General features: G+C 48.7%; 2 protein-coding genes across 6 annotated transcripts in view; one reads left to right on the top strand and one right to left on the bottom strand.

Annotated features, from left to right (window-relative positions):
- The window catches only part of MYCL (MYCL proto-oncogene, bHLH transcription factor), a 6,736-nt gene extending 3,969 nt beyond the window's left edge, over positions 1-2,767 (bottom strand). The window contains exons 1-2 of one of the 2 annotated variants that reach the window (XM_059690056.1): positions 2,519-2,767; positions 1,657-2,131 (exon numbers count right to left, since the gene is read on the bottom strand). In XM_059690056.1, coding sequence (XP_059546039.1) covers positions 1,657-2,131; positions 2,519-2,626 — 583 coding nt within the window. In that variant the 5' untranslated portion in view covers positions 2,627-2,767. Of the gene's footprint in view, positions 1-1,656; positions 2,162-2,518 lie in introns of both variants that reach the window. The other variant, XM_059690055.1, reaches the window with a different exon arrangement.
- A 39,673-nt stretch (positions 2,768-42,440) lies between these two features.
- On the top strand, positions 42,441-56,366 carry MFSD2A (MFSD2 lysolipid transporter A, lysophospholipid). Of its 4 annotated transcripts, XM_059690090.1 has the most exons (14): positions 42,443-42,712; positions 44,193-44,321; positions 46,000-46,124; positions 49,646-49,769; positions 49,890-49,968; positions 50,537-50,694; positions 51,166-51,256; positions 51,381-51,502; positions 51,703-51,786; positions 52,407-52,490; positions 52,581-52,693; positions 53,431-53,574; positions 53,666-53,842; positions 55,920-56,366. In XM_059690090.1, the coding sequence occupies exons 1-14, from the start codon at positions 42,620-42,622 to the stop codon at positions 55,981-55,983; spliced, it is 1,587 nt and encodes a 528-aa protein (XP_059546073.1). In that variant the 5' UTR covers positions 42,443-42,619; the 3' UTR covers positions 55,984-56,366. The 4 variants fall into 4 exon arrangements, with proteins under 4 accessions (XP_059546074.1, XP_059546073.1, XP_059546075.1 ...); XM_059690091.1 differs by lacking the exon at positions 50,537-50,694 and having other exon boundaries at positions 42,441-42,712; positions 49,912-49,968; XM_059690092.1 differs by lacking the exon at positions 46,000-46,124 and having other exon boundaries at positions 42,692-42,712.
- The last annotated feature ends 2,365 nt before the right edge of the window (positions 56,367-58,731 follow it).

Here is a 58,731-nt window from a genome sequence, read left to right as displayed (position 1 = left end):
GTAACATTCTGGACCTCAAAGTAAGATCTCAAACTCCCAAAACAGTGCTCTTCCCACTCTTCCACTCCATCAGCCTTTGTAGAGATCTATCTTTGCTGGTTTCTTGATCTCCAAATTCCCATTCCAGCCATTAAATAAATACAAGCTTTTGGTGTAGGAAGCAAACAGATTAAAAATGACCTTAAACACAGTGGACTGGAAAATAGTTGACTTTTAAATTTTTCTTGTTATCCTTACTTTTTCCCTTCAAGTGTATGACGACTTCCATATCCTATTCCAGGGGTCCTCAAACTTTTTAAACAGGGGGCCAGTTCACTGTCCCTCAGACTGTTGGAGGGCTGGACTACAGTTTAAAAAAAAAAAACTATGAACAAATTCCTATGCACACTGCACATATCTTATTTTGAAGTAAAAAAACAAAACGGGAACAAATACAATATTTGTGTTTGCATGTGGCCCGCGGGCCGTAGTTTGAGGACGCCTGCCCTATTCCCTAGTCCCCTCTAAATGGTAATGTAAAGTTATCCTTAAAAGTGAACAAGTGGGGACATCTGTAATACTTTCAACAATAAGATAAATTTTTTAAAAAGTGACAGGCTTTTCTCTGTCCTGCATCTTATAAAAGCACCCTCTCCGATATTTCTTATGGATACAGAGGTCCGAGAAGAGAGTAGGCTAAGAACATTGTAGTCTGGTGGCCTGGGATGCTGGTCTGCTCTTAGTGAGGTTTACACTTGCATTCAAGGGTGGGGAAAGCGGCCTGGAATTCCATATCCTTGACCCCCCAGCATCTAGATTCTAGAGAGTTTGGCACAAAGTAGGGGCCAGCGAACCCTTTTCGAATGCAAGGAGGCAGCTGAAGCTCTCGGATGGATTGGGAGGGAGTTAGAGGGACACCTTTCCAACTCAGGCCAAAGCAACAAGGCAAGATGTAACCCTTCTCAGATAAACTACGCTGAAGACCCTCTAAACATCAAGAAGTACCTGGTTGAGATGGAGGGCTGGGCAAAGAAGCTGGCTAGATGGCAGGAAGCTGGGGCTCACTTCTAGTGATTTCCTATTTCTAAGCCTCAGTTTTTCCATCTGTTAATGGTCAGGGTTCCTTCCTTCCTTGTCTCATGGGTAATGGTGTGGATGCACAAATGATAAGGGATGGGAGCATTTTAAAGTCAAGCAGACAGGAGACTAGGTTTTTAAAAGGATGAAGGCTTTGGCTTTGCACAAAAGGCTCCTCAGCTTCCTCTCTCCCTAGGGGAGTGTGAGTTTCCCAGGAAAAGAGGCAGTAACAAAAAACTTCAAGCCTGGAGTGACCCGTAAGGGACCTCTTCCAGCCTCCCAGGACAGAAATCCCCTACTGTCCAATCCCGTATTGTCCTCTCCAAGCCTCACCCTTGTCTCCCTTGTCCCCTGGGGTTCCAATCATCATCAAAGAAGCGCTGGCTCCCACGCCACTTCTTCAAACTGTTTACTAACACACCCACGTGCCAGACAGACACTGCTGGGGGCTACACTGGCAGCTTCAGCCCGAGAAAGGGGGAGGTGGCCGAAGGGCTTGCGAAGATTCAGTGCCTGACCTCAAACAGCGGGAGAGTTTTGGCCACCCATGGGGTGCCCCCCTCCACACACACCTCCTGATCAGCCCGGGGCAGTCCTTACCCGAGTCGCTAGGGCTCTCGGACCCCGAGCAGGCCTGGGTCTTGGGCTCGCCCAGTGGACAGGGGGCAGCGGGCACCGGGTTGCCGACTTCGAGGCTGGGAGCGCAGTCCGGGGCGGCGGGCAGCTTCGGCGGGTTCCCCCGGGGCGCGCCAGTGGCGAGCCGGTCGCTCACCGCTCTCTCCAGCCGCTCCCGGGCTGAGAAGCCGCTCCACATGCAGTCACGGCGGATGATGGAGGCGTAGTTTCTGCCCCAAGCTTTCGAATGGCCCCGGGATTCTGCCTCATCCCCGGCACCCCCTCCGGGCCACGGCTCCGGGGGACCAATTCCAGGGGCCGGGTCCCCGGCGCCGGGACCCGAGCCCCAAGGCGGCGACGTGGGAGGCGACGGCACCAGCTCGAATTTCTTCCAGATGTCCTCGCTGGGCGCCGTGGAGCGGTAGAAATCCTCCCCGCAGTCATAGTCGTAGAAATAGTGCTGGTACGAGTCGAAGTCCATGTCCGCTCCCTGCGAGAGGGAAGGGGGACGTGCTGATTGGGGTACGGGCCCGGGGAGGGAGGCGTTCCCGGATTCCCAAGCACAGCCGGCTGCAAGGCTCTACCCCTCCCGAACCTCTGGGCTTGGAACCCACGCCCTTCCCTCGCGTCCCGGGAAGCCCGGTGCTGGGTCAGCGAGCCCGGGGAAGCCACTCACAGAGCGCGGACGCGGCTGCAGGAGCGAGTTCAAAGCAAACTTTGCCAGCGCCGCCCGGGGCGCAGCTCCCAGGGCCCAGCCGGGCCGGGCGGGGGCGCACTGTGCCCAGAAGGCAGCCTGCAGCCCGCCCCCCGGGACCCGTGCCCGTACCCAGGCGGCCCCTAGTCTCACCTCGCTCCGGCCGCCCGCCACCGAGAGCGGACCCGCTCGGGGCCGGCTCGGGGCAGCCCGGCAGCCCGCACACAAGCACATGCGCGCCACCGAGCGCGCGACCCGCATCCAAGAGCGCGCCCCAGAGCGCGCCCTCTTTCCCTCGCTCGCGCACGAAGCCCCAGACGCTGCTACCGGGATAGGCGCGGGAGCGCGAGATGCAGGCGCATTGTTTCCCGGCCGCCTTATATCTGGTCGCGCGCTCTAGGCTCCGGGACCCGGGGGCGGGCCCTACGGGACAAGCCCCTCCTCCTATTCGCCCCCTCCCAGCAGTCGACAGGTGGGGACTCGGAATCTCCGCCCCACCCCTGCTGGCTGCTCTCTCCGGCTCCATTAGGCCCTATACCGCACAAATAAATTGCACACGGGGGAGGGCAGGGCAGGCGGCAAGCTGATGCAGCCCGGCGGTCGCCTGGTGGGGGCGTGACTCTTCCCCAAGACCCAGACGGCCCCTGCAGACCGAACTAAAACGGTGATCCTTGCCCACTCCGGGCTGGGAACGAGGGCTACTCCCCGCCGCGCCCCGCCCTGCCCAGCCCCGCTAGTCTACTTCCCAGGCCTCGCCCAGCCTCGTTCAGGTGCGTCTGGCCCGCGGGGGGTGAGGTGGGGAAGCCCTCGCACCTACACCGCGCCACCTGGCGGCCCGCACTCCCGCACTGGGGCTGGTCCCCAGCGTCTGGTTCTTCACCCGGTGACCGGTTTCTTTGGCTAGGTGTTACAGACCTGGGCCCCAGCGAAACGAGGTGGTGAAGATTCCGGACTTTGGAGCCTGAAACTTCACTTTTCTTTTTCTCTTTTTCTTTTTAATCCTCACTCGAGGATATTTTTCCATTGATTTTTTAGAGAGAGTGGGAGAGAGAGGACAAGACACAGAGAAATATCGATGTGAGAGAAACACATGGATTAGTTGTGTCCTGCACCTACGCCAACCAGGGCCCGGCAGGGGAGGAGTCTGCAACCAAGGTACGTGCCCTTGACTGGGATCAACCTGGGACCCTTTGGTCCACAGGTGGATGCTCTATCCACTGAGCCGAAGTTCACTTTTCTGTGCCTCCGTTTCCTCTACAAGATGAAGGGACAGTAATACCTTCAGAAGTGCGAGTTTTTAAGAAGATAAGGGTATCTAGAGAAGGGAATCCGGCCAGGAGGGAGGCCAGCAGAACAGAGCCCCTGGTGCGGCGGTAAGGAGGGTAATTTTCCTCCAGGGCCAGGCCACGCGGAGGCCTCTTCCTTACACCACACACAAAATACTCTGTAGGAGTTGTAGTATTAGAGGAAAGAATGGGAATTTGGCGTCTGGAAACTGTTCAAGCTCTTACTTTGCTACTTGCTAGCTGTAGAGCCAAGACATGTGAAGGCCTCTGCCTGCCTACCTGTAAAATGGGAACATTGCTTGCAGCTGCCTCTCTGGCCAACATAATGGACATGTAAACCCTTTATGTCATCTTACGTGTAGACTACCTTCGGTAAAAGAGGAAAAGCCAGACTATACAGTGATTCTATTGAGACCAAGGAAAGTAACTTGGAATAGCTGCCAATTAATCTAGAATGCTTCACCTGGCATTCAAGGTCTTGTCTCTGTCTGCAAGCAGCAGCCTGATGGCCTGCTGTCTGTGTCTTTCCCTCCCACCTCTGCAGTCTAGGAACAACAACTACTCACTGTTGGCATCCCAGCAGAGAGAAAGGAGAGGTACAAGTAGTTCCGTGTTGTTGGAGCATGGGACACACAGTGTGAGTTGATACATGAGTTGGGAGGAGGCAGGAAAGATGATCCCCTGAGCTTTGGATATGTTGGGTCTAAGGTGTATGTGGGACATCTTTGAAAGCTGCAACTAGCTCTTCCTAGCTTTGTAACCTCAGTACCTGGCAGGTATTTATGAACTTGCTGAGTGATTCAGCCAACCAGATATTATTGAGACAGCCTGGGTGCCTTACTTTGTGCTAAACAGAGGCACAGATCAGGGAAAATTCAGGTCTGGTTACAGCCCTGAGGCAGAAGGATTGGAAATGTCTTTTGGAGACTTATTCTCTGGTCCAGGGGTCCTCAAACTACGGCCCGCCGAAAACATTTATCCGGCCCGCCAGGTGTTTTTGCCGCTGCTGTGTGCATAGGAATTTGTTGATAGTTTTTTTTTAAACTATAGTCCGGCCCTCCAACGGTCTGAGGGACAGTGAACTGGCCCCCTGTTTAAAAAGTTTGAGGACCCCTGCTCTGGTCCATAAAAATGTCTGAAGTGGTTGCTGTATCAGAGTTCTTGGTTACAAATGACAGAAACTAACCCTGGATAAATTTAAGCAGAAAATCACTTTATTGGAAGGAAGGATTTTGAGTTTAGAATCCATAGGAAGCTGGGAATCTATGCTTGGAATATGAGTCTTCTTTCTTTATCTAGACAAGAGTCCTTACTCAACAGCCCCTCTCCGTGATTCATTGTAGTAGGTGATATCTGGGGGCAGCCAGGAGATGACTCCACCTCGAGAAATAGGATACAGTAAATTGTCATCTGAGAGGCTGTTCCTTCACTTTGCACTTTGTTTGATGTTGGTCTTCCTTACCAGACTATAAACTCAATGAGGGCAGAGACAAATACCAGTCTGGCCCGCGGGGGTGGGCAGGGCCGGCGGCAAGCTGTAACTTAGAACAGAGTCTGGCACATCATGGGTGTTTTGTAAACGTGTTGCCTATTTGACTGGACCTACATCTCTAATGCTTTAAAATAGAAATGTGTCAGCTTCCAGTGGTAAGGTATTGGGAAGGGGTAGTAGGCCCATGTCTTTTCATCATGAAGGTGGCAAGAAGAAGGGCCTGGGCCCAGCCAGCAGTTGAGCTCACTGGTTTGATTCCTAGTCAGGGCACATGCCCGGGTTGCAGGCTTGATCCCCAGTAGGGGGAAGTGCAGGAGGCAGCTGATCAATGATTCTTTCTCATCATTGATGTTTCTGTCTCTCTCGTCCTCTCCCTTCCTGTCTGAAATCAATTTTTTAAAATATTAAGAAAAAGAAGAAGAAGCCCCTGAAGCAGCCCAAGAAGCAGGCCAAGGAGGTGGATGAGGAAGGGAAGGCATTTGAGCAGAAGCAAAAAGAGGGCAGGGGAAACCCGAGGAGCTAAAAGTGAAGGCCACAGGGAGGGGCACCCTGGCCACAGGTGGTATTAAGAAATCTGGCATGCCGAAACCGGTTTGGCTCAGTGGATAGAGCGTCGGCCTGCGGACTGAAAGGTCCCAGGTTCGATTCCGGTCAAGGGCATGTACCTGGGTTGCGGGCATATCCCCAGTGGGAGATGTGCAGGAGGCAGCTGATTGATGTTTCTCTCTCATCGATGTTTCTAACTCTCTATCTCTCTCCCTTCCTCTCTGTAAAAAATCAATAAAATATATTTTTTAAAAAAAGAAATCTGGCAAATAAATGGTGATGGGAACGGAAAATAAAACAGAATGCAAAATAAATGAATAAAAGTAAATTTTTATAGCCGAAACCGGTTTGGCTCAGTGGATAGAGTGTCAGCCTGCGGACTGAGGGGTCCCGGGTTCGATTCCGGCCAAGGGCATGTACCTGGGTTGCGGGCACATCCCCAGTGGGAGATGTGCAGGAGACAGCTGATCGATGTTTCTTTCTCAGTGATGTTTCTAACTCTCTATCTCTCTCCCTTCCTCTGTGTAAAAAATCAATAAAATATATATTTTTTTTAAAAAGTAAATTTTTATAAAAGAAGGAGGAATCTGGCAAAGGGCTCTCCCTCTCAGGATCACACCTGCGCCTTTCTTGTCCCCTTCCGCTTCCCCCCAGTCACATTACCTGTACCCTTCTTTCTCCTAAGCGCCAAGGGCCCCTTCTTTTGCCTCTGTAACTTGTTTCCAAAGCCCATTTCTTCTATGGCTCACTTCTTCCACTTCTGTGACTTTCTAAATAAACTTTCTCTTATTAAAAAAAAGAAAAAACACCTATGGATTCTTTTATAAAATCACCCCCCCGGGATTCAGGGCTCCGTTCTCCTGGCAGTTTGCTAATTTTGCGTAGCAATTAGTACTGACTTCTCAAAACGGGCTATCCCAATACAGTTGGAGAATGTCTCACGTAGTTTCTCAGAGACCGTGGGTAACTCTGTGCTTTTTTATTGTACACTGGAAGAGGAGGAACTTGAATAATTACTAAATTCCCACTCGGAGTGGTCTGGAGGAAGACACAATAATCCGAAACTAGACATTAATTCAAGCCCTTCCTGAGACTGGGCAGCAAAGAGCCAGGATATGCCTTATTTTAAAATCTGTCCTACCTATTCACTGACCGCACAGGCCGGGCCACATGGTCCTCTCTTGCAGCCAATCCAACTGTGAGCAGCAGATGGGATAATTTGCATTTTTCTTCTTATATTTTCTTTGACAGGCAAATTAAAGGGTTTTTTTTAAATTAAAAAACAAATCTGGCAAAAGGTGAGCTGTTCCTTGTGCCTGGTGATCCTTCATTCCATTCCTGTTTCTTTGTTTGTTTGGTTTGTTTTGTTGTTTTTAACAGTTTATTGATATTTAGAGAGAGGAAAGGAGAGAGAAGCATCCAAGTATTTTTATTGATTTTAGAGAGGAAGGGAGAGGGGGAGAGAGATAGAAACATCAATGATGAGAGAGAATCATTGATCGGCTGCCTTCTGCATGCCCCATGCTGGGGACTGAGCCTGCAACCTTGTCATGTGCCCTGACCAGGAATTGAATCATGACCTCCTGGTTCATAGGTCGATGCTCAATGACTGAGCCACGCTGGCTGGGCTTACAATTTTTTTGTAAGAGCAAAACATCAATGGGCTGCCTCCTGCACACCCCCTATTGGGGATCAAGCCTGAAATGCAGGCACATGCCCTGACCAGGAATCAAACTGGCAACCTTTTGGTTCACAGGACAATGGCCAACCAACTGAATCACACTGGTCAGGGCAAGTCCATTCCTGTTTTTTTTTTTTTTTTTTTAATATATTTTATTGATTTTTTACAGAGAGGAAGGGAGAGAGAGAGAGAGAGTTAGAAACATCGATGAGAGAGAAACATCGATCAGCTGCCTCCAGCACATCTCCTACCGGGGATGTGCCCGCAACCCAGGTACATGCCCTTGACCGGAATCGAACCTGGGACCTTTCAGTCCGCAGGCCGACACTCTATCCACTGAGCCAAACCGGTTTCGGCCCATTCCTGTTTTAACATATGGATTCCCTGTCATAACATCTCTTGGCACCTATAGCTAGAATGAAGTATTGTCTTGGAGCATGTTATACATTTAGGAATAAACTTTTGTTTAAAATAATAATAATAATAATAATAAATAGTAATAGTAATAATAATGCAGTGGCTAATCTCTTTAGTTCTTCTCATTCTGCCAATTCAACCTCAACTGTGAGGTCAGAGTAAACCCAGCCCAGAATCCTGTCAACTTGTGCTCTTCAATCTTTGTTGTATTCCGAGTTCTGTACTGCCTGGAATTAAACCAGCTCACTTGAAAATAAAATAAAATAAAATAAAATAGAATAAATAATAAAATAGAGATGTGTCAACTTTAGAGATAGGGACAGAATAACTGTTAGGCCCAGTACAGACTGTAACCTGAATAACTGTATTAATGCAGCTAAAGAAAAGAAGGTGCCAGTTAGGAGGGGTCTGGACAGCAATCAAGAAGAGTTGTCAAGCCCTAACTGGTTTGGCTCGGTGGATGGAGCGTCGGCCTGCGGACTGAAGGTCCCAGGTTCGATTCCGGTCAAGGGCATGTGCCTTGGTTGCGGGCACATCCCCAGTGGGGGGTGTGCAGGAGGCAGCTGATCGATGTTTCTAACTCTCTATCCCTCTCCCTTCCTCTCTGTAAAAAATCAATAAAAAATATTTTTTTTTAAAAAAAAGAAGAGTTGTCAAGGCAGTCACCAGAGTGTCCATCCTAGCACTGCCTGGGGACAAGATGCTAGTCCAGGGACACGGGAGATGGAGGCATCATTCTCTGAAACCACCCAATTCAACCCCCGCTTCCCTGGTGCTGTGGGTCACCAAGCAACTTGCTGAAAACCACTCTGTTCCCTGTGTAGATTCGCCTCCAGGGAGAGAATGCGCTCAACGAACAAGAAGATCTTGTCTGCTTCAAAGCTTTGCCTCCCTTTATAAATTAATGAATTGGTATTTGATTTGAAATATCGGTCTCATGAGCCTGGCTAATGTGTGTCTGTTTATAGAAATGCTGCCACTTTTAGGGCTGACAGCTCTGGTTTCTTCGGAGATGTCTGGAGCCAAGATAGTGATGAATTCACTAAGGTAACAAATGCTACCCTAGGGACGCTCAATTTGTCTGCAATTTTAAATTTTCTTTAAAAAATATTTTTAAAATGTATTTTTATTGATTTCAGAGAGGAAGGGAGAAGGGGAGAGAGATAGAAACATCAATGATGAGAGAGAGAATCATTGATCGGCTGCCTTCTGCATGCCCCACACTGGGGGTTGAGCCTGCAACCTTGTCATGTGCCCTCACCAGGAATTGAATCATGACCTCCTGGTTCACAGGTCGATGCTCAATGACTGAGCCATGCTGGCTGGGCTTAAAAAAGATTTTTAATCAAAATAAGACATGTACATAGTGTTTTAAAAATCAACTAAATGTATGACAAGGTTAAAACAAAAAGGCAGTCTTCTGCCCTGCCTTTTCCATCCCTGATTCCCATTCACAAAAGGCAACTAGTCTTTTTGCTGTGTGTTTTTTTTTTGTCCCCAGTACTTACTTCCATATTTTGACCAATCCAGAGAACCTATTTTTTTTCCTGATTTAAAAATTCTTATTGACATTTTACAATAGAAGGAGAAGATGTAGCTCTTATATTTCCCTTTCTACCCCCACCTACTTGGTCTTCCCATTTTTCCAGTAGAATTATAGTTCAAATTTAAAATTAGTCAATATTTATAGTATTTTGGCTATATGAATACGGAATACTAACTATATTTCCTTTCTTCTACATTTTTTTTCAGATTTAAATTGTCTCATTTTTCTCTTTTGCTTAGATTTCTATGTATATGACTTTACATATCCATTCCCACTAGAGCTACAATGATCACTTAACATGGTCAAACATGTCAAGTTTGTTTTTTTCTTGAAAATATCCCTTCTTGGAGCCCTTTGTCTTTCTGTTCCAATTTGAATTTATTGATCTGTAGGCCTGCTCCACAATTGTCACTCTGCAACTTTGTCACCATCATCCTGGAAATTCCCTTTGCTTCTCTCCTATTCTGGCTCCCGTTTTCTGGAGCTCATTTCTTCTTGCTTAATTTACTTCCTCCCATTGGTTAAGCACATCCTCCAGCAGCTGCCTGAGAAAGGGTACTTTTACCTTGCATTTCTGAAATTGTCTTTATTATACTGGCACCTTTGGTTTGTGTGTTTAAAATATATATATATATATGTATATGTATGTGTGTGTGTGTATATATATATATATATATATATATATATATATATATATATATATATGTTTTAATTGATTTGAGAGGAAGGGAGAGGGAGATAGAAACATCAATGATGAGAGAATCATTGATTGGCTGCCTCCTGCACGCCCCCTACTGGGGATCAAGCTGAAACACGGGCATGTGCCCTAATCAGGAATGGAACCAGTAACCTTTTGGTGCATGGGATGGCACTGCAACCAACGGAGCCACTCCAGCCAGGGCTTCCCTAGAATTTTAATTAATTAATTAATTAATTAATTAATTAATTAATTAATTAATTTTTGTTTTGTTTTCTCCCCAGAATTTTAAAGGTATTGCTTTCCTGTTTCTTAGTAACCAGTGTTGCTACTGAGAAGAGTAATATCATTTAATCTCTAAACCATTGTATGCGACTTGTTTCCTCTGGAAGCTTTTAGGATGTGCTCTTTGTCTTGGCATTCAGAAAAAAAATTTTTTTCTAATATATTTTTATTGATTTCAGAGAGGAAGGGCGAGGGAGAGAAAAATAGAAACATCAATGATGAGACAGAATCATTGATTGGCTACCTCCTGCACCACACAGGGGATCGAGCCCACAACCGGGCATGTGCCCTGACCGGAAATTGAACTGTGACCTGGTTCCACTGAGCTATGCTGGCCGGGCTACATTCTGAATTTTTTCATTGGTGTGGGTCTGTTGTATAAGAAAGAACTTGACTGGCCCTTGTATGAGCTTCCACCACTGCCTCTTCCTAGGAGGTAGCCTGGAAATCCTTGGAATTTCCTGAGTGATAGAACAGTCGGTTATTCCTGGTGGGCCCTAATGGTTTATGCTAATGAAGGTACTCATGGTGAGTGGCTAGATAATTTAAGATGATTTAGGGAAAGGGCTGGCCCAGCCAGAAAAGCCAATTATGCAATTACAGGGTGGAGGCTTTGAGCCATGTGTTATCTGCCTGCCTTCTGGGAAGGAGAAGGGGGCTGGAAATTAAGTGGGCAATGATTCCATCAATCATGCCTACATAATGAAACCCAAGTAAAAACTTTGGACGCTGAAGCTCAGGTGAGCTTTCCTGATTAACAATACTATATGTGTATTCTACACATCCATGTGCTGATAGGATCTAACTTCTCCCATTTATCCCTTCCTTCTATTTTTTTTTCAGCCTTTACCACTAATTTCAGAACATTTCACCACTCCAAAAAGAAACCCCAGAGCCATTAAGCAATCATTCCCTCCCTTGTGAGTTTATATATTTTTTCTTAAATCATTTACTGTCATTTTAATGGAATTTCAAGAGTGAGTGGAGATAAACACATGTGATCAATCCTCAGGTTTAGCCAGAAAACTGCTCTTCCTTTCAAACTGCAACAATTCTCATTTTCATGAGGTAGATTCCTGAGCCAGGTTGTCTGAGAGGGCCTTTTGGAGGAGGGAAACTTGATCTGAGCCTTAAAGATGTCTAGGATTCCAGCGGAAGTTAAGGAGATGAAGGTGGGAGAGGATGCGAAGGGAGCGTTAGGGAGGAGAAGGGGGAAGGAAGGGAGAGGAAGGTCTTTGGCAAAAGCACCAGAAGAAATTTAATCAGATTAAAGTCTGGTTTCTTATCCCATGTCTGTGGCTCTGTTACCTCTGCTTGAATTTCACTGAAAAGCAGTCCTTTCCTTAGAACCCTAAGGAATGTGGCCTTGCCTTGAGTGTAGTGAGGAAGGAGTTCTGGAGACTTTGTGCCTCACTTTCTGCAGCCAGCCTAGGGTGAAGGCCAGGCCTAAAGAGATACGAACAGTTTTCAAGAACAAAGAGAAGTAGTAGGCTGAATAGAAAACTTATCTGCTTGCAAATAAATAAATAAAAATAACACGTATCTGTTTGCAGACTGTGTTACCCTGAGCCAGCTTGTACTGACTCAGTTTTCTCATCTGTAAAGTGGTTATTGCTAGTGGCATTATTGGAGAATTAAATAAGATGCTGTTTGCAAAGTGCTTATCACAGAGCCTGGCCCAGAAAAGAATTTCAAAAACCTCCGTTTTCTTCTCTTTCTTTCTTTGGAGATTAAAGGCGAACAGTATGGGTGGAGTCTCAACCAAAGCCTTGAATATCTGACTAAGGACTGATGCTGAAAGCCATGCAGAATTATAGGAGGTTTGTGAGTGGAGGAGTGACACAGATATATCTGTGCTTTAAAAAGATCACTTCTGGCCTGGCCGGCGTGGCTCAGTGGTTGAGCATTGACCTATGAACCGGGAGGTCACAGTTCAATTCCTGGTCAGGGCACATGCCCGGGTTGTGGGCTCGAACCCCAGTGTGGGGTGTGCAGGTGGCAGCCGATCAGTGATTCTCTCTCATCATTGATTTTTCTATCTCTCTCTCCCTCTCCCTTCCTCTCTGAAATCAATAAAATATATATTTTAAAATGAAGAATGTAATATTTTTTTAAAAATATATTTTATTGATTTTTCACAGAGAGAAAGGGAGAGAGACAGAGAGTTAGAAACATCGATGAGAGAGAAACATCGATCAGCCGCCTCCTGCACATCTCCTACTGGGGATGTGCGCGCAACCCAGGTACATGCCCTTGACCGGAGTCGAACCCGGGACCTTTCAGTCCGCAGGCCGACGCTCCATCCACTGAGCCAAACTGGCCCCGGCAAGAATGTAATATTAAAAAAAGAAAACATCACTTCTGAAGAAGAGAATCCAAGCGTAATGCAGGAGAGTCCCTGAGTCCCAACTCTGCATCTGATTGACTCCATTTTCTTAAATGTGTCCAACCCTCATCCGTGTTTCCCCAGTGGGCTATGGGTTAAAGAAAACATTTAATCCCTAACACAAACAGGGCCTCTCAGTTTGCCTTCTTAGAGATAGGTCTAATGGGAGGAGCTCCCCATACTTGAAGGGCACGTGGGATGAGATGGGATTTTGAGAAGCTCTGGAGATTGTGATATGGCTGAAGCTAAGGGGGCCTTCCAGGCACTGCCCCTCAGAGAGGGGGAAATGCTTAGTGCCTGAGGACAACTGTGAAACCATATGGACCCCCCTTAAAAAACTTACCTCAGGATGGATGATAAACCTCATCCATACCCTGCTTTGGGTTCTGAACTCTGGGCACAGGTAGAGCAAGATAGTCACCTGGAATGATTCTTCTGTCCACTAGAGGGAAACCCAGGCTAGGGAGATGGTGAATGGGCACAGGATCTCTGAGGCCGGAGGAAGCAGAAGGAGCATATGCTGTGCCTGATTCTCTCGTACTAGTTCCGTGAGAGCTGGTTGCATTTTCAGGAATTGTGGGAGCTGCTGGTTAAACACAGTCATTAAAAATTAAATTATTGCCCTGGCTGGTTCGGCTCAGTGGATAGAGTGTCGGCCTGTGGATGGAAGCGTCCCGGGTTCAATTCCAGTCAAGATCCCAGGCCCTGGTCAGAGCACGTGCAGGAGGCAACCAATACATGTGTTTCTTTCACATCAGTATTTCTCTCTCTCTTTCCCTCTCTCTTCCACTCTCTCTAAAAACCAATGGAAAAACATCCTCGAGTGAGGATTAAAAATATAGATTAAAATTAAGTTATATAAATGTACACTTAAATTATATCAAAACCAAGATAGTAAAGACTCTGAACTTAGTCCTTACTTTTTATTTTACTAGATCTTGCTATTATCTATTGCACCTGTTATGGTGGAAGTACTATATAATGGTGTGCTACTGTCCAACTCCAACTTTGGGAGCTTGGCATTGACCGTGGTGGAATATTTACTCCATGGAAACCCACAAATGCTACATTCAGGGTTTCTCCCCATTCTGTGCTAAATGCTAGATCTCACTAAGATCGAGGCCTTTTCCACATTAGGTTTTGTGGGAGGACATAAGCTTTTCCAGCTGTCTGGCCAACACAGACGCCCTTAGAGATGTCCCCATGGATTCAGAAGGCAGAGGGGTGGGAGAGTGGGGGTGGGGGTGGGGGGAGCGTTCTTGTGTTGTTGCAGGAGTTTGACACAGAGGTCCTCACCCAGTCTCAGGCATGCCTTTCTCTCTGCCTAGTTCCCCCAGTAGAAAGGGTGCTTCCTGAGGGGTAGGAAAGTGCCCACCTGGATGTGTATCCCCAGGCCTGGCCCATGTTGGAGTGGCTACACAGAAACCCTATATGGGAACAGGCAAGACAGAGGACTCAGACAGATCTGGGCTCTGCCAGCCCTACCCGCATGACTTGGGAAGGGCATTTAAGCCCATCTGGTCTTCAGTCTCCTAACTTGTCAAATAGGGATAAGAAGACTCCTCATGCACTGCTGCTGTGAAGATTGAGTAAGATTATTCACGCCAAGCCCTCAGCTGGGCATTCCATCACCTAGGAGGTGTTCCCTGATGTAGAAGCTATTATACGGAGGGGTGGGGTAGGTACTAAATTTAAATCGGCTCTGAGTGCCTGACCTCCCTGACACTTTGTGTGGCAAGGAGGTGGGAGCAGGACGGGAAGGACCAGGAGGCGACAAATCCGTGGTGGCACTGCTGGCAGAAGTGTCCCAAGCACAACTAGGAATTGGAATTGGGACGGGGAGCCTCTAGCCAGGATTTGGAGAACGCTGGGTGCCGGACAAGAGGCGCCTCCTTAGTAACCCCCTCCCCACCTCCAGGCTGGGTGGGGCTTTGGGGCCGGAGGGCGGGCCACCGGACATCGCAGGCCCCGGGCTGTGCGCAGGAAGCGGCGGCCCGGGCCGTCCTGGAGCTTCAAAGCGGCGGAAGGGAGGGAACAGCCCGCACCTGCATTGTGCAAGCCCGGCTCCCCGCAGAGTCGCCGCGGACCCTTGGCGCTGAGATCTTGGCCTGCGCGGCTAGGGCCGGGCCCTCGGCTTTCAGGCAGGTAGTAACTGGACACAGAAGACTCTCTGCACGTTCGTCCATTTATTTCTGCATTCACTCATTCATGCATCCAGCGGTTATTCAGCTCCCGCAGGAGCTGGTGAGCGGAACAGTCCGTGATTCCAAGGGCCTTCACAGTTCGCGGCTCTGTGGTCAGATGGCTGGGTCGGAAGCCTGGCTCCTTCACTCGACTAGCTGTGTAATTTAGGCAAATTACTTACCCTCTGGCGTCAGCGGATGGAGAGCTGGATTAAATGCGTGGGGGACTTGTGATCCATGACTTCCTTGAGTGTTGGATTTAAATGAATCCCACGTGAAGCACTTGGAACCATGTCGTGCCTGCAACTACCAAGCATTCATTAAGTGTAGGATTTTTTTTTTAAAAAATGCTCTGCAACTTACCAAGTTAATTTTTTTAATTTATTGATTTTTAGAGAGAGAAACATCGAATTGTTGTTCCACTTATTTATTTATTTAAAATCCTCACCCGAGGATATTTTTTCCATTGACTTTAGAGAGTAGCAGAGAGAAGGAAAGAGAAAGAAATATCAGTGTGAGAGAAACACATCCGTTGGTTGCCTCCTGCACGTACCCTCAGGGCCCTGGCTGGGAAGGAGTCTGCAACTGAGGTATGTGCCCTTGACTGGACTCGAACCTGGGACCCTTAGGTAGATGGACACTCTATCCACTGAGCCAAACTGGCTAGGGCATTCCACTTATTTATGCATTCTTTGGTTACTTCTTGTATGTACCCCGACCCGGTCCAACCCCCAACCTTGGCTAATCAGGATGACACTCTAACCAACTGAGCTGCCCCGCCAGGGCTAGGATTTTTAAAAAATAGTTTTGATTATTGCAAAAGGCCATCTTAAGAGTCCTGGGAAAGATGTACTAGAAGGGCCCAAAGTTATATACTGAAGGGCTGAACAGTGGATTTAAGATGATTTTTAAAAGTTTTTTTGTTGTTTGTTTTTTTAGCCAAACTGACAAATATACAGGGGAGCAACATCTCATATGCTCTCAGATTTAAAGATTTTTAAAAGCTAATTTCCAACATTAAAAAATTGTGACATTTCATCTAAAACTCAGATTTGGTCTTAAAAGATCCAAGGCCTAGGAAGCTTGTGTTTCATAAGCTGCTATTGGGTGTTTTGCTACAAGCAGTCCTCTCTCTCTCTCTCTCTCTCTCTCTCTCTCTCTCTCTCTCTCTCTCTCTCTCTTACAGTACATTTTTGTATGCCTTTTGCAAAGTGGTGTTAATTATACCAGAAAAAAACTCTTGGGCAATTCTACTGTTGCAAGGGTCTGCAAGGCAAGTTTATTTCGAAAGGCAGACGTTGTAATTATTGATTGCTTGATTTTAAAATGCTGCCTTTTGGGACAACTAGTAAAAGATTTCTCAAATATGACAGAATGGGACAGTCTGTGCCATTGGAATCCCCTGAATCAAAGAAAAGATCTGTATGCCATTGACTTTCCCCAGTGAGGCTAGAGGCCAGAAGCTAGTGAGTGGGTGGGAGGTGGGGAGTCCTGACCAGGAAGTGGAGAGGAGGTAGAGAGAAGGAGCAGGCAGATGACAGGCACTTAGTAGAACTGACAGGATGTGGGGTATGAAGGAAAGAGAGGAGGCTGGGCTGACTCAGGTTTCTGGCCTGGAACAGTGGGTGGGAGGTAGACCCATTCACTGACTTGCGGTTCAGAGGAAAAGAATGAGTTTGCTTTTAGCCATGGGGGTTCTGAGAGCCTGGGTCTGTTATGAGGAGATCAGTGGTTTGGTGGTCAGGAGAGGGAGCTGGGCTTAGATGTGCCTTGGGGAGACGAGAGGCCTGGGGAGTGGGTAAAATCACCCCAGGGCTGTGTGGGATGAGCAGGAGGCCTAGGATGGACCTTGAGGTCCTGTTTACAGTAAGGGATTAAGGATGATTAAGGGATTGGATTAAGGACTTTAAGGGATTGGAAGGATAGTAAAGGAGAGGAAGAGGAGTTTGAAAGACTGCAACACCCAACTGCCTCCTCAGATGGTTTTAGCCTTCATCCTGCAGGACTGGACCCTGGCAAACCTCACTGCAGAGGTGGACTGAGGAATAAGTGGGCAGAAGGGATTCTGACTGGAGCCTGCTGCAACCCCAATGAAGGGGGAAGTGGGGCAAGACCCCAGGCTCCTGCCTGCCTCCCAAGGTCACTTGGTGGGCTTCTGGGACACTATTGGGAAGGGGATCTCAGAGGAAGGGCCAGGCTGTGCCTCACTGGCTGGACAGAGAGCAAACAGGGCACCCAGGACATTCTTCTTAACTGAGGGGCAGTTGGGTGGCCAGGGGTGCCAGCAGCTGCCACGTGGTAGGATACCTGCAGGTCAGGCTAGGGAGCCCCATCCCTTGTGCCCAGCATGTATTGTGATTGTCATTGATAGAGGCCAGCCGACTTGCTTGGGAGCCAGAAATTTGGGCTAGAGCAGGGCTGAGCTTGGAACATGCATTGACTCTTACTATGTGCTAGATACCGCACACGTTTCCTCTAATGAGAACCTTATGGAGGAAATAAAATTCCCCCCATTCTACAGAGGAGGAAACTGACGCTCGGAGTGCACAGTAACATTCCAAGGACACGCAACTGCTGAGAGGCAGAGTTGGGAGGACAAGGAGCTCAGGCTCTGCTCCTAGGGTTTCTCCTACGGTGGCCCCTCTGCTGCCATGGCCTCTCAGCCGCCTGGACCCCTGGGCTCTACCTTGGGTGTCCTCCCAGCCTCCACTCTCTCCCTCACCCTCAATCTAAAAATGATCACCAAATCCTTCCCCCTCTACAGATCTTGCATCTGTTCCCTCTGTCCATTCCTGGAAGGCTGTGGGTTTTTTTCCAAACGATATGAGAAGGTTTATTTAAAAAGTCACAGAGGTGGAAGGGAGCTGTAGAAGAAATGGGCTCAGAAACAAGTTACAGAGGCAAAAGATGGGCCTTTGGAGCTTAGGAGAGGGCAAGGGAGAGGTAACATGCCTAGGGAGAAGAAAAGGGGGTGGGGAGAGGCACAGGCATGCTCCCAAGAGGGAGAGCTGCCCTGGAGTCACCGCCCCTGTTTGGGCCTCATGATCTGCTCTGGCTATTACATCAGCCTCCGCTTTGGTCTCCCTGCCTGCCAGTTCTCCCACCCCAGTTCTCCCTTTCTCCTCATCAGCAGCTAGAGGCTCTTTTAAACCACAAGTCTGGCCTGGCTGGTGTGGCTCAGCAGTTGAGCGTCGACCTATGAACCAGGAGGTCAAGCTTCGATTCCCTGTTGGGGCACGTGTGAGGGTTGTGGGTTGCAGGTTCCGTCCCCGGTGGGAGGGAGTGCAGGAGGCAGCCGATTGGTGATTCTCTCTCATCATTGATGTTTCTGTCACCCCCCCCCCCCCACCTTCCTCTCTGAAATTGATAAAAATATATTTTAAAAATAAATAAATAAGATGAAATATAAGTCTGACCATGTCCTTCTTAATACTTGCCAAGGATGTCCGATTGCCCTTTGATAAAATCCAAATTCCTGTGCAGGTGGGCTCTGATCACCAGCCTCAGCAGCCTCATGTTCACTGGCTCCCCTGGCCTGTTCCAGCCAAATATGCTAGTTCACCCTCCTCTGAACAAGCCCGGAGCTGGGCTTTCTCACCTCTGGACCTTTGCTCCCACTGGCTACTCTGCTGACCACAATCTCCCTCATCCATCTCCGCCGACTGAAGTCGGGCTTGCTCCATAGAAGGCCCCTTTGCCAGAGCCTAGTGTGCCTTGGATTAAGCTTCTTTGTGTTCCTCTCTCTCTTTCCTACTGAGCAGCATGAGCTCTTGTGTGTCCCTCCCTCTGCGCCCAGCATAGTACCTGAAAGACTGGGGAGGCTCTGTAAGTGTGGGGTGGGAACACCGTGGCCTCCATCTCCCATCCTCTCCAACCTGGCCTCTGGCTCCTGGTTCAATCCCTTGCCCTGGCCTGGATTCACACCAGTGGTGATAATAGCTCCAGATCAGGCTCTTGGCTCAGCTCAGCTCCAACTTTGATTCCAGCTCTGATCTACTTCAAGCTTTAGCTCCAGCTCCTGGCCTAACACTAACTTTGACTCAATATCCAGGACTCATATTTGTTTAGCCCAGGGGTCCTCAAACTACGGCCCGTGGGCCACATGCAAATACAAATATTGTATTTTTTCCCGTTTTGTTTTTTTACTTCAAAATAAGATATGTGCAGTGTGCATAGGAATTTGTTCATAGTTTGTTTTTTTTTAAACTATAGTCCGGCCCTCCAATGGTCTGAGGTACAGTGAACTGGCCCCCTGTTTAAAAAGTTTGAGGACCCCTGGTTTAGCCTATGGCATTGGGTCTAAACTTACAACCCATCCAACTGCTTCCTACTCTCCTGACCCCCAGCTTCACTTTCCTGGGCTGCTGATTCACGTTTCCTGCTTTCCTGATTAGGAGGAGGGAGAGCAAGAGAAGACTAGAACAGAGCCCCATGCAGCCTCCCCACTTCTGGGATAACCCCAGCCTTGGAGCCACCTTGCTGGAGCATCCTGGCCCAACCTCAGGCCCCTGACCACTGCTGCGGGAACAAATAATCCCAGGTTCACAGCATTTGAACCACTTACTAGCTGTAAGGATTTAAGCACCTCCTTGGGCCCCTATTCTGCTCCAGCCGAACAAGCCCGGAGCTGGGCTTTCTCACCTCTGGACCTTTGCTCCCGCTGCCTACTTCTATGAAATTGGATAACAGATGATGTAAGAATGACAAGAGACAATGCTGTGGAGGTCTGGGCATGGCGCCTGAAACAGTGTAGATGTCAATAACCTTGTGGGCCTTTGCGCTTCACCCTGTCCCCAGGTTCATGAGGTCAGCTCCTGCAGGTGCCCAGCACATTTCACAGAGCCCATTACATAAGGGCTTTTCTGTAACTATGATGTTGGTGGGCCTGGCACAGCCTTGTTTCCTGGCTTCAAGCTTGAACTGTTGTCCCTGGGGCCTCTTGGCCAGTAGGGGCAAGGCCAAGGCACTATACTGGATCCCCTGCCCAGAACTGCATGTCCCTGATGTCAGGAGTAAATACAGACCCAGAAGGTACTGGGGGAAAGGCTGGTCTCCCCTCTGTGGCTCTCCCTTGTTGTGGGTTGAATAAAAGTATTTGGCTCGGGGAAGTACGGGCGCTTCCTTCTCACCTCTGATTGGCTTGCTGAATTTCTGTCTCATCAAAGCTGAGAAGGCAAGAATTCCAATGGATAAGGAACTTGGGGACCCTGCCCCTCAAACACAGGAATCAACAGTGGAGGTCAGGGTGTCATCTGGAGATGAGAGAATGTATATGTATGGATGTATATGTGGCATGGTGTGTGGTAAGTATAGTCATGTAAGAATATCATGTGTAGTATATATATGTCTGTATGTCATGTGTGTGTGTCTATAAGTGATGTGGGTAGGTGGAGGGCTGTGCCTATATGTAGCATGAGTATGGTACATATATGTGACTTTTGTGTATTACTATCTATATATGTGGTGATAGATGTAGACCTGGGTATGTGGTGTAAACAATGTGTGTTGGTGCATCTATATGTGATGTGTGTCTCATGTGAAGTAGGACGAATGTGAGCTGGAGAGTTGTGTTAGGCAGTGGGGAAGTGTTGGTGTGTTTGGGATTTCCTGCTAAACTCTCTGAGGTGGCAAGGTTATTGTCCATTCGCTGCAGGGCTATTAGGGGCAGAGTAAGGGGGTTGGGCCTATTCTCCAAAGGGCCAACATCCTCCACACCCAGCTAACCGCCCTGCCCTGATGTCTGTAAATACTCCAGGGAAATAAATATAACCTTTGGAAGTCTTGGTGATGTGTCTGGGAGAGCGCTCCAGCTGGTAGCTCATGTGGGCAATGCCCTGCCTTTGACCAGAGGTGAGGTCGGTGAGGTCAGTGGCCTTGCTGCCACTAACAGGTCCTAGCTGATCGCCTCACTGTGCCTCGGTATTGCAGCCCTGCTCCCGAGCTTCCAGGGACTCCCTGCTGATTGGCATCTCTAGAAACTCCAGGCCCAAGAAGGACAGTTTAGGGATGTGTAAGGCCAGGCCACACCCAGGCTTCTGAGCTCTGGAGGAACCTAATTTTAACCCCCGCTGTCTCCTCCCTGCTCCACCTCTAGAGGTGCCTCCCTCTCAGAATGACTCCTTAGATTATGTGATCCTGCCTGTGTCTCCCATCATTCCCAGATATGCACTCCCTGCTAGGGACACCCAAATTGCATTTTCAAGAAGGCACTCTGCAGTCTACTGCCAAAAACACTCTACTCTGCCCTGCTAGCTCTGATTCATCCCTCAAAATTCAAGTTAACTGTCAGAATGCTTTCTGAGGCTGAAACTACTAGTTGTTCCCTAATATCCATCCATGATCCTGCTTGTCCTTAGTCATAAAACCCTGCTTTTTAGCTGGGCACAAGGTTAGCTTGGAGTAAAAACCATATTTCCCAGAATTCCTTGCAGCTAGGCATGGCTTTCACTTCTTTGCACTAAGTGCTGGTCAACAGAAGTTGTGAGCAGAAGAGTTTTGTGTAACTTCCAGAAACTACTTTTACAGGGAAAGTGTGCTATTTTCACACCTTCCTCCTTTAAAAAAATGTTTTTTATTAATTTGAGAGAGAGAGAGAGGAAGAGAGAGAGAAAGAGGCATCAATGGGCTACCTCCTACACGCCCCCCTACTGGGGATCCAGCCTGCAACTGGCTCATGTGCCCTAACCAGGAATTGAACTGGTGACCTCTGGGTGCATGGAATGATGCTCAACCAACTGAGCCAGGGCCACACCTTCCTCCTTCAGACTGGCAGAATGCAAATGTGATGACTAGAGCTTGAGCAGCCATACTGGACAATGAGATAGAAGCATCATGTGAGGGATGGCAGAAGGTGGTAGAGCTATAGCGCTGGGTTCTGATGATTATGGATCCACCATACTAGCTTTGGAATAGTTAATTCCTGCCTTTTAACTGCTTGTAATGACTGTTATTTAGGGTTTTCTGTCATCTACAGCCAAACCCAAGCCTAATTGATACACTTTTTTATTAAGAGACTAGAGGCCCGGTGCACAAAAATTTGTGCACTGGTGGGGGAGAGGGATGGGGCGGGGGTGTCCTTCAGCCCCACTTGTGCCCTCTCACAGTCTGGGACCCCTTGGGAGATAACCATCTGCTGGCTTAGGCCCACTCCCCAGGTGGCAGATGGCAGGCCCGATCCCTCGGTGCCTGCCCTGCCTCCCTGGGTCGCGCACACGGCAGGGCCGATCCAGGGTTTGGGGTGCCGCCCCGGGTTGGGTTGCATACAGGACTCCTGGATGGCGGCCGTGCAGGCTGACCAATTGCTGCTGCACAGCCTTGCTGCCCGGGGTCAGGTTGCACACGGACGCCCGCCACCCCAGGTCGCAGATAGCAGGCCCAGATGGTGGCAGGGCAGGCGGGATGGCGCTGTCCCGCCCTGCCTGCAGTATTCAAATTAGCCACCATCTTTGTTGGTGGTTAATTTGCATATCGTGCTGATTAGCCCATGGGAGATGTAGCGAGGGTACGGTCAATTACCATGTTTGTCTATTATTAGATAGGATTTTCTCACTTTAGCTGGTTTTGCTCAGTGGATAGAGCATCAGCCTGTGGACTGAAGGGTCCAGGGTTCAATTCAGGTCAAGGGCACATGCCTGGGTTGTGGGCTCGATCCTCAGTAAGGGGTGTGCAGGAGGCAACTGATCAATGATTCTCTGTCATCATTGTTGTTTCTACCTTTCTCTCTCTCTCCATTCCTCTCTGAAATCAATAAAAATATATATTTTAAAAAAAGATATTTTCTCGCCCTGGCTGATTTGACTCAGTGGATAGAGCTTCAGCCCACATACTGAAGGGTCCCAGGTTTGATTCCAGTCAAGGGCATGTATCTTGGTTGCAGGCTCAATCCCTGGCCCTAGTCGGGGCTTGTGTGGAAGGTGGCCAATTGATGTGTCTCTCTTATATCCATGTTTTTCTCTCTGTGTCTCTCCCCCTTCCTTCCACTCTCTCTAAAAAATAAATTGGAAAAAATATTCTCAGGAGAGGATTAACAAAACAAAAAACAAAAAGGAGAGAGTGACACTGAACAGACTGTCCAACCTCAGAGGGAAGGCAGGGGAGGGGGAGAGGGGTAAGAGATCAACCAAAGGACTTGTATGCATGCATATTAACATACACAATGGACACAGACACTGGGGCAGTGGGGGCTTGTCCTGGGGGATGGGAGTGGCCGTAGAGGGGTCAATCGAGGAGAAAGGAGACATATGTAATCCTTTAAACAATAAAAAAAAAAGAGAGAAATTTTCTTTTATTTTAAATCCTCACCATAGAATATGTTTTTTAAAAAAACACAAGAATATATATTTTTTAAAATATATTTTATTGATTTTTTACAGAGGAAGGGAAAGGGATAGACAGTTAGAATGATGGATGAGAGAGAAACATCCATCAGCTGCCTCCTGCACACCTCTTACTGGGGATGTGCCCACAGCCAAGGTACATGCCCTTGACTGGAATCGAACCTGGGACCTTTCAGTCCACAGGCTGATGCTCTATCCACTGAGCCAAACTGGTTACGGCCACAAGAATATTTTTATTGTATTTATTTATTTTTTAAAATATGTTTTTATTTATTTCAGATAGAGGAAGGGAGAGGGAGAGAGAGAAAGAAACATCAAGGATGAGAGAGAATCATGATCAGCTGCCTCCTGATGCCTTCCACTGGGGATCAAGCCCACAACCCAGGCATGTTCCCTGACCAGGAATCGAACCATGGCCTCCTGGCTCATGGGTTGATGCTCAACCGTTGAGCCACACCAGTGGGGCTGGTATATTTTTATTAATTTTAGAGAGACAGGAAGGGAGAGAGAGAGAGAGAGAGAGAGAGAGAGAGAGAGAGAGAGAGAGAGAGACAGAGAGAAACACTGATGTGAGAAACATCGATCAGTTGCCTCCCGTAGTACCCTGACAGGGGATCGAACCCACAACCTGGGTATGTGCCCTGCCAGAGTCACACCCTCAACATTTGGTGAACTGGGACAATATTCCAACCAACTGAGCCACCCGGCCGAGGCCTACACTTTAATTGGCTCAGATGTTTCTTCTCTTGTCCCCTCAGCTCTCTGCCAAGACACTCCATTCTAATTTCCTAGCTCTATCTGCTCACAAGACCCTGAGCTCAAACAGGCAGGGTCCATGTCATTCACCAAGCACAGTGTGTAACAAAACAAAAAATTTAGTTATGTATTAACAGCGATGTGAAATTCACGTTCAGGCATCCAGCTTTGGGTGGAGCTATAGATTGGGGAGTTATAAGTATAAATATGATCGCTACAGGGATGGGAGAAAATGGGGTAAAGAGGAAAGAGGAGCAAAGAAAGAAGTCCTTAGACCTTTAACACTTAAGGTCATGTGAGTAGAAAAAGACCTAGAACAAGGCTGAGAAAAGCAGTAAGTTGACAAGGACTGGGCAAAGGGCTTTGGAGCAGGTGAGCTCAGAGAGAACACGTGATCATGTGGTTTCCTCCAGCAGCTCGCAGTAGCCTGAGATAGGAGCAGAGAAGGACATCAGCTGGGTCTGACCCACGATGAAGGCAGGGGAAGGTGCTGGCAAGAGAAATGCCAGCCCTATGGCAGGTAAAACTAGGAAGGGCTGGTAGGTGGGGTGAGGAAGTAGGGGTGGCGGGACGGGGTTGAAAAACAGGCGATGGGGACCTGCGGGCATGCGAGAGCTGGAGGGAATTTGACATTTTTTCAGGGCCCAACCAGGGCATGCCATGCCTAGGATAAAAACAAGGCCACCAAGTAGTTGTTCTGGTTCTGCAGGACCTCAGCCTCCTTCAAAGTCTTCCCGAAGAGCTTTGGGAATCCCAGGGGCTTTTCATATGTGCCCAGAGAGTTCCTTTATGAGGCTTGCTTCCCATTTCCCTTGTCTTGCTCAAGAGAGGCCGACTCTTGTCATGCTAATGCCCAGTGAAGGCTCTGCTGCTGGTGAAGCTTAAGGGGGGCTGATGTGACTGCTGGTGCTCACCTGAGAGGCCACCCCTGACCGAAGTTAAGGGCACTAGTGCTGAAGGAAGCGGTGGTCAAGGGCTCAGGATTCTAGAGTCCAGGACATCTGGGTTCCCTTCCTGGCTTTGCCATTCACCGGCTCTGTGACCTTGAGCAAGTTGACTAACTTCTCTGAGCATAGATTTTCTTACCTGCACGGGAGGATAATAAAGAACCTACCTCATGGAATTGTTGCGAAGTGAAAATGAGGGGGAAATTTTTTTTAATATATATTTTTATTGATTTCAGAGAGAAAGGGAGAGGGAGAGAGAGACAGAAACATCAATGATGAGAGAGAATCATTGATTGGTTGCCTCCTGCACGCCCCACACTGAGGATCAAGCCCGCAACCTGAGCTTGTGCCCTGACTGGGAACCAAACCTGTGACCTTCTGGTTCATAGGTTGGCGCTCAACCACTGAGCCATGCTGGCCAGGATGAAAATGAGAAAAGTTTTTTTAATGAAATTTCTTCTTTTTTTAAAAAAATATTTTTTATTAATTTCAGAGAGGAAGGGAGAGGGAGAGCAAGATAGAAACATCAGTGATGAGAGAGAATCATTGATTGGCTGCCTCCTGCACACCCCCTCCTGGGGATCGAGCCTGCAACCCAGGCATGTGCTCTTGACCTGAATTGAATCCAGGACCCTTCAGTCTGCAGGCTGACGCTCTACCCACTAAGCCAAACCAGCTAGGGAAAAAATGAGAACATTTATGTAAACCACTTAACATAATGCCCAGAGTGGGTGGCTAATGAATATTAGCAATTACAAAAATTTTTTGATTAATCTTCACCTGAGGATATTTTTCCATTGATTTTTCTTAAGAGAAAAAGAGCCAAAAGGAGGAGGAGAGACAGAAAAACATCGATGTGAGAGAGAGAGACACACATCGATTGGTTGCCTCTTGCACAGCAACTGAACCTGCAATGAGGCAGGTGCTCTTGACCAGAATTAAACCCGGGACCCTGCAGTCTGAGGGCCGACACTCTATCCACTGAGCCAAACTGACCAGGGCAATGCTTTTTGTTATTTACAGTTGACCCTTAAACAACACATTTGTACTGAACGGGTCCATGTATATATGGACTTTTTTTCAATAAATATACAGCTGGCCCTCTATATCCCCATCCCAGGTGTCGAATCCATGGTTGGGAATGTGTGGGTGTGGAGGGCTGACTGTATGCATTGTTCCATGCCGTTATTTATTTATTTGTTTGTTTGTTTCACATGGTGGCTGTTTACCACCTTCCTGGGCTTTTTGTTGTTGTTGTTTTGTTTTTTTATTGATTTGAGAGAGTAAGGGAGAGAAAGAGAGAAACATCAATGATGAGAGAGAATCATTGATCCGCAGTCTCCTGCACACCCCCTACTGGGGATCGAGCCCTGACAGGGAATTGAACCGTGACCTCCTGCTGGTTCATGAGTCAATGCTCAACCACTGAACCACACTGGTCGGACTCTATGCTGTTGTTTCCTTTGTTCTTTTTTTTGAGAGGAAGGGAGAGGGATAGAGAGATAGAAACATCGATGAGAGAGACTCATCATTGATCAGCTGCCTCCTGCACACCCCCCACAGAGGATTGAGCCCGCAACCCAGGCATGTGCCCTGACCAGGAATGGAACCGGCGGCCTCTTGGTTCCTGGGTCAATACTCAGTCACTGAGCTACACCAGCTGGGCATCTATGCTGTTTTTTATGAGGAACTTGAGCATCCCCAAACTTGGTATTTGCAGGGGGTCCTGAAACCAATTCCTGGTGGATACCAAAGGACTACTGTAGTTAACTTTTAGGGGAATCTAAAGTTATATGTGGATATATATATATATTAAACGCATAATATACTAATTAGACCGGATGTCCTTTGGACGAACCTGGGGCTGTGAGGATGTGAGGGAAGCCTGGGGTCCCGGGTGCCAGAGGGAAGCCAGTGCCACCAGCCTAGTCTTGCATGAATTTCGTGCATGAAATTCGTGCACATTAAAAAGGAATTAATTAGAGGAAATATTTTAATATTTCTATTTGCCCTTTCTCTATAATAGAAGTGTCAGAGATGAAAGAAAATTAGTAAAATGTATATGAAAATCTCCCTCCTGTCAAGAGTCTGGGGTGCGCCGCGGGACCCAGAGTCAAGTCCCCACCCACCCGCACGTGCCTCCAAATTGTGCAAGACCCAGACCTGGTGGCCCCACCCCTGTCAAGCCCTGCAGACGGAGGGCGTGGCCTCAGGTCCCCGCCCCGGCACAAGGGCTCAAGGGCATGATGAACATTTGCATATTAGCTCTTTATCATATAGGATATATATTATTGATCATATATATATATATTGATTTCAGAGAGAAAGGAAGAGGGAGAGAGAGAGAGAGAAACATCAATGATGAGGGAGAATCATTGATCAGCTGTCTCCTGCACCCCCCCTAATTAGAATCAAGCCCTCAACCCAGGCATGTGCCCTGACTGGGAATCAAACCATAACCTCCTGGTTCAACCACTGAGCCACACAGATGGGGCCATATGTGGATTTTTGACTGCACGGGGAGGAGATTGGTGCCCCTAACCTCCATGTTGTTCAAGGGTCAACTGTATAATCCTTCTTACATTCACTAACTCATTTAACAAATAAGCTATAGACATTCCCCCACATGTGCCCAATGCTTCTGCCAAAAGGTATTTCCTGATATTTCCCAACATTTAGCATGTCCCCTCCTCCTGCTGTGGCTTTGCACATGCTGTTTGCTGTGCTTGAATTGCCCTTCACTCCTCATCTGCCTGGACAATTTGCCCTTTGGGCTAACACTTAGTACCTCAAAGAACTTGCCAAGACTTTTCAGGCTGGGTCAGATACTTCCTCTGGGCTTTCACATGACCAGGGCTATCTCATTGCACAACTCCAGGGGGGGACCGATCAAATAGAACCCTATTGTTTTGTGACGTGGCAACGTTGCCCATATCTCTCCTCTGTTTCCCTTTATCATAATTTTTATCAGACACTTACTATAATGACTTATTTACCTGTTGATCTCTACCTCTAGACTCTGAACTCCTCGAGGACTCTGTCTGACACAGTGTCAGGACTTAGTGAATGCTCATCTGAATGAAGGGATTCTGCATGCATCCTTGCATTTTGGGGCTCCCAGTTTGGCTGGGAAGACAGAATGGACAAACGTAAAACATGTCAAATATTGAACATGACCAGAAGTTTCACAGCTCTATGTGTTTCAGATCGAGATTTTCTAGAACAGACAAACAGTAAGGGAGGATGAAGTGGTCAGAGTGGTGGACTGGAGCTGAGACATAAAGAATGAGTTTGCAGCCCTAGTCGATTTGGCTCAGTGGATAGAGCATCATCCCATGGACTGAAGGGTCCCAGGTTTGATTCTGGTCAAGGGCATGTACATCGGTTGCAGGTACCCCGGCCCTGGTTGGGGTGTGTGCCGGAGACAACCAATCAATGTGTCTCTCTCACATTAATGTTTCTCTCTGTCTCTCCCTCGCTTTTCCACTCTCTTTAAAAATCAATGGAAAAATATCCTCGAGTGAGGATTAACAAAAAAAGAAAGAATGAGTGTGCACTTGGAAAACCCAATGCCCCACACTTTGGGTTGCTCTACTCAGAAATGGGAAGAATTCTAGCCTTCCCCCATGATGTTCATCTAGGTCAAAGTGAAGGAAGTAATCTTTTCCAAGTTCTTACAAGGATGTTATATATCTAAGAGGGACCATCATGGATTGATGCTCTTTGCCAGGCGTCCTGCCCCCCCCCTTTTAAAATGCATGTTAATCTGGGGCATGGCTTGAAGCAAGAGGAGGTACCCAAAGCAACTGACATTGCTCTAAAAAATAATTTGAGTTATCCCCATTATGGGCAGGGATCAGAGTACGGGGGCTCTTAGGAGAGTGTGACCCCCCCCCTCCAATATGGATTTAGACAATACTGGTCCTGAGAATAAACACTTTTTAAAAATATATATTTTATTGATTTTTTACAGAGAGAAAGAGAGAGGGACAGAGAATTAGAAACATCGATGAGAGAGAAACATCAATTCAGCTGCCTTCTGCACACTCCCCACTGGGGATGTGCCCGCAACCAAGGTACATGCCCTTGACCGGGATCGAACCTGGGACCCTTCAGTCCACAGGCTGATGCTCTATCCACTGGGCCAAACCAGTCAGGGCAACACTTTTTTTTTTTTTGTAGGTGTGTGTGTGTGTGTGTGTGTGTGTGTGTATTTGATCTACATTTAACCACCCCTCTGTCATCCCCGCTTGCCCCAAAAGGCCAAATCTGAACAATGACAAGGAGGTATAGCTCCTCACTTCTCACTGGCAAAGAGACTTTCAAGAGATGGGACACAGAGAAAAAATGCCAAGCTCACCCTAGGTTATTTGGCTGGAGCCCATTTCCTGCACCCGCCCACCTCCTGCTGTGATGTGCTTTTAGGCTGATAACTCAGATTTGGGGAAGTGTTCTGCTAAGTATTTCTTTTAAAAAATATTTTTTTATTGATTTCAGAGAGGAAGGGAGAGATAGGAGCATCAATGATGAGAATCATTGATCAGCTGCCTCCTGCACACCCCCTACTGGTGGTGGTGGGGAATAACCCAGGCCTGTGCCCTGAACAGAAATTGAATCATGACCTCCTGGTTCATAGGTTGACGCTCAACCACTGAGCCACACCAGCTAGGCTGCTAAGTGTTCATTATCCTGTTGCTCCTATTCCATTGGCTTAGGGGGGGTGAGGTTTCCTGCAGAGTTTGATGGAGATTTTGCTTGGTGAGAAGGTGGTCTCTTTCCGTGGGTGCGAGGGAAGGAAAATCTGAGACAGGAGGATAAAGTTAGAAACTGAGTGTACTCATGAGGGGACATTCTGTTAACAAGTTTTGGTTCTTTTTTTCCCTGTGGGCAGTCATGTGACACGTACAACTTAGAATGATTTCTTCTAGTTGTATTTCCTCACAGGAATTCCTGCCCCTTCAGTGAAGTCTGTCACAGGCACGTGGACCTTGAATTCATGGCAGCATTGTAGAGACAGCATGTCCAGCAGGGGGGCTGGGAAGGAGTCCTACTGGACATTAGCTCCAGAGCAGGAGAGGGAGAAAGGGGATTTTCCTTGAAGGGGAATAAAATATGAAGCAGTCCATTGTAGGGTGAAGGCAGTGAGGGTAAAGGGCAGGACTTCAACAAAAGCTTAGGTAAACCCTGGAAACTACCTTTTCTGGGGATGGAGATCTTCAAGCCCAGCTTCTGGCTGGAACAAAGGGTGTGGTGCCATCTCAGGGAATGAGGTAGGAGAGTTAGATGTGGGCGCCCCTTCGTCTCAGTCCCAGTCCCTGTTGCAGCCTGCCTCCCATGCCCTCTTTCCCTCAGGGACTCAGGCTGTAGGCTGTGCCCATGCTTCTGCACTGCTCTGTGCCTTCTGGGAAGGTCCTGGATAACTAGCAGGATGCATTCTGACCACCTGAAGACACCCCCACATAGCCCCTGCCCTACCCTTTACCTCTCTTTTCTTCCTGGTGGTCGAGGAAGTCCTCCAGAAGCTCAAGGAAAGCTACAACCACCTTCACTTTGGCCCTTTCTACCATGAGGGAGCCAAACTGAGTCTCCAGGCAGAGGAGTGGGGTGAGGGGAGAGGCTCAATAATTTGCTACTTTCCTTTCTGTGACCACCTACTCCTACCCAACATAGTAAGCCCAGAGCCTGGAGTTCAGAGGGCAGAGACCACAGCTTACCACCTAAGATTTAGAACCCAGCCCAGCCCAGCTCCAGAGGTCAGCCCAGGGCCTAGAACAGCTGTGGGCAAACTACGGCTCACAGGCCGGATCCGGCCTGTTTGAAATGAATAAAACTAAAAAAAAAAAAAGAGACCGTACCCTTTTATGTAATGATGTTTACTTTGAATTTATAGTAGTTCATACAAACACTCCATCCATGCTTTTGTTCCGGCCCTCGGGTCCAGTTTAAGAACCCATTGTGGCCCTCGAGTCAAAAAGTTTGCCCACCCCTGGCCTAGAACCTAGAGCCCAAACAAGCCCAGCTCTGGTCCAAAATCCAGCTCAGAATCCAGAACTAAAGGCTGGAGTCCAGAATCCAGACTGCAGAGCCCAGAGCACAGCTCAGTCCAGGACCAAATACCAGCCAGAGCCAAAAACCAGGGCTTAGAATTTAGAACAGCTGAGAACCCAAAGCCAGAAGGCCCAAAGCTCAGAGCCTAGAATTCAGGCCAAAGCTAAATCCAAAATCTAGACCCCAGAGCAGTCCGACTTCAGTTTAGAACCTATCCAGCCAAAAGCCTACAACCCAGCACAGACCCATCTTAGCTCCAGAACCTAAAGTCTAGCCTAATAATTAGGGTGGTCTAGAGCCCCACCACACCCAGCCCAGAGCCTAGCAGATCCCTGATGCTCCTTTTAGGGGCAGCCCCAAAGGGAGAAATCAAGGCTGCAAACTGAGGAGGAGGAGGAATTCCAGATCTCAACCTTACTTCTGGCTGGAGGTGAAAAGGAACTGATTATTTGTGTGTGTGGCAGGGGGGGTGTTCTGTGGTCCTCCTAGCCCTGGCCTGGAAGGTCCATCCTGGGCAAAACATGAGCCACCCCTCAGAATCCCACTGCTGCTGACTTGCTATGTGACCTTGAACAAGTCCCTTCCTTTCTCTTGTATCACTTCTCCTAGAAAGGAAACCAGGAAGTGCTTTATTTAGACCCATAGATCGGGGAAACATTGAGGAAGGAGTTATTACAAATAGCCCTTTCATCCATGTAGTCTTTCATTCATCAAGCATTTATGGAACACATATAATAGGTAAACTTTAAGCAGGGTGGTGAAATGGTCAGGTTTGTGGTCTTTTAAAATTTGTCTGTTGTTGGAAACTGGATCAGAGGGAATCAGTTAGGGCATTGCTGCAACAGTCCAGGAGAAATGGGATGAGGGTCTGAGGATGACAGTAATGGCACTGTTAACTTTATAAAATGACAGATGTAGTCACCTTAATCCTCTGCTCAGAATCTTTTCATGTCACCTCCCTCCGCTGCTGCCCCCCCCCTCCCCCCGCCACTATCTTCAGGATGAGGATGCAAGGCCTCCTTCCATCTTCTCAGCCTTAGGGCTTACCAATTCCCATCCAGCAAATGTCCAGACAGTCCAAGCTGCGAAGTGTTTCTGTACTCACCATCCTCCATCACATCTCCAGGCCTGTGGTGTTCCCTCTGCCGGGCATGCCCTTCCATGTCGCAGGCACTCTTACTTGCCCTTCAGGTTTAGTTCCATCATCGCCTCCTCGGTGAAGCCTTCCCAGACTTTCACCCCTCAAACAAAATCTAGTGCACTCAGATCTCCATTTAGGTCTTTGTCACATTACTTTGTAACTTTTCCTGCTTGTGTTTGTCTCCACAATTCGATGTGACCTCCTCAAAGATCACCCATGCTTTATTCAATTCTGTGTTGCTGGGTGGGCCCAAGTAGGCTTAGTGAACACAACACCAAGGCAACTTTCACCCCTTCACCAAGTATCTTTTTCTTTTCTTTTTTTTAAAGGCCTCATGTCCTGGCTGGTGTGGCTCAGTTTGTTGAACATCGTCCCACATACCAACAGGTCGCAGGTTGGGTTCCTGGTTGGGCACATGTCCGGTCGTGGGCTTGATCCCCAGTAGGGGACCGATGTTTCTCTCTCTCATCGATGTTTCCCTCTCCCTCTCCCTTCCTCTCTCTCTGAAAATCAATAAAAACATATTTTAAAACAAACTAACAAAAAAACAACCTGAAACTATTTTTTAAAAGGTTCTCATGTTTCTTTTGAAAAAAATCCTTACCCAAGAATATGTTTTTTATTGATTTTACAGAGAGAAGAAGGAAGAGAGAACCATCGATGTGAGAGAAATATTGATCAGTTGCCTCCCATCTGTACCCCGACCTGGGACTGAACCTGAAACCTTTTGGTGTACAGAATGATGCTCCAACTAACTGAGCCACCCAGCCAGGGCAGGCCCTCATGTTTTAAGTTTTTAAACCCAGAACAGAAATGTGTTTTTCCATTGTCTATTTGTTATTGTTGTTCTTATTTATTTATTTTTCTTTATTTTCTTTTATTTATTTTTCAGCACCATTAATCCCCCCTATACCCTCTCCTACCTCCACACCCCCCCCCCCACAATCACCACACTGTTGTCTGTGTCTATGAGTTTTTCTCTCTCTTTCTTTTTCTTTCAATCTCTTCCTCCATCATTGTCTGTTCATCAAAGGCATCTTGCCAATCAGAGGAAATGGATAAAGGAGAGAAAGTTATCAGTAGTTGAGATCCAACTGGAAGGTTTGTTTTGTACCCACAAATTATCTCACCTGACCTTCAGGATAAAAATGTGAGGCATTATTACGGATCAGATAAATGAGACTCAAAGAAGTAAACGACCTGCCCTAAGTCACAGAGCTAGCTAGTGACAGAAGTAGATTGAAACCCGGATGAGCCTGACTCTAAACTGCACTTGTTAAGGACCTCAGCGATGCCATTATCTTTTGCTCCTGATCAGCATAGGATCACCACAAAGTCTGAAGGCAGCCACCAAAAGCCGGAGGCCTCCACATGCCACAGTGAAAATGGAAGCAGCCATCACATGGTGCTGGGTTGTCCAGCATGCTTTTTGAGCATGTGGGGGTGGGGGAGTGGGGGTGGGGGGACTTCCGGGCTTCCCAAGGCAGGTTTTGCTTCTGCCATGCTGACCTGAGTCCAGCAAATCATGTACTCGGAAAGACTCTTCCAGTTCTGAGAGGGTCCAGGCCAGGAGATCAAGGCAGGGCCTCCATGTGGTGGGAGCATGAGGAAAGCCAGGTCAGACACCTGGCCAGCCAGGAAGGGAGAGGTATGGCTCAGGCTTCAGGCCCCACCCCCGCTCCTGCCCAGAGTACACCTCACCTGATCTTGTGGCTCCTGAGGCTATCGGTAGGTTGGTCCAACCCCTGGGGCTCCCTCAGAGCGTGCCAGGGCCTGAATAGCTATGACTCTCTCAGCTGACCTACCCAGCTTCTTCCACTCCGTCATTCTTAGGTCTTCTCAGCACTCAGAGTTTTCTTGGCAAGTGGAATTGTTTCTCTCTCCTGGGAGGACCTTGAACTTGGGGGAGTCCAGGATGAGAAGATGCAGGGCACTGGTTGGTGGGGGCAAGGGAGGGCCACCAGGTGTCCCAAGTGTCAATGTAAGAAACATTCAAACCTGTAGAGAATCCTTAAGAGTTTATTTGAGCCAAACTGACAACATGTACTGGGGAACAAGTTCCTAAATGTTCCAGAGAACAACAGTTTAGCAGCTTCTTTTACGCATTTGAAATTAAGGAGGGGAGGAATAGAACCAAGATGGCGGCATAGGTTAACGCCGGAGTTTGCTGCTTTGAACAACTACTTCAAAAGTGAAACCAAAAAACGGAAGGGACATCACCCAGAACCACAGGAACGCTGGCGGAGTGGAAGTCCTACAACTAGGAGGAAAGAGAAACGCATACGGACACTCAGAGGAGGCGCAGTGCTGAAGTCAAATTCTGAGGTGCGGAGTGCGCGGAGCGGGCTGGCGGCGGAGGGCGCGGTTGTTGTTTTCAATCGGGAGGGAGTCGCAGACTCTGAGCACCAGATCCGGGCGAGTCTTTAGGGACCCAGACTCAAACGGGAGAAGCGGGACTGTCTGGCTTCGGTCAGAGCGAGTGCAGCTTTCTCTCCGAGCTTTGCAGCGGGTGCTGGGACTCAGAGAGGCAGAGCCCCTTGGGACAGGACTGAGAGCCGCCATAACTGCTCTCTCCAGCCCACCCTGTTGATCCTGTGCGACCCGCCCCGCCCAAGCCCTGCACACAGGCATTTGCCGGATAGCCTCAGGCAAAGGCATTTGCCGGATAGCCTCAGGCAAAGGCTAGATTCGCACCTCCCTAGAGGACAGAAGTTCTCTCACTGCTGACACAGCTGATTCTCATAGCCACTTGGCCTGGAGGTCAAACCCTCCCTGGAATTAGCTACAACAATCAAGATTTATCTATAAGACTGCGAACAAAGACCACTAGGGGGTGCACCAAGGAAGCATAACAAAATGCGGAGACAAAGAAACAGGACAAAATTGTCAATGGAAGAAATAGAGTTCAGAACCACACTTTTAAGGTCTCTCAACAACTGTTTAGAAGCTGCCGATAAACTTAATGAGATCTACACGAAAACTAATAAGACCCTCGATCGTATATTGGGGAACCAACTAGAAATTAAGCACACACAGACTGAAATAACGAATATTATACAGACGCCCGACAGCAGACCAGAGGAGCGCAAGAATCAAGTCAATGATTTGAAATGCGAGGAAGCAAAAAACATCCAACCGGAAAAGCAAAATGAAAAAAGAATCCAAAAATGCGAGGATAGTGTAAGGAGCCTCTGGGACAGCTTCAAGCGTACCAACATCAGAATTATAGGGGTGCCAGAAGATGAGAGAGAGCAAGATATTGAAAACCTATTTGAAGAAATAATGACAGAAAACTTCCCCCACCTGCTGAAAGAAATGGACTTACAGGTCCAAGAAGCTCGGAGAACCCCAAACAAAAGGAATCCAAAGAGAACCACACCAAGACACATCATAATTAAAATGCCAAGAGCAAAAGATAAAGAGAGAATCTTAAAAACAGCAAGAGAAAGAAACTCAGTTACCTACAAGGGAATACCCATACGACTGTCAGCTGATTTCTCAACAGAAACTTTGCAGGCCAGAAGGGAGTGGCAAGAAATATTCAAAGTGATGAATACCAAGAACCTACAACCAAGATTACTTTATCCAGCAAAGCTATCATTCAGAATTGAAGGTCAGATAAAGAGCTTCACAGATAAGGAAAAGCTAAAGGAGTTCATCACCACCAAACCAGGATTATATGAAATGCTGAAAGGTATCCTTTAAGAAGAGGAAGAGGAAGAAAAAGGTAAAGATACAAATTATGAACAACAAATATGCATCTATCAACAAGTGAATCTAAGAATCAAGTGAATAAATAATCTGATGAACAGAATGAACTGTTGATTATAATAGAATCAGGGACATAGAAAGGGAATGGACTGACTATTCTTGGGGGGGAAAGGGGTGTGGGAGATGTGGGAAGAGACTGGACAAAAATCGTGCACCTATGGATGAGGACAGTGGGTGGGGAGTGAGGGCGGAGGGTGGGGCGGGAACTGGGAGGAGGGGAGTTATGGGGGGGAAAAAAAAAGGAACAAATGTAATAATCTGAACAATAAAGATTTAATTTAAAAAAAAAAAAAAAAAAAAAAAAAAAAAAAAAAAGAAATTAAGGAGGGGATGTAAGGAAGATTGAAGAGAGCACTGTGGGGATTGGATCAGAGGATATTAACAAGGTTATGTGCTTTCTTAAGAAAGGTTATGTCTTTAAGGGGTGTTACTGCTGACATCTCAAAGGTATGTTCATCTATCAGGGGTGGGGAACCTTTCTTCTGCCAAGAGCCATTTGGATATTTGTAACATCATTCACGGGCCATACAAAATTATCAACTTAAAAATTAGCCTGCTATATTTGGTCAAACGTTTAATTAACTCACCTCACCCCTAATGCCTTGGCATGGCCAGACCAAATGATTTCTCGGGTCTTATATGGCCCTTGGGCCAATGTTCCCCACCCCTGAAGATGCACAAGAACAATGGACAGAGCTTGCTTAAGGCAAAGATAAACCTATTTATTTATTTATGTATTTATTTATTTATGTATGTACTTTTGAGAGAGAGAGAGAGTGAGAGAGAGAGAGAGAGAGAGAGAGAGAGAGAGAGACATCAATGTGAGAAACATCAGTTGCCTCCCTTGTGGACCCTGACCAGGGATCAAACCCACAACCTAGGTATGTGCCCTTACCAGGAATAAAACCCAAACCCCAACCTTTTGGTATACAGGACAATGCTCCAACCAACTGAACCACCAGGCCAGGGTGGCAAAGATAAACATTTTTAAAAATATATATAGTTTTATTGATCTCAGAGAGGAGGGGAGAGGGAGAGAGAAATAGAAACATCAATTGTGAGAGAAAATCATTGATCGGCTGCCTCCTGCACGCCCCACACTGGGGATTGAGCCTGCAACCTGGGCATGTGCCCTGATTAGGAATTGAACCGTGACCTCCTGGTTCATGGGTTGACACTCAACTACTGAACCACACAGGGCAGGCAAGATAAACCTTTTAGTAGAAAGTTAGATGCCTAGGCACTGGTTGGTGTGGCTCAGTTGGTTGAGTGTCGGCCTGTGCCCTGAAAGGTCACCAGTTCAATTTCCAGTCAGGGCACATGGCCAGGTTGTGGGTTCAGTCCATAAGGGAGGCAATCCACCAATGTTTCTCTCTCTCTCATTGATATTTCATGCACTCTCTCTCTCTTCCTCTCTCTTTCTAAAAAAAAAAATCAATAAAAACATTTTTTTTTTTTAAAAAGGGAAAATAAAACTTATATGCCTAGGGCATGATCCACCATGACTTGCCTAGTTAGGAACCTGTGAGGTGACTTTCAATAGAACCCTTTTATTTCATCCACACAAGGAATGTCTGGGAACTCTTCATGCCCCTCCTCCCCCTCACAACTGAGGCTCAGAAGCCAGACTCATCACCCAGCCCATTCCTGAAGCCCAGGATAGGGGGCCTCTCTCTGGAGTGGTCTATAGCTTTGTGGGATCACGGATCAGCCTTGAGACTTCTGCCCCACAATTGCCCAACCAACATTCAGGCAGGAAGTGGCAGCCTCAGGTGACTTCAAGAGTCCTCAGCTACTTTTTCCCCAAAGAACCTCTCCTGGGATCCTCAGGAGTCCCTCCTTCCTACTTTCTGTCCGCCACCCCCCATCCCCGCTCTACCACCCTCCTCCCCCCACACCCCTCCACCTGGGACAAACAAAGGGACTAACTGGGAACAGGTTGAAGTATTCCCAACACCGTAGCTGTTCCAGGAAGCTCTTGTTCCAGCCTGTGCCTCTTCAACCTGGCCATTCCCTGCTCAGGCCTTAGAGCACCATCCGGCAGGATGTAAACTTACCAGTGGCTATTGAACTAAGTATTGTTAGGGCATGGGCTGGGCTCCTTTTCTCCAGAAGTCAGGGTGGTAGGTCTGCTAGTTAGGGACTGAAAAGATCTTACCATTAGATGACAGACCGTAAGCTATACTACTTGGCAACATTGGCATCTGACAACACCTTCACTTAGCAACAATCTCCTAGCACCAACACCTCAACAGCTCTACCTGGCAATCCTGCCTAGAAGCATTCCGGTCTGCTAAAAATACCACCTTGAGTCCCTGACATAAAGCTAGTCCCTAGCCATTCATACCAAATTTTCTCCCTTCTGACTTAAGTGGTGAGGTTTTGCTCAGCATACTAATAATGATAATGATAATAATAAACGCTTTTAAGTGTTTTCTATATGGCAAGCAGTGTTCTAGGCACCCCACTTAATCCTCGTGACAACCCTATGAGATAGATACAATTATTATCCCCACTTGGCAGGTGGGGAAAGTGAGGATCAAAGAGATTCACTAATTTGCCCAAGAGTAACCTGTAATGGTAGGGTAGGCTATGAAGCCCGGTAGTCTGTCTTCTGGAATATTTGCACTTACCTCTGCTGCTCTGTTTCCCAAGAAGCTCAGGGGACCTGGGGAATTCCCCGAAAGGCCTTCAAGGGAGTGTTCTGGGGCATTGAAGAAGCCCTCAAGGCTGGGCATGGTGCCCTGTGATGGCACAGATAGGTGCAGAGCAACCAGGGGAGCACTGACGTTCATTTGCCTTAGGTCATGAGGCTGGACTAGATCCAGAAAGGGTTAAGGGTGGCCAGGAGGGTGTTCCCACCACAGAGCAGGGAGCTGTTGGTCTGCTCCTCAGGGAGAAGCCCTTGTCCGCACTGCTCTCCTAGGTAGAACATTGCTATGAAAAATGGGCCCAGGTCTCTGCTCCAGGCTCTTGAGGGTAATAGGGCTGGAGAGGTTACCTTCTGTCCATTGTGGACTGGAGCCTCACCAAAGCCCCTTGGGCTCCAGGCCTGGTGGGGTGGGGGTATGAGGGTAGGAGGGAGAATGGCAAGAGGCCCAATGGAGATACATGGTCAGGACTGTATTCATCTGGAGGACAACATCTCTAAGTGACAAATTCATTGACAGAAAAAGATGCCTGATTCTGGGGTTATAAAATTAGTTCCTGCTTCCCCTCTCTTAGTTTTAGGGTCATCATGGTAAATAGGGGTAACAACAACTACCCTCTTCAGTGGTGTTGTGAGGAGTAAATGAGATCGTGTAAATGGCAGGTGCTTTCCTCGTGCTTGCCCAGCACACAGTGGGTGTTCAGTAATTGGGAGCTTTTGGATTAGCAGTTAATGGTAAATGAGTGTCTGTAGTGATGTGTTATGGGGCTCTTTCCAGACCAACAGTATGTATGGTGGAGTTGAAGTCCCAAGGAACAGCCTAGATCTAAACGTAGAGAGGGAGAGCCCTGGCTGGTGTGGCTCAGTTGGCTGAGTGTTGTCCCATGCAATGAGAGGTCACTGGTTGGATACTCAGTCATGGCACATGCCTGCGTTTCGGGCTCCATCCCCAGTAGGGAGCATGCAGGAAGCCGCTCAATGTTTCTCTCTCTCCCTCTCTTTTCCTCTCTCTCTAAAATCAATAAAAACATTTTAAAAACTAAACTTAGAGAGGGAGAGAAAACAGGGGGCAATAGAACTGACATTCAAAACAATTTTGGTGCCTTAGCCGGTTTGGCTCAGTGGATAGAGTGTTGACCTGCGGACTGAAGGGTCCCGGGTTTGGTTCTGGCCAAGGACATATGCCCACAGTAGGGGGCCTGTGGAGGCAGCCGATCAGTGATTCTCTCTCATCATTGATGTTTCTGTCTGTCTCTCCCTCTCTCTTCCTCTCTGAAATCAATAAACTTTTTTAAAAATTTGGTGAAAACACAATACAATATACAGATGATGTATTATAGAATTGTACATCTGATATCTATATAATTGTATTAAACAATGTCACCTCAGTAAATTCAATAAAAATGAAAAATGGGGTTTTATCTTTAAAAAACCATATAGACAAAAATTAACAACAACAACAAAAAACCCACAAAATTTGACAAGCTGGAATAAGCAAGATGACATTGTCCTTCTGTCCTTCAAGTCTTTGCACAAAGCAGAGGCAGGGGAAGAGACCTCACTTGACCCCAGCTCCAGTGAAAAGGATCTGAATGATTTAGTTGACCACAACCTGATGGGAACTAATCATGGGAGAAAAAGACTCGGGAGCCCAGCAGCCTTAGGCTGCATTAACAATGTGTCGAGTCCAGACTAGGGGAAATAATGGGCCTATTGTGTTGGCTTGGTCAGGCCATATCTGGAATCTTGCATTGCTACACTGACAGACTGGAATCGGGCCAGGACTGGGAGCAGCTCAGCCTCAGCTCCCAGGCACTTGTGCTAAGCACTTCCTGTGCATTTTCTTATTTCACACCAAAATAACCCTTTAAGATAGTCACTCTTTAAAAAAAATCTTTATTGATTTCAGAGAGAAAGAGAGAGATAGAAACACCAATGATGAAAGAGAATCATTGATCAGCTGCCTCCTGCAAGATCGGGAATTGAGCCTGCAACTGGGGCATATGCCATGATCATGGGATCGAACTGTGATCTTCTGGTTCATAGGTCAAAGCTCAACCAACTGGGCCAGATAGTCTCTCTTTTTATTGTTGTTAATTCTCACCCGAGGATATTTTTCCATTGATCTTTTAGAGAGAGTGGAAGAGAGAGGAAAAGACAGAGAGAAACATCGATGTGAAAGAAACACATTGATTGATTGCCTCCAGCACGCACCCTGACCAGTGCCTGGACTGGGGATGAGCCTGCAACCAAGGTACGTGCCTTTGATTGGAATCAAACCCAGAACCCTTTGGTCAGCAGGCTATCCACTGAGCCAAACTGGCCTGGGCCAAACAGTCACTTTTAATATCCCTACTTTATACAGAGGAAGGTTAACTGGGTTGCCTAGAATCAATCACACAGCTAGTAAAAAAAGCCTGTGGCTTTTCCGAATGGGCCTCTCTTGTACCTGGGGAAGGCTGGACATGCATCATTGAACATATGTTCATTTTATTTTATTTTATTTTATTTTACATACTAGAGGCCCGATGCACAAAATTCGTGCAAGAATAGGCCTTTCTTCCCCTGGCTGCTGGCACCGGCTTCCCTCTGGCACCTGGGACCCGGGCTTCCCTTGTAGCCCTTGTTTCATCTGGGAGGTCTTCCGGAAGGATGTCTAGTCTAATTAGCATATTACACTTTTATTATTATAGCTATTTTTATTGATTTCAGAGGGGAAGACAGAGGGAGAGAGAGAGAGAAGCATCAATGATGAGAGGGAATCATTGATTGACTGTCTCCTGCATGGTCTGTACTGGGGATGGAACTCGAAACTGTGCCCTGACTAGAATTGAACTGTGACCTGGTTCTTAGGTCAAATCTCAACCATTGAGCCACACCAGCCGGGCACCACCAGCCTCTTGAGTGTCTGCCTGGGATGATGTTGGCACAACTGACCAAGAGGTGTCAGAAAGACTGTTAATTGGCATCTATGTGTGGTCTCTGTTCTAGACTAATGTCCTCTCATCTTCGTTCAAGGACCAGGTTGATTACTCAGTACTCTCTTTTTCAAACCTTTCTTGAATTATTTCAACCCAGAGTGCCATTGTAGCTTTGTATTTCCCAGGGCTTCTTGCTGGGGAGACACATGCGGTCTTCCGGTGATGTTTGCCAGAGGGGCGGAGCAGGGCTGGAAAGAGGGAAGGCTTTGGGATGGGACAAAATCTTTCTGGCCTGGTTCCCCCACATGCGCGTCTCCCTTTCTTCAACTGTAAAATGGAGATAATAATAGTACCACCCTCATTTGGTGGCTGTGAGGGCTGAATGACATCATGGTGAGCATCTAGGAAGCTCTCCATAAAAGGCTGCTCTTATCATCAACGTGTAGTAGTGTAGTAGTGCTGTGGTCCCGGCTCCTCTCCACAACTTGGGGTTTTGGTGACCGCAGGGGAGCATTGCCTCATCTTTCTCCCCCATCTCTGAGGGCCCCAAAGATGCCAATGGCAGGAAGAGGAAATGGGGAATGAAAGAGGGGAAATGCCAGTGCCACATCCTCCAGGTTTGGAGGAGAGGGAGACTCAAGCGATTCCAGATTTTAAAGGGGGTTCTGAAAAAACTACAGAGAGGCTTCTGAGTCCCTACCTTTCTCAGACTTGGGGTCGTGGAGTGCAGGCTGAACTCAGGGAAAGCTTGTTCTGGGGGACCACGCGCGCGCTCAGCCTCAGGCTTCAGTTTCTGGTGATGTCAGGTGGCTCTCCCCGCCTTCACTCGGTAGCGAGGTTCGGGCTTCAGAACGTGGCTCAAAGACTGAGAGCCTCAGGGGTGGAAGGCGGGGGCCGGCGGGCGCGCGGATTGGCTGGAGGCGGGGCAGCAGGGCCCCGGGATTGGCCGGCTCCGGGAGGGAGGGCCAACCTTTAAGAGGTGCGAGGGGGAGTGTAAGGGAGTGTGCACTCGCGTCTGCCGCCGGCCTGCGGGCTTACTCTCGCGCGGTGACTGTGGCGGCGGCGGCGGCGGCGGCGGTTACTGCCCGGGTCCGGACGGAGCAGAGGCCGGCGGAGCAGGAGAGCATCCCCGCGTCCCGATACCAGGCGGCGTGGCCCGCGGGTCATGGCCAAAGGAGAGGGCGCCGAGAGCGGCTCCGCCACGGGGCTGCTGCCTACAAGCATCCTCCAAGTTGGTGAACGCCCGGCCCAGGTGAAGGTGAGAACCTGGCATCCGGGTGGAGGGCCAGGACCGGTGCGTGTGTGTGTGTGTGTGTGCGTGCGTGCGTGTGTGTGTGTGTGTGTATGTGCGCGCAGGCTGATGGGGGCATCAGGATAAGCCTGGGTCTGGGATACATTGGGCTGCCCGGGGACTGGCGGCCCCAGGGGCAGGGGTGAGCCTGGAGGGGCCCTGGGGGCCGGGAGCGATGAAGTAGTTTGTAAACCCCAGCACCCCTTTTGCTCACCCTCCCTCCGCACCTCTACGGAGCGCGCCGAGCGCGCCAGCCCACGGCTCCACGAGGCTCCCGGCTCTGCCTGGCTGTCTTTCATTCTTCTGTGACTTGCGGCTTAGAAGCCAAAAAGATTCTAAAAGCCAGAGAGACCCCAGAAGTCTGGGAAAGTCCTCTTGGTTCCCCATATCTCTCCCCTACTCCCCACCCCCACATGCCTACGTTTTCGCCTCAACTCTGTGAGGGCCGCTCAAGTTCATTCATAAGAACAAGAACTCCGCTCTTAAAGGAGCCGCATTCCTGAGGCGTTTGTGTGAGTGTGGGTGCAGGGGCTCATCTCCTGCCTGTGCTTTGGGGGTCTTGACCTTGGGCACCACCCCCAGCTCTTTTCTGGATATAATGAAGGACCGAATGAAATCAGGTAGCCCCAGGGAGGGATCCCAGGTCATAGATTTCTGCCTGGGTGGTGATTGCCTTTTAGTTTTAACTGATCTTTGAAAGGAGCCCAGGCAAGCAGTTAAGCCGCTTGCCGTGTGTGAGTAATCTCTACTTTTCCATGGGCAACCTCAACCTCCCTGCTGCCCCACCCAGAGAGAACCCAGCCCGACACCCGAGGCTTTTCCTCCCCTCTCCAAGGTCCCCTAGGAGCTGAGGAAGGGCAGGGCAGCTCCTGGGTTTGCCTGAAGCTCTGGCTGCCCACAGGGGCCAGGGATGCTCTGGGACAGATGGAGGAACAGCTGTGCCTGCAGTCAGCTGGGCTGGGCCCCTACAACTCTAGGCCCTCACCCAGTAGGCAGGTGGGTCCTGGCCTCTGAGCCAGGGCAGGAACTGGGGCTGCGCTTCGGCAGCTCTTGTCAGCAAGAGGATTTTCAGGTTGTGGCAGTTGGTGCTGGGTGGGGACAGGTCCGCTGCTGGAGCATGTTCCTCTTCCAACCTGGAAACGAGCATGACTGAGGCCTTGGGGGGAGTTTTTTAAAGATGGTGGGCTGATAAGAATCTGGGGGTGGGGTAGGTCGGGTGGCTTAAGGGAAACGTCTTCAGTATGGACTCCCCCTTTTCCAGGTTCCTAAGAATAGAGAATACCTTTCTTTTCTTGTGGGAAGTGCTATCTAGCTGGGTGGGAATAGAGCAAGACAGATTTGTTCCGCCTGGCAGAATTGTCTGGAGGGATGGTCCTCTCTTTGGAATTTTCTAGGATGGGGACTAGGAAATTGGGTCTCCTTTTATGCTTTTCTCTTCTCCCAAAAGGAACCAAAGAAGAAACAACAGCTGTCCATTTGCAACAAGCTTTGCTATGCAGTTGGCGGGGCCCCCTACCAGATGACAGGCTGTGCCCTGGGGTTCTTCCTACAGATCTACCTGTTGGATGTGGCTCAGGTGAGTGGACTGAGCATGCCAGGGTTCCTGCAGCATCCAAGGTTTTCCCCACCTGTGAAATGGGACTGGGAATCCCTACTTTGCTGCCTGTCAGAGTCACACTGGATGAGAAATAAGGGTTTGGAAGTATCCAGAATGAGAGTCTATATGCCCCAGGAGTCATAGCTGGCAAAGTCAGGCAACTCCTCCTTGTCTGGCAAGAGCAAGAGAGCCTGGAAGGGTAGGCGGTGGTATGAGGGAGAATGGAGCCTGTTGGTGACGCTGTTCTTAGAAGAGACTGGCACACCATGTCCCCAGCTGGACAGCAAGCGGTCAGCTGGCTTGGCTGTGGGGTTGGTAGATATTGCCAGGCATGTGGATGAGGTGCATCTCATTTTCACCTGAGGAGCAGAGGCATGTGGGGGGAGGGAGGGGAAGGCTCAAGTGCTGGACTGAGTTAGGGTGCCCAGTACATGGGATCTTTGACTGGGAGGGTATTTAAGGTGAAGCTGGGCTCCTCTGTACTCGAGAAGCTTTAGCCAGAAGCTTGGCATCCTGAGAATTCATCTTGTCTGAGAGAGTGGGAGGCTGCACAACCACGGATCTCAGGGCTCCCACACTGGCCATCTTTTTTATGTAGTATCGGACTTTGCAAGCAGGGCATCTGAGTTGTATGCATTTATATGTCAGGAACACTGAGCCCCAGAAAGGACAAGTGGCAGCATTCAACAGCTAGTTTTCAAGCAACTTTCATGGGTTGGGCCCTGAGTGGGGTGCAAATATGAGGAACCTGCAGCTAAAGTGTAAAACTGTGTTGTATGTTAAAGTTGGAAGTCTGATTAGGGAGACTGCCATGTGGGAGAGGCCAGAAGTTCCCCAGCTTCCTGGAGCAATAGCAATAGTAGGGTCTTTTTAAATATATTTTTATTAATTTTAGAGAGAAAGGAAGGGAGAGGGAGAGAGAGAGAGAATCATCGATGTGAGAGTGTAACATTGGTCAGCTGCCTCCTGCACAAGATTGAGCCCAAAATCTGGGCATGTGGCGTGACTGGAAATTGAACCAGCAACCTTCCGGTGCATGGGATAACACTCAACCAGCTGAGCCACCCCGGCTGGAGCACAATAGTAGGGACTTGATGGGTGAGGGAGAGACCAAAGAAGCTGTCTATTCAGGCCTAGGAGATTTGGGGGAGGGAATAGCTTGAGTGGGTAGTGATAGGCCACTTTTTAAAAGCTTCTATAGGTTCCTTTTTCCACGTCCAAGATAGAGCTTGAGCCATAAGGTAGGGATCATGACTCCCATTATATAAATGGGGAAATTGAGATCTACCGTGGTCCTAACCAGCAAATGCTAACTCTGGTATCAGGTGGCTGGGGGATCAGGGTTGTGAAAGGGAGGCAAGGAAATCATTCTGGATTCATTCTAATTGATGGGAGTGTTTTCAAGGGCAGTGAAGGGGAGGATGTAAGGGAACAGATCTGGGAAAGTTTCTAAGGAGGCACACAGTGCTATAGCTATCAGAATTGTTACTGTCATTATTAACGAGGCAAGTGAAGGTGCTTAAGGCCTGAGTGAGAGCAGCACAGTCTGCCAAGGGCCTGGCTGAGGAGGGGAGGGAGCCCCTGCTTTTGCCTCCCAGTGAAAGCTGAGGTAGGTAGAAGGATGAAGGGGTCATTTTTTGCCTGTTCCCCATTCCAGGTGGACCCATTCTCTGCCTCTATCATCCTATTTGTGGGCCGAGCTTGGGATGCCTTCACAGACCCCCTGGTGGGCTTCTGCATTAGCAAATCTTCCTGGACCTGTCTAGGCCGTCTTATGCCCTGGTGAGTAGAAGAGGTTCCTTCAAGATGGCAGAAGGCAGGGCTTCAGCATGAATACTACCCTTCAGTTTTTCCATGTGCCTTGTCACAAGCTGAGGGGTGAGGAGAAGGAATGACGCAAAAACCCAAGTGTCGAAATGCTAGCTGAGGTCAGCTACCCCAGGCATGGGGCCTGGATGCCATGCCAGTTTACCTCCAGGCTGGCCAAACTGTTAGATTGAGCAACTTCCCCCTGCCCAAACCCTATTGATTCCCAAGTTCCATTCCCTTCAATGAAACTGGAATTCTAATTTTTCCCACACAGTCACTTCCCATAGTAGGACAGGTAATACTGCATAGTGGTTGAGAGGTTATACTCTGGAGCCAGCCCGACTCATTTTGAATACCAACTTCACCACTTACAGCTGTGCAACCTTAGACAAATCACTTAACATCTCTGAGTCTCAAGTTTCTTCATCTGTAAAATGGGGACAATAATATGCCTATCCCATAGGGTTGTTGTAAGAATTTCAAATGTTATTTTATTTTATTTATAAGTACTTAGAACAGTGCCTGGCACAGATTAAGTGATATCTAATTTGGCACCCCCTCAGAATGACTCCTAGTGGGTGAAGACCGAGAATGGGATATAAGACCCATAACCCCTTGGTACAAAACCTACAGTACTCAGCCTCCGGCTATCTGGCAAGGTAGGAGGGGTGCTACAGATCAGACAGCAAAGGAGGCACATGGGACAGGCGGACAGGCTGGAGCTCTGGTTCCCTCCAGGACATCCTGCTTGGTGGTGGTGGTGGTGTGGGGGGGATATTTCCTTTCATCTCCAGCCCATCCACGCTCAAGTGGGCGCCTTCCTGCCCCTGGGGTGCCCATACCTGGTCTCCGGCCTTCAGCCTTCAAAGCTCTTCCCACAGCCCCCGCCTCTCCCCCACAGCTTCCTTTCCCACGAGCCCCCTCCCACGACAATCCTGCCAGTCCCTGGCTAAGGCCCAGGCTGGGGCCTTTGATCCAAGACTTCAGGGCCAGAGGGCAGGACAGCCTGCCTTACCTGGGCAGCCTGCTCAGGGCTCCCTACGGCCTGGAGCCACACACCCATGAAGCTATTGTACCCGCCTCCCTGGGAGCGAGGCGGCGGAGGCGGGGCTCTACTGCCACATCGCCTCATGAGGCCCAGCCAATGGCAGGCAGCCCCTCTCGCCAGCCCCACAGGCAGCAGTCCAGCCCGGGTTACTCCCAGTCACATTCAGTTCCTCGTCAGCTGCTGGCGAGGAGAAGATGGAGTGTTGACGAAAGCTGACGCCCTTGTTCCCTGAGAAGACACGTGGGTCTGGGAGGGGTGGAGGAGGGCTGGGAGGGAGAACTGGGGAGGCCCTGGGCAGGTGTGGCAGCAGCTTGGTGAAGTTGCTGACGCCCTTCAGGCTGGTTTCTGTTTTAGGACATGTCCTCACCTGTGTGGGTGATACCTCTCGAGTGGCACTACCACCGTTGTCTGAGGGCACACTGGACCACTCATGGGCTGAAGGGCTGCCTTGTAGTATTTTGACCTTCTTCCCGTCCATGCCAGTTAGCACCTAGGACCTGACACCCCTTCTGTCAGTATAGGAAGAGGCTGGGCCTTTCTGAGTTTGTGAGCCACGTGGCCCATTCTCCTCTCAGACTTTAGACCAGATCTGCCCTCAGCCACCATTTAAATCCCCCTTTCAGACCAGGAAGACTTTGACAGATAGTTTCCCGGGGGTTCCCAAGGCTGCCCCATGAGAGGCAGGGTGTCAGCAGGGTCACATGGGGAGGCCGAGATACAGCAGGGCTGGACCTGAGGCCTGACTCCCAGCCCAGTGCTCTCCACAGCTCCCTGGCCGTACTCTTCCCTTTTAGTTTTCCTGGTGTGATAATCACAGCAAACACTTACTGTATTCCAAGCTCTAGTCTACATTTTAATACCAACTTATGTAAGTCTCAAAACGACTTCAACCCTAGAATATAGAACCAAGGTCCTTACCTGACTTGTAAACCCCTATATGACCTGGTGTCCCATTTCCTCTCTAATCTTACCTCCTAATTGCATGGTGCATGCTCACTCCACTCCAGCCTCACTGGCCTCCTTGCTATTCCTCATACGTGCCCGGCACAATTCCCACCTGAGGATGTTTGCACTAACTGTTCCCCTTGCCTGACACACTCTTGCCTCAGACATCTGCAAGGCCAACTCCCTCCTCTCATTCAAGTCTTGGCACAGATGTCACCTTCTCAAAGAAGGCTACCTTGTCTACTCAGTTGTGAATTGCACCCCCATACTCCTAATTCCCATTTAGCCTGCTTTATTTCTTTAACCCATAGCAATTAATCACATTTTATTTATTATTTTTTATTATTTTTAAAAATTTCTACCCAAGGATATTTTTCCATTGATTTTTAGGGAGAATAGAAGAGAAGGGAAAGACAGAGAGAAACATCGATGTGAGAGAAACACATCCATTGGTTGCCTCCTGCACGAGCCCCAACCAGGGCCCAGGCTGGGTAGGAGCCTGCAACCAAGGTACGTGCCCTTGACCAGGACCCTTCGGTCTGCAGGCCGACACTCTATTCACTGAGCCAAACCAGCTAGGGCTTAATCAACTTTTAATATGTTTATATGACTTTTTTGTGGTAAAATATACATACCAAAGTTGACCATTTTAACTTTGTTGTTAATCCTCATTTTCCCCCCATTTATTTATTTATTTTTAATTTTTTTTCCTCCACTGATTTTTAGAGAGTGTGGAAGGAGTGGGAGAGACAGAGAGAAAGAAAAGAAACATTGATGTGAGAAAGAGACATCAATTGGTTGCTTCCCTCACACGCCCCGACTGAGGGCCTCCGAGATGGAGCCTGCAACCAAGGTGCATGCCCTTGACCAAAATCAAACCCTTGACCCTTTAGTCTGCAGGCCAACGCTCTAACCACTGAGAAAACTAACTAGGATTTAACCATTTTTAAGTGTGCAGTTTAGTGGCATTGAGTATACTCTCATTGTTGTGTGACTTACTAACCATCCATCTAAGCTGAAACTCTATCCAGGGGTCCTCAAACTTTTTAAACGGGGGGCCAGTTCACTGTCCCTCAGACCGTTGGAGGGCCGGACTATAGTTAAAAAAAAAACTATGAACAAATTCCTATGCACACTGCACGTATCTTATTTTGAAGTAAAAAAACAAAACGGGAAGAAATACAATATTTGTATTTGCATGTGGCCCACGGGCCGTAATTTGAGGACCCCTGCTCTATACCATTAAACAGTAACTCCCTATTCCTCCTCTCCCTAACCCCTGGCAACTACCATTCTTTTTATCTCTGTGAATTTGACTACTCTAGTTATGACATATAAGTAGAATCATACAGCATTTGTCCTTTCGTGTCTGGCTTATTTCGGTTAACATAATGTCTTCAAGGTTCATCTGTGTTGTAGCATGTGTCAGAATTTCATTCCTTCTTAAGGCTGTATAATATACATATTAGATGTGTATAATATATATCCTCCCCTTCCTCAGGATCATCTTCTCCACACCCCTGGCCATCATTGCCTACTTCCTCATATGGTTCGTGCCTGACTTCCCACAGGGCCAGATCCTATGGTACCTGCTTTTCTATTGCCTCTTTGAGACACTAGTCACGGTGAGTGTGGGCACCTCCCCTGGATGTGAGGGCAGTTCCCTGGGGCCTCTAGGGTTGGTGCCCAAAGCCACATCTGTTTGTCCATCGTCTGACTGGCCTAGGGCCTCTCTTCCATGCCAGTGTTTCCACGTTCCCTACTCAGCTCTCACCATGTTCATCAGCACAGAACAGAGTGAGCGGGATTCGGCCACTGCTTACCGTAAGTCTCTCCCTAACCCACTGATCCCACCTACTAGGAACCCTGGGTCCCCCATTACTTGACCGTCCGGCCACATTTCTTCCCTTGCTGGGAATGAATATGAAACTGTCTTAAAAATAACTCAATCCCCTTATGGCTCTGGTGAGACCAGACACTAGTCTAGACCAAAGGCAGGGACTAGTCAGAGGTCACACAGAGCAAGGATATGAGTTTAGTGGTTCTCAACCTTCCTAATGCTGTGACCCTTTAATACAGTTCCTCATGTTGTGGTGACCCCCAACCATAAAATTATTTTCGTTGCTACTTCATAACTGTAATTTTGCTACTGTTATGAATCATAATGTAAATATCCGATATGCAGGATGTATTTTCATTGTTCACGACCCACAGGTTGAGAACGGCTGGAACTTAGGCCAAGGTGCCATCTGCCCCACCACCCTATGGCCACCCTACTTGGAGCTGCTACCATGATCTGGGGCTAGAATTTGGCTTCTGCTCATCTGAACTTCCTCCCTTGGGGCCCACAACCCATGGGTCCCCTTCAAAGAACCTTCTCTTTATTGCTTAGGGATGACTGTGGAGGTACTGGGCACAGTGCTGGGCACAGCGATCCAAGGGCAAATCGTAGGCCAAGCAAATATGCCTTGTCTTGAGGACCCCAAAGATTCAGCAGTGGCCACGGAAGATGCCAATCATACACACAGCACCACCTCACTCAGAGAAACGGTGAGGCCCCTGTCAGGGCATGGGTTTGGGGAGATGAGGAACAATGGGGTGGTTTGCAATCATCCTCAAAACAGTAATAGTGTTGCTAAATGTTGGACATTTGATATGCAAACTATTAATGTGACCATGGCCACTTTTAGATAAGGAAACTGAAGCATAGAGAGGCTAAATAATTTGCCTCTCTATGAGTGGTGATAGAGTTAGTGAGTTGCCGAAACTAGATTTGGGAGAGATTTATCTGTGGGTTCTCAGACTCCATAGCCGGCTTCTTAAAATTTTGTTCTACTGGACTTTTCCAGCAGAACAGCCTTGGGAAACAGCAATAGGCCGAGGATGACTTTTCCATTTCACAGATGAAGTCAGTGAGGCCTCAGAATAGAAGGACTGGTCCAAGGTCACTGAGTGGAGCTACTGAGTTGAGATGAGACCAGACTGACTGTCTCTCTATGTTGCCTTTATCCCGCTTTATAGAAAAATGCCTACCTGCTGGCAGCAGGGGTCATAGCCTCCATCTATGTCATCTGTGCTGTCATCCTGGTCCTGGGCGTGAGGGAACAGAGAGGTGAGAAGCCGTGAGGCGGGTGGGGTGCAGGCCCCAGCACAGAATGGCTTTGTCACTCTGCCTGGGTCTCAGGCTTTGGAAGGAGCTTCTGCTCTCTTTCCTTACTGTTCCCTCTGGTCCCCAGAAGCCTATGAGACTCAGCAGGCTGAGCCGACACCCTTCTTTCGGGGCCTCCGACTGGTCATGAGCCATGGCCCATATATTAAGCTTATTGCTGGCTTCCTCTTCACCTCCCTGGCTTTCATGGTGAGTGGGGGTCTGACATGTTCAGCCTAGATGGGGGAGGAGGTGAGCAGAGGACTCAGGATGTGACAAGCCTGAGAGATGGTGGAGTGAGGGGTGGGGGTAAGCAGAGACCCCTGGAGCATAGGGAATGTCTTGGGGAGGCCCAGCCCCAATATCACGTGTTTCTTTGTGCTTCCCCCCTCCCTTGTCCTGTCTCCCAGCTGGTGGAGGGGAACTTCGCCTTGTTTTGCACCTACACCTTGGGCTTCCGAAACGAATTCCAGAATCTGCTCCTGGCCATCATGGTGAGTGTGGGGCCCTGAGGCTGGGTAGGCAGCCTGGGCTGAAGTGGCAGAGATTGCGAGATGGTTCTTAGGAGAGTCAGAGGGTATTTCTGAGACTGACCCAAGGTCATAAAGGGGTGAAGGAGGTTTCTCAAAATAATTTGGTTGGATCTGACCTATCATTGCTTAGATAGGAACGTGAAAAAGTTTGGGTGCGTGTATGAAATCCATTATGTTGTACCCTTAAACTACTAATACAATGTTGCATGTCAATTATATCTCAATAACATGGGATGGGAGGAGGGAAGAAAGAGTTTGGAGTTAAATGGAACAACACTGGCCATCTTTTTTATGTAGTAGAAAACTCCTTGCTTGGAGTTAAGTGTCCAAGCAAGAGCAAAGAGGTAGAGGCCAGGAACTGTAGAACTTCGGCTCAGTGTGCTCAGAAAAGGCAGGAGGTGAGGTTGGAACCTATTCTCAGCCCCCTTTGGGAGCCATCAAAGGTGCCTGTCAACTTCCTCACTGCTCAGATGAGGTCATCTGGCAGTCAGGCAGGGCTGGGAGTACCTTTGGGGTCCTGGGAAGGGCAGGAGGGGTTCCACAGCTCTAACCCACTTCCCTCACCCCTTTTACATCTACAGCTCTCGGCCACATTCACCATTCCCTTCTGGCAGTGGTTTCTAACCCAGTTTGGCAAGAAGACGGCTGTATATATTGGGATCTCAGTGAGTGGGACTAAAGGGGGAAATGCCTGCCCTGGTGGTTGCTGGTGGGAGCTTCCCAGCTGACTCATCTTCCTGTACCCACTTCCCTAGTCAGCAGTACCATTTCTCATCCTGGTGGCCCTCATAGAGAGTAACCTGATTGTCACGTATGTGGTAGCTGTGGCAGCTGGCATCAGTGTAGCAGCTGCCTTCTTACTACCCTGGTAAGTATATAGACCCACCTGGGTATATTTCCCAGTTCCCCACCCCCACTTCTAAAGTTCCTTTGGGATAATTCTGTGAGGGCTTCTCTTCTCGAAGGCCATTCTGTGGGCCCAGGTTGCAGGTGTGGGGCAGGTCTTCCCATATAGTTATACAGGTTGTAAACTGTACAAGAACACCTAATCAGCTCTGGCTGGTGTTGCTAGGTGGTTTAGAACATTGGCCTGCCCACCAAGGGGTCCGGGGTTCGATTTCAGGTCAAGGGCACATACCTGGGTTGCAGGTTCGATTCCTACCCTGGTCAGGGTACATGTGGGAGGCAACCAATCGATGTGTCTCTCACACATTGATGTTTGTCTCCCCGCTTCTCCCCCTCCGCCCCTCCCCTTAACCCCCCACCCCTCTCAAAAAAAAAGTCAATGGAAAAATTATCCTTGGGCGAGGATTTAGAAAAAAACACACAAAAAACCCCCACACCTAATCAGACTGAGAAATGGGGGCTTGAGTCTAGTCTGCATGCTCCTAGTCCAGTGGAGCACCTGGTGGGGCTAGTTCACCATAGGAAGGAAGGGGCCGTAATCACATCAAGTTGCCATCTCCTCACTGAGCTGTGTCCATGGGGCTGCAAACTCCCAGAGAGCCGCCTCTTCTCACTGACACAGAGAGGTACCGAATGGGCTAGTAGGGGCCTGGGGTTGCTAGGTGGGTGGGTCCTCATGGCTGTCACTACTCTGTACAGGTCCATGCTGCCCGATGTCATTGACGACTTCCACTTGAAGCACCCCCATTCCCATGGAACTGAGCCCATCTTCTTCTCCTTCTATGTCTTCTTCACCAAGTTCGCCTCCGGAGTCTCACTGGGCGTCTCTACCCTCAGTCTTGAGTGAGTAAGGTGGGGGCCTGGGACAGTGCTGGACAGGTACAGGCCCCAGGCATCCCATCCTTACCACTCGCCTTCCTACTGGGTCCCACAGCTTTGCCGGGTACCAGACCCGTGGCTGCTCCCAGCCAGCACCCGTCAGGTTTACATTGAAGATGCTGGTGACAATGGCTCCCATAGTCCTCATCCTACTAGGCCTGCTGCTCTTTGAGCTGTACCCCATTGATGAGGAAAAGCGGCGGCAGAACAAGAAGGCCCTCCAGGCTCTGAGGTGAGTGAGGGAGGGGACAGGGAGGTGGGGGAGAGGCACCATCCAGACTAAGTCCTCAGCTTATGCATTCTGTGGCCATCCCAGCCTTCCACACACCTTCCCTTGACAGCTCTTCCTCCACCCCTTTCCCCTGGAACTTATAATGGTTCCAGCTGATATTTCGCTTTTTAATATATTTCTTATTGATTTCAGAGAGGAAGGGAGAGGGAGAGAGAGGTAGAAACATCAATGATGAGAGAGACTCATTGATCGGCTGCCTCCTGCATGCCCCCCACTGGGGATCGAGCCCACAACCTGGGCATCGAGCCCACAACCTGGGCATATGCCCTTGACTGGAATCGAACCCAGGACCCTTCAGTCCGAAGGCCGATGCTCTGTCCACTGAGCCAAACCAGTCAGGGCCCAGCTGATATTTCTTAAACATATAGTTGCATGCCAAGTGGTTTTACACTTATTTGTTCATTCAACAAATGCTTATTGGAAGCCTACTGTGTGGTAGGCATTGCTCTAGTGAATGAAACAAAAATCCCTGCCCTCAATGGTTGAGCTCAATGGTTGAGCGATGACCTATGAACCAGAGGTCACAGATTGGTTTCTGGTCAGGGCATGCCCAGGTTGTGGGTTCACTCTCCAGTGTAGGGCATGCAGGAGTCAGCCAATCAATGATTCTCTCTCATCATTGATGTTTCTATCTCTCTCTCCCTCTCTGAAATCAATAAAAAAACATATGTATATATTTTTAAATCCCTGCCCTCAAGGAGTTTTAGAGAATGTACATTCATGACCTTCTGTAGTCCTCCGACAACCCTAGGTGTCACAGGGCACTATGATTCCCACTCTGCAGGTGAAGAAACTCAGGCTTAACCAGGAAGAGTGACTGGCCCAGCTGATAAAGGGTAGAGCCGGGTTTGAGGCCTGGAGCTCTGACTCCACACCATGTACTCTTCATGGCACTCCTGGCATGCAGGACCTCAGGTGTGGCCTGAGCCCTGCCTTTTGGGAGACCAGAGGGCAGGGTGGAGTGAGTCATGCCAGCCCATCAGCCAGCCTAGGTCAGAGCATACTCCTTGGGCTTGTAATGTCTTGTAGCAAGAACAGTGATTAGACCAACCAGCAGTTTCTGGGCTGAAAGGGAGAGTATTTCATTTTCATTTATTTATTTATTAGTAGCCCTGCGCGCCAGTAGCTCTCTGCGGAGCCTGGCCCCTTCTCGCCTGCTGCCCAGAGGCTCTCTGCGGCCCAGAGGCCCATCCACAGCCTGGAAATGCAAATGACTGCCCTCCCTGTTCTCAGGAACTCCGATAAAGGGCTTCCTTCCACTTTCGCTGGCTTTCACCCCTGTGCCTCGCCACCAGCCCCTCCTGTCACACTATCCTCCACCCCCTCCACCCTCTGGCCGCCCAGACTTGACCTTGCCTGGGAGTTGGGGGCCACTTGACTCTGTTCAGCTCGCCGGTTCCTTCTCTTCTTACGCAAGTGTTCCGTACCCGGGCCTGGCCAGAGGCCCATCCACGGCTGGGCGCGGAATGCTTGCCTCATCACCGCAGCGATGAAGCAAGCGTTCCTCCAGGCCGCTCACGCTGCCCTCCCGGGACTGGGGGGCTCCAGCGAGCTGAGCGGACTGGGTGCCGCCATCTTGTGGCTATGGGCGCCGCCATATTTGTGATGGTTAATTTGCATATTACCCTTTCATTAGATAGGATTTTAAAACCCTCACCCAAGAACATGATTAGAGAGAGAAAGGGGGTTGGGGCAGAAAAAGAGGGAGGGGGAGAAAGAGAAACATGAAAGAGAAACATCGATCAGTTGCCTTCCATAAGTGCCCTGACCATGGAGCCTACAATCCAGGAACCCAGGTATGTGCCCTGACCAGGAATCAAATTGGCAACCTTTTGGTGCACAGGATGACACTCAACCCACTGAGCCACTCCGGCCAGGCAAGAGACAGGGAGGGTTTTAGACTTGCCTGACAGCTGGCTAAGATTGCAGGGCCAAAGATTATGCAAGGAAGTAGGCAGGTGGGGACAGGGAAGGGGTAAGTATGATTCTTCTAACCTGTCTTCTCTGGCTCTTGCAGGGAAGAGGCCAGCAGCTCAGGCTGCTCTGACACAGACTCTACAGAGTTGGCTAGCATCCTCTAGGATCCGCTGTGTTGCCTGAAGTCACCAAGCACAAGGCCTGAGTCACCAGGTCACCCGAGGAATCTGGGCCTGCTTGCCTGCTCCAGGTGCCAGGAAGGGAGCCAAAGACTTGAGAGTATGTGGCCCAGGACACCTCCAATGCCCACCTTGGGCAGTCTATTCATACAGCCACCTGCCTCTCTCCCCGCCCATGGGGCTGAGCCCTGGGGCTGCTACTGTGAATATGCCAAGGACTGATGGGGTCTAGCCCAGGACACTAATGTAGAAACATTTTATACGGACACTAATTAATAACTTAATGACTGTGTATATAGCTATGTGTGTGTATGTATATGTCTGTGAGCTATTAATGTTATTAATTTTCATAAAAGCTGAAAAACAGAGCACTATGTTTCTGTCTTTGTCCTTCACCACTGAGGCCTTCTGTGCCAAAATTCAGATAGTGAGAAGGAAGCACTGAGCCAAATGGACCCTGGCTAGGGAGAATGAGTCTAGAGGTGTGATAACAGCATTAGCTAACATTAACTAAACACCTATCTGTACCAGGCATAATGTGGAGTATTTTTTTTTTTAGAGGCACAGTGCACAAATTTGTGCACCAGTGGGGTCTCTCGGCTTGGCCTGTGGGATCAAGCTGAAACCCGCTCTCCAACATCCCCCAAGGGGACCTGAATTGCAAGAGGGTTCAGGCCAGGCCAAGGGACCCCACTGGTGCATGATTGGGGCTGGGGAGGGATGCTGGAAGTTGGCCAGCCAGGGAGGGACCGTGGGAGGGCTCCATGCCCGGACTCCAGAAGCAAGGTAACCTACTGGTTGGAGCATCTGCCCCCCCTCCCTGGTGGTCAGTGCACATCATAGCGGGTGGTTGAGTGGCCTTAGCATATCATTAAGCTATTACACTTTGATTGGTTGACCGGATGACCAGATACTTAGCATATTAGGCTTTTATTATATAGGATTTTTAAAAAAATTTCAGAGAGTAAGGGAGAGGGAGAGAGAGATAGAAGCATCAATGATGAAAGAGAATCATTGATCGGCTGCCTCCTGCATGGCCCACACTGGGCCCACAACCTGCAAATGTTCCCTGATGGGGAATTGAACCATGATCTGGTGCCGGAAGCCAGTCCATCCTTGCTGCTTGACACAGTCGCTGCAGGGAAGAAACATCTGCACAGCATATGTTTCAGGGGACCTGGCATATATGGCATACTGTTCTTAATATGTTTGCTCACCCTCTTGGCGCTATGTGTTTTAACCAAGGTCACCTCTCCAAGAAAGGTTGTTTCCCCAGGTAGGGATTTTTCCCTGAAGTTAGGGAGGGAATAAAATCCCTTAACTAAGTGCCAGGTGGGTAGTTAATCACTTTAACTATGAACAATCACCCTTAAACTACATAATCTTTACTCCCTGGAATGGAGATAAGAAATGCCCTAACCTTTGGAATAGAAATTGACAGGATTAAAATCAACTGGTATAAATACAGATGTAACAAGACAATAAAACACAGAACCTGGCTGGGGAACCTAACCAGAACTTGGCTAGAGATCCTGGCTAGGCTGCTGATCAACTGAATGCTGTCTCCGTGTCATTCCTTCTTTGCCGACTCTGTCCACACCTTTGGGGACCCCTGGACCTGCTGGGGTTGGACCCCAGCATCTGGTGCCCAAACAGGGACTTAAACCCTGGACCCTCAGAACTTGGCTGGAGATCCTGGACAGAACTTGGTTAGAGATCCTGGCTAGGCTGCTGATCAACTGAATTCTGTCTCCGTGTCATTCCTTCTTCGCCGACTCTATCCACACCTTTGGGGACCCCTGAACCTGCTGGGGTTGGACCCCAGCATCTGGCACCCAGCAATCTGGTTCATTGGTCAACGCTCAAGCACTGAACCACAGTGGCCGGGCATGGTATGGAGTCTTTGCATTCACTTTGTGGGTGTTCTCAACCCTGGAAACCATCCTGCTATGTCAGAATTTGTCCCCATGTTATTTATTTTTTAAAAAGAACTTTATTGATTTTAGAGAGAGGAAGGGAGAGAGAGGAAAACATCAATCAGTTGCTTCCCACACATACCCTGACCAGGGATGCAACCCACCACCTTTTGGTGTGCAGGATGATGCTCCAACCAACTGAGCCACACCAGCCAGGGCTGGACTTGCACCCATTTTAAAGATGAGGAGCCCTGGCAGGTGTTCCTCAGTGGTTAGAGTGTTGGCCTGCACACCAAGGGGCTGCAGGATTGATTTTATGCCCCTGTTGGGGTGTGTGTAGGAGGCAATTTTATCCATGTGTCTCTCTTCGATGTTTCTCTCTCCCCTTCCACTTACTAAAAGAAAAAAAAAAATCAAAGGGGGTGGAGGGAAAGATGAGGAAACTGAGCTCCAGTGTTGAGAGGAACTTGGCTAACATCACATAGCCAAGAGGACCTAACGAATTCCACCTTAGGTCTGTGAGACTCCAATACGTTCACCACCAACCTCTGCTCCCCTTTGTCTGATAATGACTGATCTACTGTCAGATAGTAGCTCTGCCCAGACCCACACTGGGTGTTTTGCATCCTGTGTAGGCCTGAGTATGTGGGCCTGGCTGTGCTAGGGCAGGTTCTGTGTGATGGTCCATGTGGTGTCCTAGAGTCCTGCGATTCTTCACAATTGTTGGAAAGTGAGAATGTACCTGACTGGGTATCTGTGTGTTAGTTGAAGAGGGGTTTCACTGGTGTGCGGTGAAAACCACCTCTGGCAGGGAGCA

The sequence above is a fragment of the Myotis daubentonii genome, chromosome 3, assembly GCF_963259705.1.
Source record: "Myotis daubentonii chromosome 3, mMyoDau2.1, whole genome shotgun sequence".
In the NCBI taxonomy this organism is placed as follows: Eukaryota; Metazoa; Chordata; class Mammalia; order Chiroptera; family Vespertilionidae; genus Myotis; species Myotis daubentonii.
Note: the sequence above shows the minus strand (reverse complement) of the source record. Positions and strands in the feature narration are given on the sequence as shown.

Bases quoted from the DNA above. Each gene is read 5' to 3' on its own strand.
- MFSD2A (XM_059690090.1), top strand. From the start codon at position 42,620: ATGGCCAAAGGAGAGGGCGCCGAGAGCGGCTCCGCCACGGGGCTGCTG. The intron at 53,575-53,665 runs GTGAGTAAGGTG...TGGGTCCCACAG, and splicing joins GTCTCTACCCTCAGTCTTGA to CTTTGCCGGGTACCAGACCC. The intron at 53,843-55,919 runs GTGAGTGAGGGA...TGGCTCTTGCAG, and splicing joins AAGGCCCTCCAGGCTCTGAG to GGAAGAGGCCAGCAGCTCAG.